The 67,280-nt window shown below is 41.4% G+C and overlaps 2 protein-coding genes across 7 annotated transcripts; both read right to left on the minus strand.

Moving 5' to 3' along the window:
* Positions 1 to 1,051: 1,051 nt before the first annotated feature.
* LOC118006523 (C-C motif chemokine 28-like) lies at positions 1,052 to 31,245 on the minus strand. The gene is made up of 3 exons (XM_034999204.1): positions 30,738 to 31,245; positions 6,733 to 6,859; positions 1,052 to 1,502 (listed from the first exon to the last, which is right to left on the minus strand). Exons 1-3 carry the CDS (start codon positions 31,069 to 31,071, stop codon positions 1,310 to 1,312), a joined length of 654 nt encoding a protein of 217 aa, XP_034855095.1. The 5' UTR covers positions 31,072 to 31,245; the 3' UTR covers positions 1,052 to 1,309.
* Positions 31,246 to 48,917: 17,672 nt separating this feature from the next.
* On the minus strand, positions 48,918 to 65,680 carry LOC118006465 (transmembrane protein 267). 6 transcript variants are annotated; one of them, XM_034999133.1, is made up of 6 exons: positions 65,573 to 65,680; positions 62,976 to 63,090; positions 55,802 to 55,895; positions 52,619 to 53,006; positions 49,119 to 49,455; positions 48,923 to 48,963 (listed from the first exon to the last, which is right to left on the minus strand). In XM_034999133.1, the coding sequence occupies exons 4-5, from the start codon at positions 52,928 to 52,930 to the stop codon at positions 49,120 to 49,122; spliced, it is 648 nt and encodes a 215-aa protein (XP_034855024.1). In that variant the 5' UTR covers positions 52,931 to 53,006; positions 55,802 to 55,895; positions 62,976 to 63,090; positions 65,573 to 65,680; the 3' UTR covers positions 48,923 to 48,963; position 49,119. The 6 variants fall into 6 exon arrangements, with proteins under 6 accessions (XP_034855020.1, XP_034855022.1, XP_034855021.1 ...); XM_034999129.1 differs by lacking the exon at positions 65,573 to 65,680 and adding an exon at positions 65,093 to 65,173 and having other exon boundaries at positions 48,918 to 49,455; XM_034999131.1 differs by lacking the exon at positions 55,802 to 55,895 and having other exon boundaries at positions 48,918 to 49,455.
* Positions 65,681 to 67,280: the final 1,600 nt, after the last annotated feature.

A 67,280-nucleotide genomic window follows, 5' to 3' on the forward strand; every position in this document is an offset into this window, starting at 1 on the left:
GGATCCTTCCTAGTGCACTAAGAACTCACTGTGGGAGCCAGATGGCTCTCTGAGCAAAGCAGACTTTTTTTTTTCAGCATCAGGGTTTATCAATCCAACAATGGTAGTTACTCAAACTAGATGTGATATTAAAATGATATGCAGCTAAAACTGTTCTATGTAGAAAATGGTTTCCCCTCCAATGTTTACAAACTCTAAATAATGCAATAAGAAATACACAAATTCACACAGAAAGCATTCTTACTGAAACTGTTAAACCTGAACGTGGTCATGAGGAAACAGGCAAACCCAGAATGTGGAACAGATTCTGCCCTAGACTCTCTTTTAAAAAGTTTGAGCCATGGAAAGAAAGCAAAAAGAAAAAAAGCAGGGGGGGACTTTCTTAGAGTAAAAGTTATTAAAGAAATATAAGAATTAATTGCAATATGTGAACCTTGATTGATTAAAAAAACTATACAAAAATTATACTCTGGAAATAGTTGGGGAAAAATTAAATTAAAATTTAATTTAATTTAAAAATTAAATATATATATTCCTAATATATATACCTAATATATATTAGGTATGCTGTTTTTGTATGACTTTTTGTTTTAAACCTTCTCCTTGTTCTGGGGTGTGATGCTTCTTGAAGGAGGAACAGTCTGGAATTGTCTTGAAAAAGGGCCTTGTTCACAGTAGGAATTCAGTAATTAGTTATAGATATGAAGTGAAAATTGTTCAAAATAAAAATACCTAATATATATTAGGTATATATATTTAGGTATAAAGCTGATAGTGTGATTATATACAAAAGGTCTTTATTCTTAGGGATGTCAAGTTGTAACACTAAAAAAAAGTTAGAAGTATCACGACATTTGCAACTTACTCTCAAACGGTTTCGCAAAAAAAAATATGTATTTATATATAAAATGTTTTATACACACGTGCATGCAAAGAGAGAAAAGAGAGAGAAAACAAATGTGGCAAAATATTAACAATTATTAATCTACGTGAAAGGTATACAAGTGTTCATTGTGCCAATCTTTCAACTTCTCTGTAGGTTTGCAAACCTTCATAATAAAAGTTGGGAGAAATTAGATCTGTATGCTGCTCTTAAAATAGGATATAAAGAGAAGTACGATCTTTTCATTTCATTTTCAGATGAGTATATTATTGGCTACATTTGTATCCTGTATAATTTTTCCTTTAAGACGTATAGTTTGTTTTGCCCTGTTGACTCCCAATAAGGAACATTCACGAGATAAATTTATAAGCAACCATGGCCAAGTCCAGTTGAGGAACTGTCTGTGTAGGTTCGTTTGCAAACACTTTAATAAGAACTTTCATGGCTGTGGATTTCTGGTTTCCCCTGATGTGCCCCTTTACTTTTCCTCTGACCGGCATGTTTCTTCTTGTGGCAGAAGTTGCCCTTAGCGTCTTTCTTGGCTGTTTGTTCTTTCATCCACTGCTTAATAACATGACTGTGCGGGCTGACACAGATTCTTCTGCGCCTGACGTGAAGGCTGCCAAGGAGGGAAGATAAACAAAGTCACTGATGGAAAGTCGAAGTAAAAACTTAGTGACTCAGAGGCAGTTCCCACTTTGAGATACAAGACTGGGTCCTAAAGCCGTGGAGCCCATGGCTGAATCCTCACTATCCTGTTGCCCGCGGTTCCTCAGATGGCAGCGTTAAAAGGAGGAGGAAGAGGGGCACCTGGGTGGCTCAGTTGGTTAAGCGTCTACCTTCAGCTCAGGTCATGATCCCATGGTCCTGGGATCGAGCCCCGCATCAGCCTCCTTGCTCAGCAGGGAGCCTCCTTCTCCCTCTCGCTCTGCCTACTTGTCCTTTCCCTCTCTTTTTCTGTCAAATAAATAAATAAAAATTTAAAAAAAAAAAAAGAAGGAGGAGGAGGGCAGGAATGAGGGGAAGGAGGGAAACCAAGGGAAAACAATGGTCTTCCTGACCCAGAGCTTCACCCAACAAAATCAACTCACACCTCACGGCCCACCTCAAACATCTCTGTGCAGTTTTTCTAGATTCTCTCAGCTAAATGCCCTGTTTTCCCTTTGGGTCTCTCAGTATTATCTCTCCTCTAGGACTTAGCTTATGCTGTTTTTGTATGACTTTTTGTTTTAAACCTTCTCCTTGTTCTGGGGTGTGATGCTTCTTGAAGGAGGAACAGTCTGGAATTGTCTTGAAAAAGGGCCTTGTTCACAGTAGGAATTCAGTAATTAGTTATAGATATGAAGTGAAAATTGTTCAAAATAAAAACAGTCTGGTTTTGTTTTAAACGAAACAATCAACTAAAATGTTCTAGGTGTTTGATAAGATTTTAATATATTATAGATTCACACCCCTTCTCAAGTGTTTTCATGTTTTAAATTTTTACCTTGGGGTGAAACAACCACAAAGTAGCATTCACAATTTCTAGGAACTGGAAGAATTTCTTGTTACAAAAGATATTGTGACTTTTAATTTGCCCCCAGGTGCCATCCAGCTCTAACTAAATGTCACAGATCCTGCTGGCTCTACATAGACAACATTCTGTGTCTGGATACAAGGAACCCCTGCCCCTGTTACTGCATGGGGGGGATCCCCGAGGGATAGAGGGTAGGTTGCCATTTCTCCAGATGACCCGAGAGGACTCATCCGCTAATATGGGGACTCTTGAAATGAGGGGAAAAGCTGCGAAAGGCCTCAATGAGCTTAAGCAAAATAAAGCCAGCCTGTGGGAATATTAATTTGAAAGAAGTGAGGCTTCTTGATAGGAGGACAATACATTCGCTAAGTGTCTCACACTGAGAGGTCTTCCACAGGAAAGGTCCCGCTCCTGCGGCCAGTTGGGTTTGCCTTTGGCTGCTAGAGGAGAGAACCCGGCGGGAGTGCTCAGTGGGGAAGAAAAAAAAGAGTTGAAACTCCTATCCTTCCCAAAGGACTAAAACGCTTCCTTTCCCTGTGGTGCCAGCAAGAACCTGAGCAGACATCCAGTGGAGAAAGACTCCACTGACCTCCAGTTAAGCCCACAGGGTTCACAGGAGGGAACTAGCGCTTGACTCCCTCAGTCCGTGAGGAATGAGGAGCTTCAGGGAGGGGCACGGGCCCTGAAGCTGAAGGTGAGCCCTGGATGGGGGCAGCGCGGACAGAGGGCCACGGGGGGGGGGGGGGGGGGGGGGGGGGGGGGGGGGGGGAGCCATAAGAAAACGGGCAACAGGTACCGTGCAGCACCCTTTGCAAAGGCCTGCCCCGTGGGGCCTCAAGCTCTCAAGGTAATACAAGGGGGAAAAGCAGCTAGCAGAACACAGCTCCCAAATCCAAGATGCTAGGATGTTTTCAAATCTTAAAGTTTAAAGCCTGCTTAAACTTGTACTTGTATCCCCCGTGTACTCCATCATCAGGATAAAAAGAGATGAGGTAATGTTGGACCAGGAGGTGGCCTATCCCACACTCCCCCCCCCCCCCCCCCCACCCCACCCCCGCCCCCGACTCCACAGTATTCTGCTGGGCGCTGACCCAGCCTGTTGTGTGTCTCTTGGTGGAGAGTTTGGGCTCTGAGAAACCATAAGGCTGATCCCCTGATTCTTTTGCCCAAAAGAGAGTAGCTAGAGACGGTCCCAGGGACCTACGGGGGTGGCCCTACCACAGAGATCAAACCTGTCCCCTGAACCTGATTTCTTTACCCCTTCCCCTAGCAGAGCAGCCCCTCAACAATCACTTTTCAAAAAATGCTCAAGCTTCCCAGATAACTTTATTTAAGAACTCCAAGTTTTCTTCCCAACAGATATTTGTGTTTCAAAAACCTCAGCCCTCTGCCCAAGATAAACAACTCTGCACTGTGTTTATGTTAAGAAATAACCAGAAGCTCTTTAATGAAGTCGCTGTAGAAGGGTTTAAACAAGCAAACTCCCCTCTCAGAGAACAAAAATTACAATGATCATCTATAGGGTGTGAAACAAAGGAGCTATTCTAGGCAGAAAAGGAAAAGGAAAAAATCTAGTGAGCTCACTATAAGCTCATTTATATCTGTTAGTTGTGGTTAATAATACATGCTTTGGGGGAGTCATATTTCCAACACTTGCAATGTTTTCTGTATCTAAAAATCTGTACTTGAATAAATCATTTTTAGATCCAAGTGATTGACTTCATGGTTTCCCTTTAATTAAAATTAAGTGCTTTTTAAAATGAAAAGTCATATTTTTAAAAATATTTTCCCTTATCAAAATGAGAACTTATATCATTTCTCTTCCTATACCTTTTTCCCTGAAAATCCTGTTACCAATGGCATCCCTGCTAATTCCCAGGATCTGTTCTTACTCTTACATACAGAGAGAAACTTCCTCTCCTTCTTTCCCCATGCCTTCCTGGGAGTCCCATGGGATCCCTTACAAGTTCAAAGCCTCCTACGGTCTGAGGTGACGTGTGCCAGGGAGACGTGTGCCAGAAGAGACAGCTGAGCATTTGGTGTTTCTGAGAGTAGCCAGGAAGATAGGTAGGTAGACCTGACACAAACGTCGAGATGTTTCCAATTCTCCAGAGTACTGTCTATCCATGAACTGCCTACGGATTTTCACTCTCCAGCTATTACCAACACTAATTTATTAAGATTAAATAAAAGACTGTTAGAATCTCGGCCATGTAGTAAGAGAGTTTCTCAAAGAAATTGGGAACTTGAAGCGACCCCCAGAAAGTACCTCATTAGTAAGTGCTCCCTGGATTGCTATAGGAACCACTGGTTTCCAGTGTAAACCACCTAAGCCAGTGGATCCAGTGTGGTAACAGGAACTGAGGAGAAGCAGAGTCCTCAATCCTTACCCTCCTGCCACATAGACACTCATGCTCATTAAAAGTTTGAGCCAGAATTATCTTCCTCTGTACATCTAACCCCAAGTGTGATTTTTTTTTTTTTTTAAGAAAAAGAGCGCGGGTGGGGGTTGGGGGAGCAGAGAGAGAGGGAGAGAGAATCTCAAGTAAGCTCCATGTTGATGTGGGGCTTGATCTCACGACCCTGAGATCATAACCTGAGCCAAAATCCAGAGTTAGACATTTAACTGACTGAGTCACCCAGGTGCTCCCCTCCCAATTGTGATTTTTAAACTATATCATATCTACGATCTTTTTGTGGATCTTATAAAATCTGTGAACCTTCTCCTCAGAAAACAATGCTCATACATTCAGACCCACTAATTTCAGGGAGTTCACCGCCCCCTGACCTGAAGGAAATCTATCAGTGGACATCTTACAAACTCTTCCTCTGAACTTCTAAGAATTTTATCTTGGAGCAGTGTTTCTCAAAGTTGGGTAATAGGTGGATCCCTCCGAAAGGGGGAAAAATGGACCTTAAATCTCAGAGAATGGTCTGCAGGACTCAGCTGAATAGAGTCACTGGAGACTCTAGGAGGGCAGAGTCCATTTGGTTGCTGCTGCATCCCCAGCACAAGATGAGATAGAATGGTGCTTGGTACAGAAACGTTAATCAATAACTACTTGTTGAATTCATTGAATAAATAAAGAGGCTTCTCAGTGACTCAGGAACTCAGGCATAAGCAGTAGGTTTATTTGTAGCCCCAAGAAGGGAATACCAAATGGCTCACTAGCATCCCCTGTAGCCATAAGTGGTGTTAAAACCAGCACACCAGAGAGATGCCTAATACACTGTCCTTATGATTTGAAGGTGCCAGATAAAATGAAGTTTGGGGAGAGCATTTTATGGTGGGTCCCACCATCACTTTTGAGAGATCTTTGAAGTATATGGTGTTCTGAACGACAAGACCTGGTTCCTAGCCCATCTCTGCAATTCTCTAGCTGTATGTCACCAAGTTAACTATATACTCCTCAGGCACAGCTTTATCTTGCGTGACATGGAGATAATTTATGCCTTTCTCACAGTATTGTTGTCAGAATCCAGATTTGCTACATTCCAATGCATTTCAGATTTTAAAGTTTCTATGGGGATATGAAGAACACAGAAATCTAAAGGTTTTTTTTTTTTTTAAGATTTTATTTATTTATTTGAGAGAAAGTGTGAGCTGGGGAAGGGGCAGAGGGAGAAGCAGACTCCCCGTTGAGCGGGGGGCCCGACGCTGGGCTTGATCCCAGGACCCCAGGATCATGACCTGAGCTGAAGGCAGACACTCAACAACTGAGCCACCAAGCCGTTCCAGAAATCTAAAGTGTTTAATAACTGAGCCAGAGGTAAGCTTGAAAAGGGTTCACCATGAGCCAACAGCCCAGAATCAAGAGCAAAGATGGGCATTTGTGCTTGATTGCATGTGACAGGTACAGACATCTCTCTACTTCTCCTTGAACCTTGTATACACTCTTGATGCATTCAGAGAGTAAAAAATGACAGCAACCCATTAACTTGCCTGGAAAAAGCTACAGGTAAAGCCAGAAAATAGAACAGAGACACCTTCTGTTTTCATTTTTGTTTTGTTTTCTCACTCAGAAGGTCCCTGGTGTTGCTTGGGAAAGTCATACACACTGTCCAGTGACTGAAGGTGTTTATCCTGAATCCCACACTGCAGTGGGGGCAGCGGAGGCAAACGTGGGGTTATGGACATGCCCCTTCTGAGACACCGTGTGCTCACTCTGGGGAGCCTGGGGCCAGAAAGAAGGTGGAATATTTACTCTCCCCTCCCTTGTTTGAATGATTCCTTGTATGCTGCACAGCAGGCAATGCCTGTGCAGCCTACTGCACACGGGCTGAGAAAGGATCCCTGGACAGGTTTAGACCCTCCCTGCGGAAGAGTGCTCACATGACAGCAGCCAAGTCACAGTCCCCGTCGGCTCTCTGGATGCGGCACAGATTCACTCTCTCCAGAAGCCTTCGGGAGACATGATGAGAAACCTCAGTGCAACAGCTGGAGGCAATGGGAAGTATGGCTGAAAGAAGAAAGAAAGAAAATGTTACATCTTGCAGGGTACCTGGGTGGCTCAGTTGGTTAAGTGACTGCCTTCGGCTCAGGTCATGATCCCAGAGTCCCGGGATTGAGTCCCACGTCGGGCTCCCTGCTCAGTAGGGAGTCTGCTTCTCCCTCTGACCCTACCCCCTCTTGGGCTCTCTCTCACTCTCTCTCTCTCAAATAAATAAATAAAATCTTAAAAAAAAAAACCAATAATCCAAATAAAAAATGTGCAGAAGACAGTAACAGACATTTCTCCAAAGAAGACACACAGATGGCCAACAGACACATGAAGAGATGCTCAAAAGCACTGATCATCAGGGAAATGCAAATCAAAACCACAATGAGATATCACCTCACACCTGTCAGAATGGCTAAAATCAATACCACAAGAAACAACAAGTGTCGCTGAGGATGTGGAGAAAAAGGAATCTTCATGCACTGTTGGTGGGAATGCAAACTGGTGCAGCCACTCTGGAAAACAGTATGGAGGTTCCTCAAAAAGTAAAAAATACAACTACCTTATAATCCAGTAATCACACTACTGGGTATTTACCCAAAAAATACAAAAACACTAATTCAAAGAGATACATGTAACCCTGTGTTTATAGCAGCATTATTTACAATAGCCAAATTATGGAAGCAGCCCAAGTATCCATCAATAGATGAATGGATAAAGAAGATGGAGAGAGAGAGAGAGAGAGAGAGTGTGTGTGTGTGTGTGTGTGTGTGTGTGTGTGTGTTGGAACATTATTCAGCCATCAAAAAGAATGAAATATTGCCATTTGCAACAACATGGATAGAGCCGGAGAGTATAATGCTAAGTGAAATAAGTTGGTCAGAGAAAGAGAAATACCACATGATTTCACTCATATGTGGAATTTAAGAAACAAAACAAAGAAGCAAAGGTAAAAAAAAGGAAGGAAGGAGAAAGGAAGGAAGGAAGAGAGAGAGGCGCAAGCCAAGAAACAGACTCTTGACTATAGAGAACAAACTGATGGTTACCAGAGGGGAGATGGGTGTGGGGCTGGGTAAAATAGGTGATGGGGATGAAGGAGGGCACTTGCGATGAGCACCGGGTGATGCATGGAAGTGTTGAATCACTATATTGTACACCTGAAACTAATATAACATTGTCTGTTAATTATACTGGCATTTAAAAAACAAAAACAACAAACAAATAATGGCCTGGCTCTCTTCTTTTTTTATTTTATTTTATTTAAATTCAATTAATTAACATATAGTATATTATTAGTTTCAGAGGTAGAGTTCAGTGATTCATCAGTTGCATATAACACCCAGTGCTCATTACATCATGCCTGGCTCTCTTTTTAGATTCCAGAGAAACAGAATGCCAATCCACCCAAGCAAGGGGCAGAAACTTACTAAGGGCTTTGTGATTGCAGACGTGGGACAAGACATGTCTCTCCCTTCCAGAACTTACATTGTATTTGGGGAAGATAAAACATTAAGTACAGACAAAGACACAAAACCAGTGAAGAGATGAAAGAAGTGAGGTGGACAGAGTGTCCCACAGAGTTTAGAAGAGAAGGACCACATGGGCCCCTGGAGCAGGTTTGCGTTTCCTACCAGGGAAGGACTCGGATGAATCTTTAAGGATTTGGACGGGTGGAGAAAAACGAAGACAACTTGTCAATACTAAAGGAAGTGCATGGTCAAGAATTCTGAGACAGAAAAGCCCAAGATGCATTGAGGGTCTGGAGAAAAATCAACCACTTCATCTGAACTGGGTAGTTAGGAAGGTGAGCGATGGGAGATTTGGTTCAAAAGATAGACTGAGATCACACTACTGAGGCCCTGAATGTGAATCTAAGGAGGGTTAGTTTTTATGAAATGGGGACCATTAGAGATTTGGGAAAGGAGAAGGATTTTAGGAAAATCCATCTTGCAATGATAAGCAAGATGCATTAAGGTGGGGAGTGACTAGAGAAGGAGGTCAAGCTAGGAGGAGCTTATGTTCCCCTGATGTAAGGAGGGCAACACAAATATGAAAGGAAATCCAATCCCCTACTAAAACGTGTATCTGCAGATCCCTACGGGCCTCATGCACACAGTAGTCTCCTACGCTTCCCATTCCACCAAGCAGGTAGTAAATTTTAAAAGTATTTTTCAGAAATTACAGCCAATAGTGGCTGCAGATGTCAGCCTCATAACAGAAGTTAGCCACTGAATTAGGTGCTAAAAGAAATGTTTAGATCCCTCCACAGTGTCAGCTCTAAGCAACAGAGGTATCTGCCCTTAGGATAGGGGAAGATCTCTATATCCATGCTTTGTCCACATGGAAACATCAGGTCACTCACAACAATGGAGTAGAGAAGGAGCTGATTATGAAATTAAGAATGTTTATGTGAGGGGTGCCTGGGTGGCTCAGTTGTTAGGCATCTGCCTTCACCTCAGGTCATGATCCCAAAGTCCTAGGATCGAGCCCCGCATCGGGCTCCCTGCTCTGCAGGAAGCCTGCTTCTCCCTCTCCCACTACCCCTGCTTGTGTTCCCTCTCTCGCTGTGTCTCTCTCTGTCAAGTAAATAAATAAAATCTTAAAAAAAAAATGTTTATGTGACTTAAAAAAATGTTTATGTGTCCTACTCTTTGAGCATCAAAACTTTCATTATTACTCATTTATTCACTTATTCAATTATTCAACAACATTTATTGAGCAGTTAAAATGTTCCAGGCACAATACCAGTAAGTAGGAGGTACAAGAATAAATAAAATAGTATGTCCCTGTCCTCAAGGGGCTATAGTAGAGGAGGCACATTTGGAACTAAATGCTTAGGATACAATCCTTTTGGCCCACTACAATTGTACTTCTGGAATTCTGTCCTTCCAAAAGACTCCCACAAGACTTAAAGACAGGTGCACAGCTGTTCACTATAGCAAAACATTAGAGCCCACCTAAATGTCTACCAAGAGTTAAATAAGTAATAGTACATCCAAATGGAATAAAGGATGAGGTATATATGGATATATACACTAAGATAAATGAATGCCCATAATTTATTGTTAAGTGAGAGAAGCAAGTTTCAGTCCAAGAACTGTAAATGATCCCATTTTTATAAAAGAATGTGACACATACACAAAGGAAAAATTATGGAAATATATATGCCCAAATATATAAGCAAAAACTACTTCTAGAGAGGGGGCCAGTTTTCAACAGGCATGCAATATTTCTATTTTTTTAAACCTCCACTGTTATGGAAATCTGAACCAAGTCCTACTATAGAAACACAGAAAATTAGAAAAATTAACTCTAAGTAGGGAAGACAAGGTTGGCATCCCACATGCCCCTCAATAACTTTTAAGCCACTAATTTGAATTCATATAGTTGAAATATATCCACATAAATGATACAGAGCATTAATGGTCCTGCTTAGCCTCACTTGTTTTAATTTACCTGTCAAGCAAGTCTGCAGCAGCCCAAATGAGGAAAATGTTTACCTTTCCCAGTGCAAGCCATGTCATGCCGCAAGGATCTGCCTCTTTCCTCTCAATCTAGACCAAGTAAGGGGCTTTTCATTTTGTTATGCATATAATATATGCATATTGCATTGTTATGCAATGTTATGCATATGTCCAGAGAGGAATACCCAAGCACCAAACAACCAGATTCACCAGAATGGGAAAAGCAAACATTTACTGAGTGTCTGCTCTGTGCCAGGTCCTGAACTCTGCATTAGAAATGTTGAAATAAACAAGGCATAGTTTCTGTCCTTGTGATATTTAATAGTCCGGTGGGAGGCAGGGAGGTCAACAAATAGTCACAACACAGCAAAACAAATGTTAACAGATTGATGGTCAAAGTGGAATGAGGTTACAAGTGAAAGAAGCCAGATTCAAAAGGCCGCATAGTATACAATTCCATTTATAGGAAATGTCCAGGAGAGGCAAATCCACAGAGACAGAAAGCAGATTAGTTGTAGCCAGGGGTTGGGGGCAGGCGGGAATGGGGAGTGACTGCTAGCAGGTGCATGGTCTCTTCTGGGGTTAATGAAACGTGTTGGAATTGGATAGTAGTGATGGTTGTACAAATCTGTGAATATACTAAAAACCACTGAATTGTACACTTTAAAATGTTGAATTTTATGGTATGTGAATTATATTTCCATTTTTTAAGTGCTATAGGAGAACAGAACATTGGTTGTCCTTACATTTATTAATGAATTTATTTCTTAAAACTAATTGCTTATTTAGCTACGCTGTGCTTCCTATTCTCCAAGTCAAGTTTGATATCCCAAAGTTTTGGGTTTATTCATGTAGCCATCCATTCATTCATCATCTCACTATGTAAGAATTACAGGTGAATTCTTATAGAGTGATCTCTCTCTCTATATATATATACTTATAAGTTCTTATATAGTGAATCACTATGCTAGCCCTGGGAGTAGAATGATGAAGAGTTACTAGCTTCAGAGAGCTAATACTCAGAACCCTGCTATTAGTTTTGACCCGAGCAGCTATAAAATATGAAATGGACTTTCAGAAGCATCGTGGGAATTAAGAATCATAGGCAAACCTGTGTGATTAGGAATTTGAGTTATCTGAGTGGTGACATCAATTCAAGGAATAGTTTTAAGCCAGAAAAGCACCCAGGACCTATATGCACTTAGTAAACTAGATTATATTTCTCCTATGTTAAGGTAGGATGGACACACCTGGAGATCCTTTAATCTAAACTGGATTAACTATCAAAAGGCAAGAGGCAGGCCAGATTTATTACATGTTGGCAGAAGTGACTGGTGCCCTCCTGAGGCAGCTGGAAATATAAAAAAACCAAGAGAGATGGAATCCTTTGAAGAGTGCTCAAAAAGTCAGGCAACCAAAACTGTTACCGGGGCAGTTCAGACTGGGTCAATGTTAAGATTATTCTGGGGAACAGCGCCTCCTACAGGTTTTTTCATTCGGCCTCCTGTCAGAATATTTCCATTTCAGAGTGGTCAGCAACTCCCTCTATTTCAGTGATGATCCAGAATTTCCAGATAGGAAAGATTTAGAGATGACAATAAGGTTGAGAAAAGGGATCAGGTGACATTTCTTCCGCATTTACGTAGTTTTTTTTTTTTTAAGATTTTATTTATTTTTTTGACAGAGAGAGACATAGCAAGAGCAGGAACACAAGCAGGGGGAGCGGGAGAGGGAAAAGCAGGCTTCCCGCAGAGCAGGGAGCCCGACGCGGGACTCGATCCCAGGACCCTGGGATCATGACCTGAGCCGAAGGCAGACGCTTAATGACTGAGCCACCCAGGTGCCCCGCATTTACATAGTTTTAATCCAATTGATACAGTTACTTGGTTGGGAAAGCAAGCTGATATGAGATTAGAAAGCTAAGCCTTCCCCAAAACACCACCCTGGTCTACAACTGCATAAAGCAAGGAATCCCACGGGAAAGAACCTGCTTTTGTTCCCAAGCTGGAGTTTACACAGACAGACTGTCTAATGGAGTAGGGGTTCCCCGAGGGAAATATGGGAAGAAAATTATTGCAAATAAAAAAAGTCTTGCAGAGTGGGCTTAGTAAAACTGCAGGGCCCAGAAGTGTGAACAAGCAATGATCTTCGGTTTATTGTGAGGCTTTTTCTGCTCCACACCCACCCCCCTTCCTAACTGCCCCAGACATGCATCTTTGCTTTGGAAAGGACACTCCAGGGGCGCCTGGGTGGCTCAGTCGTTAAGCGTCTGCCTTCGGCTCAGGTCATGATCCCAGGGTCCTGGGATCGAGCCCCGCATCGGGCTCGCTGCTCAGCGGGAAGCCTGCTTCTCCCTCTCCCACTCACCCTGCTTGTGTTCCCTCTCTCGCTGTGTCTCTGTCAAATAAATAAATAAAATCTTTAAAAAAAAAAGGAAAGGACACTCCAGAATGTGTTGGCCTAACAGCTCCATCTGGGAATCTCTTTGGAGAGGTGATTTATGAGAACAGTAGATGCACTTCCGTGCTGTCCTAAGGTCATTCCTCTGGGGAAAAGGGACCCACCGGTGGGTAGGCAGTGGGTCAACAGCGGCTGCCCAGCAGAGGCACAAAAACCTGCAGGTAGGGGCACTGATTACGTGAGAGGTCAGCCTCTCGAACCTATTGTTACAGGATTTCCTTCTCCTTCATTGCCCACAGTTCTTGGTCACACCGCTTCAAAGAATGAAGAGGTAGACCAGACGAAGAGCTGTGGGCAGCAAAGCAGTTTACTGAGCGATAGTAAAGTTTATTGAGCGATAGTATAAAGCTCCTCAAGAGGAAGGAGACCCGAGAGGGTTGCCACCGGAGTTTCTAAGTCTAGGGGTCCTTATGGGCTTGTTGGCGGGCTGTTTTCATCTGATTAACCCTCCATGCACCTGCCATCCAATCAGGTTTTTGTCATCTGTCTATCACATGGGAAAGGGTGGAAGGCTCCTTCCAGGGTGAAGTAAAATCCTTTTCAGGGTGGTTTCCTCTTAGGGCGGGGGTCCCTTGTCCCTACCTGCCTGCCTGCCTGCCTTCCAGCTATCCTTCATCACTTCAGACCACCTTTCCCAGACTCCTAGAGGGAAAGACCCTTCTCTATGACCCGTAATTTGAGAATTATCAAGAATATTTGTATTGCGGATCCTGGGGAAAACCCTGTAATGACTGACTAGGGAAGAAGGCCAGGACTCAGAACATCATAATTTCTATTCACCAATTCACCGGTCAGTGAAGCCTGGACCATACAGTTTCCATGGGTAGCATCTGATGTGTGTATTCAGTGAATTGAAGTCGATGTTTGAATCATTTAGAGATTTAGAGAGAGAGAGCATGAGCCAGGTGGGTGGGGGCAGAGGGAGAGGGAGAGAGAGAGTCTTAAGCAGGTTCCATGCTCAGCGCGGAGAAAGATGCAGGGCTCGATCTCACAATCCTGAGATCATGACCTGAGCCAAAATGAAGAACCGGATGCTTAATTGACTGAGCCACCCAGGCGTCCCTGCATCATCTTTCAAATCTGGAACATTCAGAGGCAGAAAAGATAACAGATCCACGTACATCTTTATCAAGGAGGTGACATTTGAGCTGGGAACTTGAAAGATGGAGAGTTTGAATAGGGCTGTAAAAGTGGATGAGAATGGGTATAAAGGCACAAAAGTGGGAAAAGACAGAATTTATGCACATTTAGTGGGGATTATAAGATATTATGAGTGCAAGTTATGAGAGGAAGATATGAAAAGTGTGCTGGGACCACATCACCTTGTATCTTCTGCCAAAAACACAAGTTCAGTAACCTCTATGGAAACATTTCTAATGAAGACATCATGATTTACTTAAACAATCTTATGTAGAAATCTAAGTGTGGAGGGATACTAATAACACTTCTGCTATTCTTCTTTGCTTGCGAAATAACACCTAGAAAAGTACAAAGGATGATACAACACCTATATACCCACTAACCAAATTTTACCAATTTTAATCCTTTTCCATGCTTGCTTTCAGTCTTACTTTTAAGAAATATGTTTTCAATACTTTAGGGTTAACAAGTAGGGCTGCAATAAATACCCTAATGATAATAAGAGCCTACATTTGTTGAGTGCTTACTCTGGGCCATCCACTGCCATATGTGAATTACTTCATTCACAGCAACTCCATGCCGAAGGTACTATATTTATCCCCATCTCAGAGATGGGTCACTAATAAAAAGAAAAGTTACATAACTTTCTCCAGCTTAAAGGGGGGGTCCAAGAAATGGTGGGGCTGGGATTGGAATCCAGATACCAGAAGGTCTGGCACCTTAAGCTAAGCTTTGCTTGGTCTTCTATGTCTCCCCCAGGGCTGTATGAGAAGTTCTCTAAGGCAGTGGTTCTCAAAATTAAACGTGCATCAGAATCATTTGGAGAGCTTTTTCAACCCAATTGCTGTCAATCTCTCCCCCACTTTAGGTTTCTGATTCAGTAAATCTGGGATGAGACCTGAAAATGTGGACATCTAACAACTCCCCAAGTGATGTTGATTCTGCCAGTTCTGGAACACTCTTGGAGAACCACTGCTCTAGAGAACAGACTGCATGGAATCACTAGGTTGGTTGTAGGATATACTTGCTTTGGCAGCACATAGACTAAAATCAGAAGGCTACAGAGAGGAAATATGCACCTTATCCTGTGATACTGGCAAATTGCTCTCAAAGTGATTATACCTACTTACACTCCCACCTGTAGTAGATTAAAGTTCCATTTCTGTTTTTTTTTTTTTTTTAAAGATTTTATTTATTTATGTGACAGAGAGAGACACAGCGAGAGAGGGAACTCCCTGGGGGAGTGGGAGACAAGCAGGGGGAGTGAGAGACAAGCAGAGGGAGTGGGTGAGGGAGAAGCAGACTCCCCGCTGAGCAGAGAGCCCGATGCAGGGCTTGATCCCAAGACCCTGGGATCATGACCTGAGCCGAAGGCAGACGCTTAACGACTGAGCCACCCAGGTGCCCCTAAAGTTCCATTTCTGTACATTCTCCACAACACTTCATAATGTCACTTTAAAATTTTGCCAGTCTGGTGGGATTGAAATGATATCGCAATGTGGCCTAAATTTGCCATTTCCATATGAGTGAAATGATTGGCTATTAAATTACCTCTTTAAATTGCTGAATCCTATTTTACCAGTTTTTTTGTTTGGTTTTTAGTTTGTTTCCCTCCCCTTATTTATTTAAAGGAATTTCTAAAATATCTTGGGTTCCAATCTTTTTTATTAGATACTATTTTCTCCCACTTGGTAGCTTATCTTTTAACTTTGTTTAAAGTTTTTCTTTATAGTTCACTATTATATCATATTTAGCAAATCCTTATCTAGCTGGAGGTCATAAAAATAACATTTTGTTTTAAAAGCTTTGTTTTTTAGCAACTGAGCCTGCCAGTTCTCAGCCACAGAGGCCAGCCCACCAGGCTTGAGGCTAAAGTTCCACCAGTGTGAATCTTTCCTTAACTAAAGCAGCCTTCTGGACAATTTCCCCCGCAAACGTAGCTTAGGGTGGCCAGTTGAGGACTTGGGACCTGACATCAGATCCCATCATCAAATCTCAACAGACTTCCCCCAGGCGCCCTATACTTCTTTTAGAGTGTTTACTTCTTTATAGGGTGTTCATCATCATTTTTTGGTTTATAGCTCTATTTCCTTTGCTAGAATCTACACTCCTTGATTGAAAGGACGGTGCTTTATCCATTTTCATATCCGTGGTGTCCAGGACATAATTAGTGTTCAGTACGTATTTTCTAATTAAAAAAAAAGTTTTGCTTTTTACACCCAGATTTTATGTATGTTGTGAGCCAGTAACATAATTGTTTGCATAAAGATAACCAGTATCTCAGAACCATAGAGGTAAATAAAAATTATTTTCTCCATTTATAAAAGACAAAGAGATCATTTTCCCCTTCCCTTCTTTCTTAAGAGTGTTTCCTTAGAGACATAGTGAGTCTGAGTTCTTACCCTAACTTTTGCAACAGAGGCAAATTTCCCTAAGTATTAAAACCCAGTCTCCAGTTGTTATACTATAGCTATATATCTAAGGTCACTGCCAAAGAACCTCTAGATGTGTAAAAACGTGCCTCTGGAATTAGCTCAGGGTCTCTCACAGGATGTACGGGGATTGCCACAAGGTGCAAACCTCTGTTTTTTGAGGAGATAAGAAGTTATTCTTGCTTGTTTCCTGTATAAAATGTGTGCGATTCTGTTCTAACTTCAGAGTCACTTTCAAAAGGCTTGTAAATCTGCTAATGCTCACTCAGTAATATAGTGTGTTCTCTTGTCTGTATCAGTACAGAGGGATCTTCTGTTGGCAAGATCGCTGCCTTTCCACAGTGGAACTGCCCAGTCTCACTGATGTGTAGACACCCCTTAAGTCTTCGTGTTCCCACATACACATAGGGCTGTTTCTGGGCTTTCTCTTGTTTCGTTGCTCTATTTACCTATCTTTGCATCAGTTTCATACTCTCTCAATTAAGATGACTTTTTCATCAATCCTAATACCTAACACAATTAAGTCCCCTTACCCAACTTGTTCTTCAAAATTGTCTTGACTATTCTTGGCCCTTTACCATTCCTATAAATTTTAGAATCTGCTTGTTAAGTTCTGCCAAAATCTTTGAAATTTTGGTTGGAATTACACTGAATTTATTTATTATTTTGGGAGACCGGACATCTGAAAAATATTGTTTTCCCCTCCATAAATGTTGAATTATCTCTCTAGTTATTCAGGGTTTCTTTGATGTCCTTCCAGACCTTTATAAAGAAAATAATAAAATATTGTTATATATCTTATCTTAGATATATTCCTAAGTACCTTATAGGTTTTATGCTATTGTGGTTTTTGGAAAAATTACTTTTTCTAGTTATTTTTGATGTGTAGAAATGCTGTGGATTGTTTTATGTTGATCTTGTATCCAGCAACTTTGCTGAGCTTTTTATAGGTATTATCATTTGGATTTGACATTCTTTGGTTTTCTAGGTAAACATGTTTTTATCTCTTCCTTCTTAATTCCTATATAGCAATGAAAGACTTTTCTCCATTTTTCCTCTTTTTTTCTCCTTCATTTAAAAAAATTTTTTTTAAGTAATCTCTACACCCAATGTGGGGCTTGAACTCACAACTCCAAGAACAAGAGTCAAATGCTCTACAGACTGAGCCAGCCAGGCACCCCAAGGCTTTTTTCCTCTAATTCATTACTTTGCTAGTTGCCTAGAACAGTGCTTAGCCCATGGTAAACTCAATACAAAGATTTTAAATTACTATGATGGATTAATCTATTTTCTTCCCTGCCCTCCTGGGATAAACCATACTTGGTCATAAGGTATTAATTTTTATATGATTCTGAGTTTGATCTGCTATTTGTTTAAATTTTTGCATTTATTTTCATAAACAAGATCAGTCCATACTTTCATCCTCTGATATGAATCTTCAATGTTTTGGGTGTTAAGGTTATATTAATCTCAACAATGCATTGAGTAGCTTTCTCTGTTATTCTATTATTTGAAGAGTTTGTAATAAGATGAGGACTATCTGTTCCTCCAGTGCTTGGTAAAACCTCTGAAACCATCCAGGCCTGGTGTCTATTTGACGGAAATATGTTCAACTCTGATTTAATTTCTTTAATAGTTATGCTTTTTTGGGTTTTCTATACCTTCTCCAGTCAATCTTGGTATCTTAGTTTTCTAAGAAATTGTCCATTTCATCTACAATTTCTAATTTACTTTCACTGAAGGTATTCAGAAAACCCCACCCCAAAAATTGCCACTCTGGCATACTGATTTTAAGTTTAAAAACTTAACTTAAAAAAACAGCAATGCAAAAAGGGCATTCTAACTTTCCTTTCCTTTTTTTCTTTTTTAAGATTTTATTTGACAGAGACACAGCAAGAGAGGAAACACAAGCAGGGGGAGTGGGAGAGGGAGAAGCAGGCCTCCCGCTGAGCAGGGAGCCCGATGCGGGGCTCGATCCCAGGACCCTGAGATCATGACACGAGCGAAGGCAGACGCCCAAGACTGAGCCACCCAGGCGCCCCGCTTTCTAACTTCCTAAAAGCAGGAGATAAACTCTTAAGTAAAAGGTGCCCTCCCTGCACTTGGAGGAAGAAAGACATTTTTATCACCAGAGGGCGGCACTTCACCCCTCCTCTGGGTGGAGTGAGATGGTGTTACTGCACTCCAGGGCAAGTTGAGGCGAAGAGAAATCTGTACAAACCAACCCCGGTTAAACTAACCCTCATCTTCCCGGTCACTTTCATGATTAACCGCCCTAGCCCAAGTCCCTTTGTCTTGTTACTTTTTCACAATTTACCGCTCAGTCCAACTTTATAAGCGTTGACTCAAACTGCTCCTTTGGGTCTTCCTTTCCTTATGAAGGCTCCCATGTCAACTAAAACTTACATAGATTTGTACGCTTTTTCCCTTTTTAATGTCTTTTGTTACAGGGGCCACAGTCAAGAACCTAGAAGGGAAGAAGGAAAAGGGTTTTTTCCTCCCTTACATCACAAAATTATATAGCATTATCTGCAGTGAGGGCTTTTTTTTAAAATTCTTCTTCTTAATAGTGTTTGAAGAGGAGGTTCCTGTGCAAAGTATCCGTTTAAAAGTTTGGATCTTGGGGCGCCTCGTTAGCTCCGCCGGTGAAGCTTGGGCTCCTGTGCAAAGTATCTGTTTAAAAGTTTGGATCTTGGGGCGCCTCGTTCGCTCCGCCTTGGGCTCAGGTCATGGTCCGGGGGTCCTGGGATCGAGCCCCACATCCGGCTCCCTGCTCCTCGGGTAGCCTGCTTCTCCCTCTCCTGCTTGCAGCTCCCCCCGCTTGTGCTCTCTCCCTCTCTCTGTCAAATAAATATTTTTAATTTTTTTTAAAGTTTGGATCTAAATATTATATAAAATATTTATAAACTTACAAATACCATGTTTTAAAACTAAAAACTGTATTCGATTCATAGGTTAAAGAAAAAAAAAATCACAAAATATTTACTCCAAAAAACGGAAGTACTACTTATTATATCGGGTGGGATGTAAATTTAGCCTAAGTGCATTTATTTAAAACACACTCACGAAAAATAACTAAGCGTTCTACCCAAAAACCTAGAAAAGAAAAATCAGAGGAAACTAAACCAAAACCAAAGAAGGGGGGAAAAGACAAAAGCACGACGTCGGGGCGCTTTACGGCTGTCGCGCCCACGTGTCTGCGGTTATGGCGGCGCTGGAGTAGGAGAGGCTGGGAGCGGGATACTTGGTGCTGGAACCGGAGCCCAAGCCAGAGCCCAAGACAGAGAGCGGCTGCAACGAGAAGCGGGTGGTGTTTCTCTTCGTATACTGGGGCCACATCCCGCCGCTCTTCCGGCCTGTGCGCGTGCGCAACGGGCTCGGCACCACTGGCGCGGTCCGGCGACTTTTCTGTTAGCCCGTGGGTGGTGCGCGCGGCGCAGGGAGAGGACCTTCAGGAAGCAACGGCCCACGTAGAATAAGGAATACGCCCAGGGGAGGGGCCATGGTCGCCCGCGAGCGCGGGCCTTTTCCGGGAAGGCTTGGAGGAAGTGCCTGCACCTGCTCGGCGTGGCCTGGGAGCTCGCCAGAGTCCAGCCTCTGCCCCGGAGTCCTAGGGACGCGTTTGGGTGGCCGGACAGGGCCCCGAGCGCCCGGCACCGGCCTGGCCTACTAACGCCTGCCCTTCATAGAGCTGCGGGGAAATTGTCGGTTTTTGATTGATCAGTTTCTGATGCGGGTATGTTAAAAATCTTACGCTAGGGCGCCTGGGTGGCTCAGTTGGTTAAGCGACTGCCTTCGGCTCAGGTCAGGATCCTGGAGTCCCGGGATCGAGTCCCGCATCGGGCTCACTGCTCGGCAGGGAGTCTGCTTCTCCCTCTGACCCTCCTCCCTCTCATGTTCTCATTCTCTCTGTCTCAAATAAATAAGTAAAATCTTTAAAAAAAAAAAAATCTTACGCTATTGTCGAGATTATGTCAGATTTTTTTCTTACGATTTTGCAGTAGATCACTTGGGGTTATATTTTCAGATACGCACAAGTATCCTGTCCACACCCGGGGTTGGAGTGAGGCACTAGCCTTGCAGGCAGTTTTTTTTTTTTTTTTAAGATTTTATTTATTTGAGATAGAACGCGCGTGAGAGAGAGCATGAGCAGGAGGTAGGGGCAGAGGGAGAGGGAGAAGCAGGCTCCCCACTGAGCAGGGAGCCACTGGCAGGATCCCAGGACCCCAGGATCCTGACCTGAACTGAAGGCAGACTTGTTTGTTTGACAGAGAGAGACACACCGAAAGAGGGAACACAAGCAGGGGGAGTGGGAGAGGGAGAAGCAGGCTTCCCGCCGAGCAGGGAGCCCGATGCGGGGCTGATCCCAGGACCCTGGGACCATGACCTGAGCCGCAGGCAGACGCTGAACGACTGAGTCACCCAGGTGCCCCCAAGGCAGACTCCTAACGGACTGAGCCACCCAGGTGCACCAGGGGCAAAATTTAAATGGGTGCGCAAAAAACCTCAGTAATTGAGATTAAATAATATTTTTAGACAATACTTTTAAAAATAAAAGTTTATACAAAAAAGTTTGTGATGAATAAAATACAGTTGACCCTTGAACAACATGGGTTTAGAATGTGTGGGCCCACCTATAAGGGATTTCTTTTTTTTTTTTTTTAAGATTTTATTTATTTATTTGACAGGGACACAGCGAGGGAGGGAACACAAGCAGGGGGAGCGAGAGAGGAAGAAGCAGGCGTCCCGCAGAGCAGGAAGCCCGATGTGGGCCTAGATCCTAGGACGCTGTGATCATGACCTGAGCCGAAGGCAGATGCTCAATGACTGAGCCACCCAGGCACCCAAGGGATTTCTTTTTGATAAATAGTGACCTAGATATATTTGCCTCATGATTTTAACATTTTCTTTGGCTTACTTTAAGAACATAGTATATAATACATGTAGCCTACAAAATATGTTATTGGTAAGGCTTTCTGTCAATGGTAGGCTATTAAGTTTTGGGGGAGTCAAGTTATGTGGGGACTTTCCATTAGGGTAGGGTGAGGTGGGGGCCCCTAACCCTGGGATGTTCAAGGATCAACCTTACTACAATTTTATTTTTTTATTTTTTTAAAGATTTTATTTATTTATTTGACAGAGAGAGATATAGGGAGAGAAGGAACACAAGCAGGGAGAGTGGGAGAGGGAGAAGCAGGCATCCCGTGGAGCAGGGAGCCCGATGCGGGGCTCGATCCCAGGACACTGGGATCATGACCTGAGCCAAAGGCAGACGCTCAATGACTGAGCCACCCAGGCACCCCTGAACTAATACTTTTTATCCTTCTGTAACATTCCTCTAGTCCTATTGCAAGTTTTTGCCTAAATTCTACTTTTCTGATATTAATACTGTGACACTAACCTTTTGGTTAAATTTACTTACCCACCTTATTTTGTGTTTTTATCATTTTTTCCTCCTTTCCTTCATTGGATTGATGAGTTTTCTACATTTCCTTTATTTTATTTTTTACTGAAAATTTAGCCTGGATTAGGTTAAGGAAAAACTCCCTTGGGAAAATATCAGCACCATCTCACAAAAGTTTTTGAGTTTGAATCATTTGAGTAAATGTATTATTTTACTAATGAAAGTGATTACCAGCTCAATAAAATTCCATAAGCATTTGTGGAGTGCCTACCTTGTATCTTTCATTGTTCTAGGCACTAAATACACCAAAATTAGTCAAAGTACCTGCCCTCAGGATGCCTCCAAAAGCAGATGTTTGTCTCACATTAATCTTTCAGGGCCTCCTTGCCGCATGTGACATTGGTACCCAGTCCTTCCTGGGAATTTTCCATATCCCTGGTTGACAAGACACTAATCTCTCCTAATTTTCCTAATACCGAGAAATTATGTTCTCTGCTCTTGAACGCCTCCTCCTTTGCCCTCTCCTCGATAGTTAGCATTCCTCAAAGTTCCATCCTTGACCTTCCACTCTTCTTTCCATTCACATCTTCTCATGCTTTGAATTACTACCTGTGTCAGTAACTTTAAGATATCTTTGTCTGCTTTAACTTCTACCCCAATAATTCTGACATATATTCAACTGCTGTTGAACATACACTTGAATATTCCACAGACTCCCCAACTTAATAAATCCCAAACTGAAGGCATTATTTCTTACCACTGAAAATCTGTTCCTTTCCTTTTCTCATCTCATATAATGGTCATTTACTGCTACCCAGAAACCCATGTGTCATTCCATCCTCCTTCTGTACTCCCCACAGCCAGTCACAAACTCCTGTATATTTTACTCTGACATTTCTCAGATTTGTCTCCCCCCTTTTCATCCCTGTTAACTAATGACCAAGTTCAAGATGTCATTAATTGTCTCCTTTTTCCCACTCTTGCTGTTTTCTTATGTGAATCTCTGGTCCCACCACATCCTGTGCTTTCCTGTCATTACCATATATAAAATTAAGAGTTTCTGACTGTGTCTTTTGACTGTGAGCTCCCTCAGTGTATATTTGTACCCACACCACATAGCATAGTACCTGGTATTAATGCTAAATAAATGTCTCTTGAGCTGAACTAAGCTCTTTTGTCTTAATTTCATTGTATCTTGTTTTAAGGCTTTTAATGCTATTAAAATAATTTTCCTTTTTTTTTTTAGGAAATAAGATTACCTATATTTGATCAAAGTCTTATGTCCCAAATGTCCTTAAATTACACATGCTTTTCAGAAACATTATTCCTCCACCATCACTCAAGTAATTAGGGGTCAACTCAATATGATAAATAAATTGTCCAATATATTTAATAATTTGATAATATAATTAATAATTTAACAATCCAATATAATTAATAATTTAATAATTATATTTAATAATAAAGATATTGGTATCTCAATTAAAAGTATTACTGTTTGTCTTATTAAAGTGTTATTGCTATTGATTCTGTTGGTTTGGGTTTTGTTATTGTAATATTTCCAGTATTCAGAGAGTTGGGTGGGTCATTTGCCATGAATGTCTGTCCCCGATTTTGTTCTGTCTGTGATCCAATTTTGTATCAAGGCTTTAAAAATTTCCTGCTCAAGATCTGTTAAGATTAATGCTAAAACACTGCACATCAAATTCATGATATAAAAATTAGATTCAGGGTTTTAAAGAAATGATCCTGTTATTACAGAGCGATGAACCAGCTTCCCCTCTTACTGAGCTGTGTAGTCTCTTGCTGCTCGAAGTGTGATTCCCAGAGCTGCAGCAGTGGCATCGTTTGAGGGCTTATTAGAAACGCAGTTTGAAAAACACTGGTATAAAGAACGCTTTATAGAGCATAGTAAAACAGAAACAAAGCAAAGGTTTATGCTACTATTGGAGAAAGGATTCCCAGGATAAAGATAAAAACAGTAAGAAAGATTCACTTGCCTGCTATCAGCATCTCAAGTTTGTGAGTGCCATTTAAGAAGGCCAATACGTAAATAAAGATAATGTTTTGAATGTGTTTGGTTAAGGTTACATTTCCCTGTTCTAGTGGACTTCACACCTTACGGAGCCACATCGCACTATGGATGCCTACAGATGAAAGTGTCCACTGCTAACATCGAGGAAGCAGGAAGGACTCACCAAGCAATGATGCATGAAATTGCTATGCCCAATTAATATCCTCGCAGATACTTTTTGGAACCATGGGATAATGTTTGGTAATGAAGAGTGAATGAGGCTTTTTCTTTACCTTAATGTGAAGACATTTGGTCATTAGTACTTCTCACAGCATGGACACTTGGACTGGTCGGGAGTAGTCCTGAAGGGGATGGGGATAATTTTGTGCCAGAGGGACATGCTGAAAGGCATTACTGCACAGTAGTAAAGCGTATGGAGACAACCAACCAGATTCAGTTCCTGGCTTTACCACTTACTAGCTTATGTTGGATGAGTTACTTAATTCTGTCTGTTTCTTTATCCGTAATATGGGGGTGGTGATAGCACCTCCCTCATAGGCGTGTTATAAAGATTGCATGGCTTTATATACTTAAGTGCTTAGAACAAAGTGACAAATAGTAAACACTCAATCATTAGAAACAAGGGGCGCCTGGGTGGCTCAGTCGTTGAGCGTCTGCCTTCGGCCCAGGGTCTTGGGATCGAGCCTTGCATCAGGCTCCTTGCTCAGCAGGGAGCCTGCTTCTCCTCTCCCTCTCCCTGCCACTCCCCCTGCTTGTGCACTCTCTCTGTCAAATAAATAAATAAAATCTTTAAAAATAATAATAATAATTAGAAACAAAACTGCATTGCCTGCCCCATAGTAGGTATCCAGGTGTCAATATTAAGTGTTTGTAAAATGTGCCCATTGTCCATTTACTGCCCCTCAGCTTCAAATTCATCCTTAATTGCTAGTTCTGTGGAAGTAACATGAGCCCTTTAAATATCTTCCCTTCACCAGCTGGCCTGATGTTAAGCTCCGTCATGGAGGACACTGGAACGCATTGCAGCGAGAAGGGGTTCTCCTTCCAGGCTGCAGGTGCTCCTCCCCGGGGGGCTCATGCCGGCCCCACTCCCGCTGGGCTGCAGCTTCTCTGGCCCCCACTCCGGTAGCTCAGGACAGCTAGCAGCACCTGCCCAGGCAGTTTGGTGGCAGTTTGGTGGCAGAATGTCTCCAGCAGGACACCTCCCCGTGAAGAACTTGCCCCCTGCACACTGGAGGGCAGACCAAGGGATTTCTTGGCCATTCGGTGAGCCGCGGCTGTGCCCTCTCCAACACGGTCTGAATCTCAGCTGGGCAGGGAAGGGGGACAGGATCTCTTCCCTTGAAAACTACACTTCAGCTCTACCAATATCAGCCCTACCCATCCCTATACTCTTTAGAGTTCTGTTTACCTCCTTCTAGCCTATGTCTTGTTATAGTTAATAATTTGATATATTAAACTTACCCTGTTCAAATTTTTTATCAGGTTTCTGTCTCTTAATAAGACTCTCGCTGATAATGAATGAATAAATGGAACTTCAATATTCCAAACTATTCCCAGAAGTTTGTATGTTGCCTATAAGATGAATGATCCAAATTTTTAAAAATGTGTGTTAAATAGCTATACTCTTATCTATGATGAATTAAATGGAGGGGCACCTGGGTGGCTCAGTTGGTTAAGTATCTGCCTTGGGCTTGGGTCATGTTTCCAGGGTCCTGGGATTGAGTCCCTCATTGGGCTCCCTGCTCAGCTGGAAGTCTGCTTCTCCCTCTCCCTCTGCTGCTCCCCCTGCTTGTGCTCTCTCTCTCTCTCCTTCTCAAATGAATAAATAAAAATCTTTAACTGTTGAATCACAGACCTGTACCTCTGAAACAAATAATACATTATATGTTAAAAAAAAGAAGACAATAGTAGGAAGGGAAAAATTAAGGGGGGGAATCAGAGGGGGAGACGAACCTTGAGAGACTATGGACTCTGAGAAACAAACTGAGGGTTCTAGAGGGGAGGGGGTGGGGAGAGGGGTTAGCCTGGTGATGGGTATTAAAGAGGGCACATATTGAATGGAGCACTGGGTGTTATACGCAAACAATGAATCATGGAACACTACATCAAAAACTAATGATGTAATGTGATTAACATAACAATAAAATAAAATTTTTAAAAAATTAAATGAAGAAAATAGTAGGTAATGTGTAGATAGTTTTCCTTTTTATGTTTTCAAAAATCTGTGTGAATGTGTGTGGGTTCATATTTGCAAATGCATAGAGAGAGTTCTGGAAGGATACAGAGAACCCAGAGGGGTTATTATCTCTGGATAGAGGAGAGGGATGAAAGGAATGGAGAAGGGGGACTTTCACATTTTTTATTCTATATTTTCTATTTTAAAAATTTACACTGAGTATTTGTTACTTTTATAATTTTTATAATTTTAGGAATTAAATTCTTTGATTTTTGTGACTTTTCATAATTTTAATTTAAAAAGTTGGTGATAGAACCTGGTGAGAGGAAAGGGAAGGAAACAGACTATTATTTTTTTTTTAATATTTTATTTACTTATTTGACAGAGCACACAAGCAAGGGGAGGAGCAGAGGGAGAGGGAGAAGCAGACTCCCCACTGAATGGGGAGCCTGATGTGGGGCTTGATCCCAGGACCCTGGGATCATGACCTGAGCCAAAGGCAGACACTTAACCTACTGAGCCACCCAGGCGCCCTGGAAACTATTATTGAGCACGTCCTCTATGCCAAACACTTTCCTTATGTTATTTCATTTAATCATGAAAATAACTAGGTAAGAGAGGCATTATTATTCCTGTTTTACTATTAAGAAAATGGGCTCAGAGCGATTAAGTAATTTCTTAAGTTCATGTATTTAGAATTTTGACTGGGCTTTTTGGAGTCCAAAGTGACTTTTCCCAGTCTTGCCAGTGTTTTTCAAACTGGGTTTCATAGGAGGGGGCCTCTGGGTGTGTTCTCAGGGTTCATGAGCTCTACAGACAATTCCTAAATCTTAGTATGTCATCTCAGTCATAATCTTTAAATAGACATGTTCTGGATCTTCTGGAAGACTATCTTAAAAGAGTATTGTCAGGACATTTAAATTTTGCTTGTTATGCTAGTGTTGTTATCAAGTGAGACCCTACCTTAATTGTCCTAGGTCAGTCAGAAAAGAACAGACTGGAATTTCATAACACATTCATGCTAAGGGAGGACTCAGTTATATCATTGTGGTTCAAACAAAAAAGTCGGGATAAAGCACTTCTCATTCTGAACACGGTAGTATATGCACATAAAACTCAAAATTTTCATCTTAAGAATCAGTGCTATATTCATGTTTGGAATGATGATGTGAGTTTTGGCCAAACATTAACTATTAATTTAAATTAATATTATTATATTGACATATTCTTGGCTTTGTAGTTGTGTTTTTATGTAAAATTTAAATTTATTTGGGCGTTCATAACTGGTTTCATGTTTATATATCAAGTAACATAGTAAAATAATATAAAGGTCATCATTGAGAGTAAAAATGTTTTCCTTTAAAGGGGCCCATATACGACTCAGATTTGAGAAGACTGCTGTTATATCATTCTGCTTCTCCAGACATAGAAAGGCCATTTAAAAAACCCCTGGGGGCGCCTGGGTGGCTCAGTCAGTTGAACGGGTGACTCCTTGCTTTGGCTCAGGTCATGATCCCGGGGTCCTGGGATTGAGCCCCAGTCGGGGCTCCCTGCTCAGCGGGGATTCTGCTTCTCCCTCTCCCTCTGCCTACCCCCTGCTCGTTCTCTCTCTCTCAAATAAATAAATAAAATCTTAAAAAAAAAAAAAAAGATGCCAGCAGCAAGTCCCTAGCAAGAGTCTGTGTAAGGAGGAGCCATCCTACTCTGAGAAAATAGGTTGTCAGAAGTCCGTTTGGGTTCTGAAGCAAAATCCGCCAGCTTGCATCTGCCGGACACAAGCGGAGCCTTAGTCTCCATGTACAGAGTAAAAACGCCAGGCCCACAAAGCCCCAGACTGCGGCTTTGAATCATCTGGCTCAGGGCCACTGAGGATGGATGATAGACATTTTTATGGACTCAGCATTGAGTTCTGGGAGCCAGCAGCCACGTCAGCAGCTAGAGAGCTTGCCCTCCTACCTTTGGGTGAAATCCAAGCCTTTTAATTACAGGTAAGTCAACTGCTTCCTGATTTATGCACAGCACTTAGGGAATGCCAATTACTGAGCCCTAACATTAAAATGGTCATTTACGGGGGCACCTGGGTGGCTCAGTCCTTAAGCGTCTGCCTTCAGCTCAGGCCATGATCCCAGGGTCCTGGGATCGAGCCCCGCATCGGGCTCCCTGCTCGGCGGGAAGCCTGCTTCTCCCTCTCCCACTCCCCCTGCTTGTGTTCCCTCTCTCGCTGCGTCTCTGTCAAATAAATAAATGGAATCTTTAAAAAATAAATAAATAAAATAAATAAAAATAAAATGGTCACCTGCAGCAACAGTAAGATAATGGAACGGGTGATGCCCGTAAGAACAAAATGTAGTTCAAAGTCTCCAGCGGGCACAGACCACTTCCCGGTGCCCAGCCCCAGCCTGTGACGACTGCCAAAGCTACCTGTCCCTCCTTCCCTGCCCTGCTCAGTTTGCCCCCGTCCCTGCCTCCCTCCCCGTCCCAGGCCGGAATCCCGTAGAGCCTCCCACAGGGCACGCGGGACACAGAGGTAGTCCGCGGAAGTCTTTTCTGGAAAGCAGCTGGTTGCCCCGCTCGGTTCCACAGCTGCTCTCAGGCATTGCTTGTTTTTAAATGGCAGCGGACATTGTGATTTTCCGGTGGCCCAAACTGCTTTAGGGAAAAAAGCCCTGGGAACAACCCAGAAGGCCACCGCGGGGTCTCCTCGGCTCTCTCTCTTTCTTACCATCACCAACCGTTCCTTTTTCAAACCCCTCTGTGTTTGGCGGTCCCGCCCTCTCTGCCAGGACTGGGTCCCCCGCGAAGCTTGGCCCTGGGTCCTGGGTGCGGCGGGGGCACCCCGCACCTCCCCTGCCCCTCCGCCCGCCCTGCTCTCCTGCGGGGACAGTTGGAAACAGGTCAGGAAGCGGAAGGGAGAAACATACACTTTTATTTCAAAGTTTTATGTGAAAAAAAAAATTTTTGCACTGCCAAAACTAGGACTAAAGCCTTAGCAGGTAAACCTTTGAGAGACCGTGAAAGCGAATCCTAAAACTTCCATGGTGAATTCTTGTGGAAAAATTTTTACAGAAACATATAAGATGACACACTCCGTCTTTGTCTTGATAAGACAGATTGATAGAAGTGAAGAAGAGATCACCCAGGTTTTTTCCCGTGCTCATATAAAACCCAGTACACTGGTGCACTATACTGGGGCCCCTAAACAAATACCTGTAGGAACCAGGCAGTTAATAGGATGAGAGCCAACTTCAGAGGACAGAGGCTAGTCTGTTCCAGCCAGTTTTTGCCAGGGAACATGGAACCATTGTGGCCAGCTGTGATTTTTCAAGAGAAGCTTTAAAAAATCCAGTTTGTGGGGTGCCTGGGTGGCTCAGTTGGTTAAGCGACTGCCTTCGGCTCAGGTCATGATCCTGGAGTCCCAGGATCGAGTCCCGCATCGGGCTCCCTGCTCAGCAGGGAGTCTGCTTCTCCCTCTGACCCTCCCCCCTTTCATGTGCTCTCTCTCTCCTCTCATCCTCTCTCTCAAATAAATAAATAAAATCTTAAAAAAAAAAATCCAGTTTGTGTGTCTGTATGAGAATGTGTACATGAAATCTGTCAGTTTTTAAATGTTGGCTTAATGTTTTCTAAAGCAGACCAAATAAAACTTATATCTCACCTCTGTTCTGGATTTAGAGAATCTATTCAGAATAAAGGGGATAAGAGTCAAATCAGTCAAGTAATAAGTACTTATGTTTAGGTTTTCCTAAGTACAGTAGCAAACATTGCCTCTCGTCCAAATGCAGTTATAATCTCCATATATATGCTAGCAATTCACAAATTAAGTTCTCTTTGATATAATTTGTATGGTTTGATCTCCTCTATCCTGCATCCCTTTTTTTATAAAGACCCATTTATTTTTTAAATTTTATTTATTTATTGGAGAGAGAGACAGAGATAGCGAGAGAGAGAGCAGGAGCAGGGAGGAGAGAGGGTAGCAGGCTCCCCACTGAGCAGGGAGCCCGACGTGGGGCTCGATCCCAGGGCCCTGAGATCATGACCTGAGCTGAACACAGACGCTTAACCAATTGAGCCACCCAGGCGCCCCAAGACCCACTTATTTATTTTAGAGAGAGAGAGAGAGAAGGCAGTGGAAGGGGGCAGAGGGAGAGGGAGAGAAACAGATGCCCCGTTGAGCACAGAGCCCCAAGTGGGGCTCAATCCCATGACCGCAAGACCCCAAGATCATGACCTGAGCCAAAATCAAGAGTCAGAGGCTTAACCAACTGAGTCACCCAGCCGCCCCTCTCCTGCATCCCTTTTTCAATGTCAGATTGAAGTTTTGGTTTGCAGCATCCACAGGGCTGACTTTGTTGCTTACCACACCCCTAGCCCAGAAGGTCACGTCTGTCTTTCCTGTAGGAACATGCACACTTGTATCCAGTGTAGCAGGCTAGGGTGAGGGGGGAGACAGAGGAATAATAAGGGCTTTCTTCCAACTTCTACCTGGGGGTTTTCTAAGATACTGTTGTCAGAAAAGGAAACACAGCTTAAAGTTGCTGTATGGAAGGATCTCATCCTCCATGTGGCAAATTACTAATATGCCTGTTCAAATGAGGTTCCGTCCTTCTTGAAGATCAGGAACTTAAACCTACGCCGCTCTCTTGTAGATAATTGGAAATTCCTACCTGAAGAGATCGAACTTCCTGCCCCAAACTGCCACCAGCACCTCACTCCTTCCAGCTCCACCTTGGGAGGCAGCAGCCCGTCTTTCCACTGGAGGCTTAGAGAGCCAGCACCCCCACTCACCTTCTGAGGAGGGAAGGGCCACACAGGCAGCCAAGGCCACGAGAGCGAGTCCTGTCTGCTGCATTCCTGCCTGCCTCACCAGCCGGGGCTGCGCTGCAGCAGAGGCTGGAGGATCAGGAAATGAGGCTGGAGGTGGCCTTGGGAGCAGAGCATGTGGAGGAAAAGGAAGCAGGAAGCCCCGCCCCTGGAGGTGCTGGGGTACCCAGCTCATGTTTCTTTCCTTGAGACCAGGTTCTTTCTTAAGACCCAACCTGTCTGGTCTGGCAAGGTCAACAGTGTTAGACACCTGAGGGTCTGGCAACATCAGCAGGGATCTGGCAGTTGGTGAGGTCATTGTGAGTTGGGGGTGTGCATCAGAATCACTTGGGAACCATTAAAAAATAGTGATCTACTTGACTTCCTCCACAAACCTATACATCAGGATTTGGAGAGGGGGACCAGTCATTTGAATTATTTTGAAGCTCCATAGGTGATTCTGATGGACACCTCTATTGAGAACCACTGCCTAAAGGAATCAGAGTTTTTTTTTTTTTTAAAGATTTTATTTATTTATTTGACAGAGAGAGAGACACAGCGAGAGAGCGAACACAAGCAGGGGGAGTGGGAGCGAACACTGAGCAGGGAGCTCGACGCGGGGCTCGATCCCAGGACCTGGAATCATGACCTGAGCCGAAGGCAGACGCTTAACGACTGAGCCACCCAGGCGCCCGAATCAGAGTTTTTTAAGTGGCTTGGTGAAACTAAGAGTTTCTGGTTTCGGGGACAAGGGTGACAAGTCATAAAAAAAACATTATCTGGTGGAAAGATATGGAAAAATTCAACCCCACTCTGGTCTTGGTTTACAGCCAAATTGTTTCCAGTGGAGCTGTTAGTCTATTTAGGAGGAAAGTAAGACAGGTAGAAAGGCTTCTTCCCTCTAGGCTTGCCTGGTAAAAATGAGAGGTCCAGAGTAGGTGTGAGCAGGCCTAAGGAGGTTCGGGTTCTAGTCCAGCTTTGCTGCGAATCAGCTTTGAGAATAAGACTATAGGTGGGTGAGGATAATTGGCTTCTAATCCCGCCTTTTTTACTAACTCGTTGCATAACTTCAGAGTTATGTACTTAACTTTTCTGTAAATAAGAAGTCAGGCTGGACAATGTCCAAAATCCTGCCATACTTCCTCTATAATTGCCCAGTTTCATGCAGTAGCGTTTGTCCATATGTGGCCCCTGGGCATTTGAAATGTGCTAGTCCAAATTCAGATGCACTGTGAGCACAAAATACACACCAAATTTCAAGGACTTAGTACAAAAAATATAAAATATTTCATAAATAATCTTCATATTGATTACATGCTGAAATGTAATTGGGTATAAATGTATTTGGATATATTGAGTTGAATAAAATACTATTAAAATTAACTTCACTTGTTTCTTTTTACTTTTTTCCTATAACTACTCAGAAAATTTTAAGTCACATATGTAGCTTATATTATATTTGCATTGGGCAGTTGCTTTGTAAGGTCAAGGGCTAGAGGTCAGAATTGTCCCTCCAGCTGTCAAGATGTACTTAAACAAGCTCCAATGTCACCATCAAGAACAACCATAAAAGAGGATGAAATCTTGCCATTTGCAATGACATGGATGGATCCAGAGGGTATAATGCTAAATGAAATAAATCAGTCAGAGAAAGACAAATACCATATGATTTCACTCATGTGTAGAATTTAAGAAATGAAACAAACAAAGAAAATAAGAGACAAACAAAAAAACCAGACTCTTAAAATATAGAGAACAAACTGGTGGTTACCAAAGGGGTGATGGGTAAGGAGATGGGTGAAATAGGTGATGGGGATTAAGAGCACACTTACCATGATGAGCACTGAGTAATGTACAGAATTCTTGAGAAACATTCTGTACACCTGAGACTAATATAACACTGAAGGTTAATTATACTTCAATTTAAAAAATAAATAAAATTTTTTGAAAAGAAAGAGAAGCAAATTAAAAAGAAAAAGGACTGGAGTTATAGTAAACTAGGAAAAGGGAGCTTTGGAGTACGTGGGTCTAGGCAAAGATGACGGCCTGAATGACCCAGTCCTGCCGAGCAGCAGTTCCAGACTCTGCCACCAAGCAAGGGGACCCTTCCACAGGTCTAGGTAATAGAGCACAGAGAACCTGCGGAGGTGACCTGCTTCTCCACAGTAGAAAAAAAGCCTCTGTTCAGATAAAATGAAGGGTGACTATTGGATAACCCAGAGAGATTTTTAATCCAACAGGAAGGCTGGGCTCCATTTTTAGTCCAACAGGAAGGCTGGGCTCCATTTTAATCTAACAGGAAGGCTGGGCTCAATGTACTTACCCTTGTGTTCTTATTTGCTTCTCTATTTGATGGGACAGTTTCCATTTCACCACGTGCCTGCTCTTCTGGTAGGGAATGTCACCAAGGGCCTGCCAGGAAGAAGGCATAGGGACAGAAATGCAAACACTTGGACAACACTGGGGCTCCTCCTTGAGTTGTCTCAGGGGGTTAGCATTTTCCCTCTCCTTCCCACTTCTTCCTGGGGGGGGCCACTGCAATGAGATGGTGGTATGGCAGAAAGGCATGAAATTACCACCATTATTAGAACGACAGCCTGGGGCAAGGCTGTTATGTCAGCCTGCTGTTAAAAGGCAAGCCTGACACCCACCAGCAGGAACCAATAAACCACTCGAAAACCTTATGCTGTACTGTTATGTAACGAGAATGAGAGGCATGCTGGGCAGACCAGTTTGGAGTGAGGGCAAATGGAAGGATGGAATTTTTGCCAAGCTACAGTTATGGGGTATGTATGTGTGTGACAGGATGTTCACTAGGCAGACACAGAACAGAATTAACTGGGAAGGAGCCTCAGAAGAGAGAGATCAGGGGCGCCTGGGTGGATCAGTCAGTTTAGCATCTGTCTTCGGCTCAGGCCACGATCCCAGGGTCCTGGGATCAAGTCCTGCTTTGGGCTCCCTGCTCACCCGGGAGTCTGCTTCTCCCTCTCCCCCTCCCCTTTGCCCCAGTGGGGAGTCTGCTTCTCCCTCTCCCTCTCCCCTCTGCCCGTCCCCTCTGCTCATGGTCTCCCTTTCTCATGCGATCTCTCTCTCTCTCTAATAAATAAATAAGATCTATTAAAAAAAAAGAGTGAGATCAGAACAACTTTGATTAATCAAATATTTTTATATGGGCTTGGAGCTTCTACAAAACCAAATGAGGAGAAGCCTGGGAAATGTATACCTTTAGGACCTAGGGGATAGTTAGAGGGTAGAGCCATAGAATGAAACAGTTTGAGGACAACCTAAAACTAAATATGGTTTTGTGTTTTCCATTGTGAAACATCCCTGGCTAAGGATGCCAGGATGCAAACTTTAAAAAAATTCTCTTTTAGGGCACCTGGGTGGCTCATTTGGTTAAGTGACTGCCTTTGGCTCAGGTCATGATCCTGGAGTCCTTGGATCAGGTCCCACATCAGGCTCCCTGCTGAACGAGGAGTCTGCTTCTCCCTCTGACCCTCTCCCCTCTCATGCTCTCTCTCTCTCAAATAAATAAATAAAATCTTAAAAAAAAAATTCTCTTATAAATTTTACCAGGAAAAAGCCAATCGTTTCACCTTAGAGAAAAGTAAAGTATAAACCTCAGACTTTCATAAAAATACTTGATACCATCCATGCTCTAGGTATAATGACCAGTGGATTAGGAGGATGAAGATTTCTAAACAGTAGCTTTCACAAAATAAAATTAAGCCAGTGAACTTCCCTTGAAGATATTTCTTGAAAATAAGTAGACAGATGGACTATTTTGAAAATGATGTCAGGGACACCTGGGTGGCTCAGCCAGTTAAGCGTCTGCCTTCAGCTCAGGTCATGATCCCAGGGTCCTGGGATGCAGCATTGCATCGGGTTCCCTGCTCAGTGGGGAGCCTGCTTCCCCCCCAGCCGCCTGTCGCTCCCCCACTTATTTTCTCTCTCTCTCTGTCAAATAAATAAATAAAATCTTAAAAAAAAAAAAAAAAAAAAACTGGGCTCCAAGTATTTCATGGCAGGCTCTGAGTTACTATGTTTAGTAATTGTATGCTATCTTTTCTGACTACAGAATATTAGGTCCATTTTAGAAAATTTGGAGCTTGTAAAAAAGTATAAGGAAGAAAAATGTTTAGATACCCAGAAATAAGCTTTCTTATGTTGGTGCATATCCTTCCAGTTTTCCATGAAGATCTAGTCATTCACACATTGGATAAACTTTTACCAGGACTCTCCTATGTGCAAGATGTTGTGTTAGACAGATGGCAAAGGGGCCATGGTCCCTAGCACAGGGAGGACCGGATTATTTTTTTTATTATTTTTTTTAATATTTTATTTATTTGACAGAGAGAGAGAGAGCAAGAGAGGGGACACAAGCAGGGGGAGTGGGAGAGGGAGAAGCAGGCTTCCCGCGGAGCAGGGGCCCGATGTGGGGCTCGATCCCAGGACCCTGGGATCATGACCCGAGCCGAAGGCAGACGTCCAACGACTGAGCCACCCAGGCGCCCCAGGGAGGACTGGATTATTAAGCAAGCCATAACAATAGTCTTTTAAGTGCCAATACAGGCAAGTGCTTAGGGTACTCAGAGCAGGGATGTTTTACCCAGTCTGGAAATGAACCAGCTTGAAAAGATGCTTTTTCTTTCCTTTTTTTTTTTTTTAAGTAGGCTCCATGCCCAGGATGGAGCCCAGTGCAGGGCTTGAACTCATGACCCTGAGATCAAGACCTGAGCTGAGATCAAGAGTCAGACACTCAACCGACTGAACCACCCAGGCTTTTTAACTGTTGCATAGTTTAGTATTTCGTAATTCGGGGGTATTGTATTTTATTGAACCCACCTCTTAATACTGAACTTTTAGATTGTGGATTTTTTTCCCCACTATCATCAATAATTCCTCATTGGATCACTTCTATAATTCAAACCTTTATGCTGATTCTTAGAATAAATTTTGAAAAGCAGGACTGCATAGTTAAAGGCTATAGTTATTTGAAAGGCTTTTGATACATACTCAGGCGAGGCTGAAAATTTTACCTACATGTTTTTCTCCAGTACTTTGTACAGTTTTCCAGTGTCCTGCAATGATAGCTCTGATGATATAAAGCAAATTATGTGCTTTAAAATGGTTCTGGAGAGCACATGGCAGGGCGTTTCTGTCCTCTGGTCTCTCTCCCAAGTCAGGTTTTAAAGACTTTCTTGTGCAAGGCCTATGACCCCCTCAGTGCACCTCATGTAAATAGAAAAAGGTGTCCCTTTCTGGGTGGACCCATAGCGTGACAAGCAGAAGGTACTTGCAGAAACAAAAGCTCCTTTGCTCGGGGCACCTGGGTGCTCAGTCAATTAAGCATCTGCCTTTGGCTCAGGTCATGATTGGTTCAGGTCATGATCTCAGGGTCCTGGGATGGAGCCCCACATCAGGCTCCCTACTCGGTGGGGAGTCTGCTGCTCTCTCTCCTTCTGCCCCCCCACTTGTGCTCTCTCAAATAAATAAAATCTAAAAAAAAAAAAAAAAAAAAAGAAGCTCCTTTTCTCTATTAAAAAAGGGGGGAGGGTGTGCCCCTTCCTCTGGGAAAATGGAACTCGGGTGTATGACTTGGCAAGCAAACACGCAAACACCCTGTATTTTCACCCCCCAGTCCTTTCTCAGCAGGTTGCCTTCCACAGTGCACAAACTGAACAACTGTCCACAGCAACCCTGATTTTCCTGTTTCTTCTCTGATCTCGTTCCCCTTGCCTGGAACAAGCATCCTCTCCCATTCTCTCATCCCATCTAGAAAACTCCTCATTCTTTAAGGCACAGCTCCAATGTCACTCTGCATCTTCCTGCCCTCCTTGTTTGCCTTCTTACCTCTAGTCTTCAGGCTGCACCTTGAGAGCAGGAAAGTTCCAGTTAGCTTTGCCTCCCCCAAGTGCAGCCCAGGCCAGACACATAGAAGGTGTTTCATTCACGTTTGTGAAAGAATGCCTGTTTAATCACTGTTACTGTACTCAACACCTTATTTTTTTTTTTTTTTAAAGATTTTTATTTATTTATTTGACAGAGAAAGACACAGCGAGAGAGGGAACACAAACGGGGAGTGGGAGAGGGAGAAGCAGACTCCCTGCCGAGCAGGGAGCCCGATGCGGGACTCGATCCCGGGACTCCAGGATCATGACCTGAGCCGAAGGCAGTCGCTTAACCAACTGAGCCACCCAGGCGCCCACAACACCTTATGTTTTTATAAACTTTTGTTCTGACTTAAAAAGAAAGTTCTTGGGGCCTGGGTGGCTCAGTTGTTAAGCGTCTGCCTTCGGCTCGGGTCATGATCCCAGGGTCCCGGGATCGAGCCCCACGTCCGGCTCCCTGCTTGGCAGGAAGCCTGCTTCTCCCTCTCCCACTCCCCCTGCTTGTGTTCCTTCTCTTGCTGTGTCTCTCTCTGTCAAATAAATAAATAAAATCTTCAAAAAAAAAAGTTCTTTGTAAAATACTTACATCGATATAAAATATCATTTTTATTTATGTTAATAATTATATATGTAACAATCTATTATATGAAAATATAAAAATCATTCATAACCAAGTAGTCCATCAAATACGAACTCTTTAACATTTGGATGTATGTCCTTTTAGATATTTTTCATTTGTCTCTAAGTAGTATATTTTATTCTTAGAAAAATAAGAGTCATATAACACTTGCTATTTTGTGAGATTTATTTTTAGTTAACAGATCAGGGATAGTCTTCTATAGCCATACTTACAGATCTATAATTTTTTTTTCTTACAGTGGTTTAATAGTATTCAATCATGTGGTTTTGCTATAATTTATTTCCTTGATTTTCCCCAAATGCTGGCTATTTAGGTAATTTGGTTATGGTACCTTTCTAGTGTTTATTACTATTATGGAGATGCAATAATAATTGGTCCTATGTGCTTTGTTCATTCATCTCAATATTTTCTTAAATAAATTCTTAGAAATGGAACTTCTCAAAGGGTATGCTCATTTATTTTTTTAGATGTATTTATTTGAGTGAGAGAGCGAGAGAGTACAAGCGGGGGAGCAGCAGAGGGAGAGGGAGAAGCAGGCTTCCCGCCAAGCAAGAAGCCTGACGCGGGGCTCGATCCCAGGACCCTGGGACCATGACCTGAGCCGAAGGCAGCTGCTCAACCGACTGAGCTACCCAGGCACCCCGGGTATGCCCATTTAAATCACTTTTTAATATACATTGCCAAGTTATCTCACAGTATTGTAAGCATCTATGTGTGTGCCTCTCTCCTCCAGCAGAGTAGGGCTCAGTGAGGGCAGGACTTGTATTTTATTCATCATTCTATCCCAGTGCCTGGTTCAGTGCTCAACAAATACTAGAGGCTTAGTTTGTTGAACGAATAAGGAATTGGATTATTCAAATAAGCAGGCCTTCACTATATGGGCAAAATCTTGCCAGTGTGGCCACAGAAGTCTACAATTGGTACTTTTGTTCTTTTCTGAGTATCTTAGCCTAATTCATAATAATATTTTAAATGTTTGTTTCTCAGAAGGAATTGTTTTCTATGCCATATAGAAAACAAAAAAATTAGACATAGAGTTTTCCTTAAAGCATGGAGGATGATTAGTGATAAAAATATGTCATCAGAAGGTTTATAGGCTTGAAACTAGGACCAAGGGCAGTAAGTGAGTGTGTGTGTGTGTGTGTGTGTATGTGTGATATTTCAGAAATCTGTTTCCTTTAGAAACAAGATAGAGGGGCGCCTAGGTGGCTCAGTTGGTTAAGCGACTGCCTTCGGCTCAGGTCATGATCCTGGAGTCCCAGGATCGAGTCCCGCATCGGGCTCCCTGCTCGGCAGGGAGTCTGCTTCTCCCTCTGACCCTCCTCCCTCTCATGCTCTCCGTCTCTCATTCTCTCTGTCACAAATAAATAAATAAAATCTTTAAAAAAAAAAAAAAGAAACAAGATAGAACATCTTCCAGCCGAGGTGGCTTCTAGGAGAGCCCAAGCCAGGCTGTGGTTTCATGATTTACACTCTGTAGTTAATTAAACATGCGATAGGGTGGGGCATCAGATATGCCAAAGTAAACAGGGAAGAAAAAAACGCAGGACTAATCAGTGGGAACAGAGTTTGAACCTAGAGCCAAAGTAGGGAATTTCCCTTGCACTGAATTGTCTTATTCCTGGTTAACATTTTAGTTTCCTTTTCAGACTTGAATGTATAACTTTTCTTTTTTAGCATTCATGCTTTCCAGATATATACATAATCCAAATTCATTCCAGTATCATTGTGATAACAACGATAAGTTTTACACTGAGTATACTGAGGCACAGAAGTTAGGTGACTTAACTAGATTAGTCAATAAATTGGGAATAGAGCAGAATAGAGCAGAATACTATCTCAATCTAATTAAAACAAAAAGAATTGCCCCACGAAAGTCTTAAAAAGGAGAGCAATGGTGGATAACTAGCCTTTCTGGATGTCAAAATATACTGTGTGTGTGTGTGTATATATATATATGTGTGTATATATATATATGTGTGTATATATATATATATATGTGTGTGTATATATATATGTGTGTATATATATACACAGGACATATACATATATATGTATAATGCTTGTGAGAATTTAATATATAATAAAGTTAGCATTTTACATCAGGGAAAACTGTGGATTATTCAATGAATGTTCTGAAACAAGTGGTTAACCATGTGGAAGAAAATTAAGTTGAAGCTTTAAATTTCAGATGTATTAAGTATCTAATGTAAAGAATTAAAATATAAAAGTGTCCAAAGGAAATATTGCAGATTTTTTTTTTCAAGTTTTGGGGCAGGGGAGGACTTTATAAGCATAAAACAAGACTCAGAAACCAAAAAGAAAAGAATGAAAAATTTGAGTGTACAAAAAAGTGAAATTCCATAATGGAAAAATAAAACTCAATAAAAGACAAATGACAAAAGGTTGTGTGTGGGAGGGAGCGCCTGGCTGGCTCAGTCAGAAGAGCATGCAACTCTTGATCCCAGGGTCATGAGTTTGAGACCCACACTGGGTGTAGAGATTACTTAAATGAATAAATAAATAAAAATCTTAAAAAAAAAAACCCAGTGTGTGGGAAAGAGGACATTTGTACACATTTTCTTAATGCTTGACATTATTCAAAATTACTTAAACACCCATAAAAACAACAAAATGAGACATATTTTTCACCTGCGAAGCCTGGCAAAGAGTAAAGTGTTTCATATTACATGGTGTTAGCAAGTGTTGACTCATATGTAGGTAGTAGGAGTGTAAATTGGTGCAAAGTCTTAGGACATTAATTTGGCAATACATGTCAATTTAAAATGAAGATATCCTTTGACTTAAGAGTTTCACTACATATCTACACACAACACACAGATGCAGGCATGTGCTTGTATATACGTAGATTTCTGGAATGATGAAGCACAAGTTCTTATTAGCAGTTGCCCCTGTGAAGGGTAAAGGTCTGGGGTGGTAGACAAATCTCCTTTTCATTTTATATACTTTTTTATTGTTTGAATTTTTATTAAGTACATTAGTTTTCTATTGCTGAATAACAAATTAGCACCAACTTAGTGCTTAAAACATCTGTTTCTTTATTAGCTCGCAGTTTCCATGGGTCAGGGGTCAAGTGTGACCCAACTGGATCGTCTGGCCAGGATCTCACCAGGCTGCCATCAAAGTATCAGCCAGGGCCCCAGTCTCATCTGAGGCTTGGGCTCCTTTCCGAGCCCATGGGGTAGTTGGCATTCATTGCCTTGCAGTTGAACTCATGGTGGCTTCTTCTTCATGGTCAGCAGGAGAATCTCTGATCTCCAGATCCTCTTTTAAAGAGCTCACCTGATTAGATCAGGCCAATCCAGGATAATCGCATCTTTGATTAACTTTAAGTCAACTTTAAGGACTTCAATTACCTCTGCAAAATTCCTTCATCATTGCCACATTCTATTGGTTAGAAGCAACTCACAGGTCCCGCCTGCACTCAAGACAAGGGTATTGTACAGTGGTGTGGATACCAGGGAGCCCGAGTTCCCAGGCTCTTCTTAGAATTCTGCCTGGGGCGCCTGGGTGGCTCAGTTGGTTAAGTGGCTGCCTTCGGCTCAGGTCATGATCCCAGGGTCCTGGGATCGAGCCCCGCATCGGGCTCCCTGCTCAGCGGGGAGCCTGCTTCTCCCTCTCCCTCTGCCTGCCTCTCTGCCTACTTGTTCTCTCTATCTCTGTCAAATACATAAATAAAATCTTTAAAAACAAAAAAAAGAATTCTGCCTACCACACCAATATGACCAACTATAAAACCACCATCACCACCACAATACTATCTAATACTTAAGTAGAGCTTATTTTGTAGTAGGCACTGTTTCAAACATTTTGCATATATTAGGTCAGGACAATCCTATGAAGTAGGAACTCTTCCTCCCTTTTACAGATAAGGAAACAGAGGCATAAGTTTAAATAGTTTCCCAGGGTCATAGAGCTTATAAATGTTGGCGCTAGCAATGCAAGCCAGGAGGTCTATGTCCAGGGTTCTGTGTTTCTTGCTACCCACTGCATACATCTGGCAAATACAGACAGTGATAAAAAAGAGTTCAATGTTCCAATACCTGAGGCTAAACAACAAATATGCCAACATTTGTAGCTTAAAGTACCACAGCACTTGGTTTGCTCATGAGTCTACTTTTCAGGCAGGGGATGGCTCACACCTGCTCCACTCAGCATCACCCCGAGTGGTTCGAGGCTGGAAGTTAGAATCATCTGGAGGGGCTCACTCACTCCTGTACAGGCAGTTGACTCTGGCTGTCGGCCGGGAACCTTAGTTGTTTCTTACGTGGGCCTCTCCGTGTGATGAGTTTGCCTTCCTCACAGCATGGTGGTGGGTTTCCAAGGGCGAGCGCCCCATGAGTGAGAGAGTGAGCCAGGGAGAAGCTGTATTGCCCTTTATGACCTATCTTGGAATTTATACTGGTTCACTTCTACTGCATTCGATTCATCTGAATAGTCAAAAAGTCCTACCTGTGTTGAAGGGCAGGGGAAATAGACTTCACCTCTCAGTGGTGAATGGCAAGGTTCTAGAAGAACATGAGGACCTAAAATATTGCTGTCAATCTTCCACAAAAGATTGATCAATTGAGTCCTCCATCTCAGAGCTAGTCTGTACTCAAACCATCCCAATAATTTAGCTATTCTTTTCTTCAAAAGCATCAAGAAAAAGGCCCCACAATCTTAAATAATAAAACAGTAATGTCTTTCTTTTTCCAGTTTTTATACTCCTAGATCACCTTTCCCCCTTACATTTCCCTTAGGGTGGAGAACAAATGAAATTTTAAGCTCCCATCGGGTCTTTGCTGACCTGAATAATTATGTTTTCTTTCTTTTGGCTGACATTTCAGGGAAGATGCCTGAGGTAGGACTATCTAGGACATGTCAGCTCTTATCTTCTAAGAAAATGGGGAAGGATGAAGTAAATATAACCATCCAGTCATTCATTTATTCAATAGAATGTTCGAGTTTCCTCCTTGCACTGAGCACAGCCCTAGGGAAGAGATGCAGACAATGACTCTGCCCTCAAGAAACCCATGCTGGTGGAGGAAGAGAGAAAGAGAAACAACAATTTCAATATTAATTCCTATGGTAGGGTCCATCCTTTTCTGTTCCTCAGGGTGAGTCTTTTGTTACTCTCTCAAGTGGGCCAAATCAAGACAACCACCCTTACAGATCTCCAGCTGGATCTTTGTCTTGTCTGGGACTGATGCTTCCCAGCACCCGAGCCCTTAAAAAGGTGGCTGCCATTGCATTCAAATTAGTAAGGAAGATCCTAAACTGTGTGCCAAGGCACCCTGGGGTGCTAGGATGAACTCTTAGGGGTGTTGTGGGATATTCTAAATTATTGAGGGAAACAACAGATGTCTGTTGGACACCACCCAACTACTACTATTAAGTCATTTGGATCAAACTAAATAACCAGAGCTACTTGGTATTTCTTTTGGCCTAGTGGTATGGTGAAAAAAATCACTGACATTAAGAACACCAACTGTAAGCCAAGAAAGTTTGGTAACCTCTGGAGTAACTCATTTATCAATCAATCTTCCTGGTACTTCCTCACCTTTTTCTTCAAAGTGAACACACACTGTGTGAGCCATTCTTTCTCTAGGACAAAGTCTTATCCCTTGAGCCTCCTGAAGGGACTTCTCCCTGGGCCTTCAGAGGGATCCTCAGGCAGGCATCATTTCCCATCTCTTCCTGCTTCTGCTTCCCTTTCGGTAGCCTTCTCCCCATAGCACTCCTTCACCCCATGCTCCACTCTGGCACCTCCCTATGGAAATAATCACGTCTCGATCCTCACAGGTGCCTTGTGGTGACATGCAGATTTGCATCCCTGTCCTTGCCTCCTCTGCCCAGGTATTGCTACTCAGTAAACAGTAAGGGTAGGGAAGAAAGGTTAGGGCTATCGTCGGTTCAGCCCCCACAAGATTAATTCCCATTTGAACTTCTGGTGTGATGAGAAAGTGCTATCCCGTTCATTAACATATTTTTGCACTGGTTGCTCGATAACCAATATCCTGGGGCTATTATCCCAAGCTACCACTTGCCTCAACTGAGCATTCTACTTTAACTGACCATATGGTAAATGCCCAAATGTGTACTAAATTTTTTAAAGGTTTATTTATTTATTTTAAAGAGAGAGAAAGAATGCACAGGGGGAGGGGCAGAGGGAGAGGGAGAATCTCAAGCAGATTCCCGCTGAGCAAGGAACCTGATGCGGGACTCGATCCCGGACCCTGGGATCATGACCAAAGGCAGACGCTTAACCAACTAAGGCACCCAGGCACCCAGAACATTACTTTTTAATACAAAGCCTGCTACAGAGTAGAAACATCAAACACTTGTTCAGTGGCCAACTGAAACAGTGTTGTATGAGAGCAAGTATTCATTTTCACCCAAATGAACTATGGATGTTTAATTGGCCTAGGCTTTTATGAATTTAAATCTTTTTTTTTTTTTTCATGGAAAATAGAGAAATAGTTTGTACAAAGATTCAACAGTTCTACATGGAGAAAATAGAGGACAAACAGAACCATAATGTCAATAGCAAAGGAACAAAGGAGGATATTATCTTCCCAAGAGCAAACTTAACTCTGGCAAGACAAGTTGGAGGTTATCTCCCCAGAACTCGAGGAGCCCCACCATTATTGGGACAAAAGCTGGGATTATAGAAAGTTAGAGCAGGAAGAGAGTCTTGGAAGGCATTTGGCCTATTCCTCATTGGCTCAAAAAAGGACATGTGACTTGTCCAAAGATATCAGGGTTAGATTCCGGTCCCGTGCACAGGACTCAAAAGAGCAGTCTTAAGTATGTGAGAGGTGTCCTGCCAGCTCATATTAAACAAACAAAACCATCAGCAACAAAACAACAATTAAAAATCTCTAGGGGGGCACCTGGGTGGCTCAGTTGGTTAAGCGACTGCCTTCGGCTCAGATCATGATCCTCGAATCCCAGGATCGAGTCCCGCATCGGGCTCCCTGCTCAGCAGGGAGTCTGCTTCTCCCTCTGACTCTCCCCCCTCTCATGTGCTCTCTCTCTCAAATAAATAAATAAAATCTTTAAAAAAAAAAATCTCTAGGGATAAGCAGAAGAATGGCCCCCAAAGATCGCCACATCTTAATCCCTGGGACCTGTGAATAGATTACCCTACATGGCAAAAGAGGCTTTGCAAATGTGATAAAGAACCTTGAGATGGGGAACTTTGCCTGGATTATCCAGCTGGGCTCAAGATAATCACATGCATCTGTGAATCAGAGAATCTTCCCAGCTGTGGCCTGAGAGAGAGGTGACAATGGAAAGAGTTTGGTAGTGCAAAGATCAGAAAGACATGTGAAGAAAACTGACCTACCATTGCTAGCTTTGAAGATGGAATAAGGGGGCCACTAGCCAAGGGATGTAGGCGGCCATCTAGACACTGAAGGAGCCAAGGAAACAGATTCTTCCCTAGGAACTCAGATGGAATACCTCCCTGCTGATGACTTGATTTTAACCCAGTGAGACCTGTTTTGGATTTCTGACATGCAGAACTGTAAGATAATACACTTATGTTGTTTTAAACCACTAAATTCATGTAATTTGTTATAGTAGCAAAAGAAGAGTAATTCGGGACACACACAGGCATGCACCCTATAACCCCTAAGCAGGCCAAGTAGACAGGCTTCCCATCTCTCTCCATTCCTTCTTCTCACTCTTGTAGTATTTTTACCCTTTCAAAGATTCCCCTGAGGTTTATTTTAATCCCATCTCCCTTGGATTGATAGGTGAAAATGGGAGCAGAGGGCTTGCAGAGTGATTGGCTCTGGGTCTCACCCCTGAGAAATTGGCAGAGCCCTTTCCAGAAGGATTGGCCTGGGCTCCATGCCACCCTTCATGAAGCCAGATTGACAAAGAGTGGTCCTGTGCCAATCTGTTTAGCATCTAGAGAAACACTAGAGTCTCTGCTGGCCAGGAGACCAGGCCTAGCACTGAGGGACAATTGTTACAGACTCTGGGCAAACAGCGTGGCAGTCCAGGAAGTTGGAAGGGTAGTATTTACCACGGTTCTCCAAGAAGAGCAGGGCCTCTACAGCACACAATGAGGTTTTTATAGCAGTGTCTCTCACGAATACTCTAAAAAACTCCAAACATTTCCTGTGACTTCGTGCAAAAGCTGAGGGTAGTGAGGTATGACCTGTGTCATTTAGATATGTTATACCTGCATGTGGTCTGTTATGTAACCACTACCCCACAATTTATACTTTATTTAGCATCACCCAGATATCTTCGGAAAATGTTCTCTGCCTTCCACGTTACGTGCATGGCATCAATGTTGCTGACCTGGGAACTGGGTGGGGCCTGAATTAAGTCAAATGACTATTTGAGAAATGATTCTCAAATATTCATAATAAAAAATAAATAATGAGAAAGGGTGTGTGAATTCAGATGGGTACTTTCTTTGAAAGCTCACACAGAGTACTGAGGGGGATCAGAACGGGTGTTAGAGCTTGAATTTGACACTCCCCTCCTCTTGCCAAATGTCGAAGCAACATTACTTAATGCTGCTGGGTATGTAAGCCAAAAAATTCCTTGCAAGGTCAGGCAAAGGGTAAAATGCCTCAGAAACACTTAAATTAGCATCATTATCCCTGGGAAGCAAAGAAATGCCAAGGGGACATAGGTGGGCAATGCCTTGGGTTTATGCAAAGTGCAAAGTAACTGTGGAGATTGAGTAACAATATGAATTTCTCAGATCGGTGGAATGCTGTGAGCTTCCTGGCTTGGGGCTGGATCTAATAGGGTCAGATATTCTGGGGCTTGTCTTGTTTGGTACCATACTTGAAAAAAAATTGTTCAGTAGTAAGCAAAGTATTATTAAATCCCCAGTTGAAGTTAGGTAGTCGGTCGAGTCAGCAGGATTTTGTAACAACTTTCAAAACATGTGGCCTAAGGCAGAACTGGGGAAAGCAGACTATGTGGATTATATGGATTGGCTAATTGGACAGTACACGAGGATAGCTGGGCATTGGAGTGCTGAAACAGTAAACAGTAACCTGTAGCACTGCATAGGTAGGACAGGAACAGAGTTAAATGTACCTAGCACAGGACTGGATGGACCTGGGGGCAAAGGAAGATTGGGAAAAATTAAAGGTATCGATAAGACAAAGAGTTGGCTCAAGGAAGAGGAGGGAAGGGAATGAAGTTAAAGAAACAGGTTGGGTCTACAGTCATGGTTCTTAAAGTGGGGTTCCTGAACCTAAAATTGTCAGGAGGCAATAATTAAGAAAGAACATTTACTTGGGATCAAGGAATTGCAATTCGGGGTACACAAATTTGGGTAGTAACCCAAATAGTGTCCCATTAGAGAGCAAAGTCAGGTTTTTAAAGCAAAAAAGTAAAGTTTGTATAGGTTGTTTACAAAGAATTTTTTATTGGTGTTGACAGCAGAAAGCTACTCTTGACCCAATATAATTGGTTACTAAGGCTATCGCTAAGCAAAGTCTCTTACGATAGCAAGTTGCAGGTGTTCAGGCTGAGTCCTTGGAATATTTGCAGTCTGACCCAGTTCAAAAGTTCATAGTTCCATCAGTGAGGACATGCAAAAGGCCCACCTCCTTAATGGCCTCCCAGCTGCATTTTAAAACCCCTTGACACAAGTGACCCCATTTCATTTCACCTTTCACAACATCAACTGAGAACTCGTTAGAAATGCAAATTCTTGGGACCTACGGAGTCAAAACTCTGGAGGTAGATCTCAAGCAATCCCTGTTCTAACAAGTCTTACAGGTGATTCTGATGTATGTTAGAGTTTGAGAACCACTGGTCTAGAAAAAGTAAACAATGTTTGAGATCTCAGCAATGAGCGTTGTCCTCTAAAGAGGTACAGAGGACTGTTGTCCTGGTGCATGGCTGATGTGATGTGGTGATGAGTCAGTGGTTAAAGAAGAAGGGAATATTCAGGTGAGTCATCTGATGGCTGAGGATAAAATCAAGGGTTGGAATAAAAGGAAAAAAGAGATCCAGGTGCTCATATCATCAAAGAAGGTGAAAGTGAGTCTTAGAGGATAGCCTGTGAGGGTAAAGACTGAGAATGAGTAATATATTGGGATATCAAATGAAAGAAACTGAGAACTGTGGTAGATAAAAGGTTTAGCCATGACAGTAGTGAGCAAGGACCAGAATAGCCCCTATTTCCTCTCCTCTTTAGTTGGGAAAATGGGAAAAACTAAGTAATTGTCAAAAGAAAAAGGAGCCAGGGAGTGTCTGCCTGATTGGAGGTAGTGATGGTGGCTGCCTAAGTTGAAGAAAGGAGGTGAGGATACGTGGGAGTTTTAACTTAGCCCACCACTTAAAGGAAACTAGGCTTGAGGATGAGTAGAAAACAGTTCAATGGTGGAAGTTCTTCTGAGTAGTTAGCATAACTAACAAGCCTCAAGAACACAGTAGATTGGAAGGTCAGATCAGTGGACCAGCCTCCATTAAATGAATGGAGGACATCTAGTGGATGGAGAAAACACATACATGCAAACAAGATATAATCCTATTTTCAATATAATGTTATACTGACACAAACTTTTTCAATAAGATAAAAAAACAAAATGGTGGCATGGGAAGTTGGCTGTTATATTTCTAGAGGTTACCACCACAACTGTTATAGACTATTTAGAGGACAAGGAGCATTTCTGATGGTAGAGGAAGGAACAAGGATAAACCCACACTTAAAATCTGTAGTTACTATTTAAGCAAGGAGTCATGGTCAAAGTGAATTCCCATTCTAATACAAAAAGTTAGAGGACAGCCCCCAAAATGCCAGTGTGATATTCTTATGTAAGGCCCTATATTTTAATGGCATTCCTTTGTTTAATATGGAGAAAGAAAAAAGTAGAGTTTTGTAATTTAGTCAGAAAAAGTGATACAAGATATATGTTTTATTTCCATGGATTTCTGAAATTATATACTTAAAAAAATCTCTTATTCAAATTTACCCCCACTATATAATACTTATTATACCAACCAAACTGACACAATCATTGCTCTTGAAAGATAACAGATGTAAAATCTAACAGATTCTAAAACATAATTAGATTGCAACCAACTGGTTAACAACAAAAAGAAAAACTAAAGAACGTGAACCTTTACAACAATTTATACAGCTCTGTTTAACTTAATAGATAAGAAAAATATGCTTTGGATAAGGCATTGCTTCACCATTTCTCAGAGAATAAGGCACACAATCACTAGCATTACAAATCACAAATGTGTAAGAAAATCTAAAGACAACAAATGGTACTGGGAAAAAAAAGCAAGTGCCATCAGGACACTGACTTTTATACCAAAGTAACATTAAACTATGAAAATGTAAAATTTTATTGCAACTAAATTTTCTTTCTCTAATAAAGGTTAATCATTTTTAACAGATCAACCTGAAAGAACAAAGAAAAAAGCAAATTTCCTAAAAATCCTTCATTTTGAAAAACATATGTTTTGTTTCTCAGTATCAGATATTTTTTTTCCCCTAAAGATTCTATTTGTTTATTTGACAGAGACAGAGAGAGCGAGAGCAGGAACACAAGCAGGGGGAGCAGCAGAGGGAAAAGCAGGCTCCTCGTGGAACAGGGAGCCCGATGCGGGGCTCAATCCCAGGACCCTGGGATCACGACCTGAGCCGAAGGCAGACGCTTAACTCAACCACCCAGGTGCCCTAAAAAAAAAAAGTGTACATGCCTCCTGAGCAAGAGGATTCAGGAATTATAATAATAAATATAATATGTTGTTAAAAATTCACTTGATAATGTCAGCCACCCTTAATTATCATTATCGGAACCACCTGCTTCTCTAAGACTGGCATACGGTTACCTCAGACGTCAATATGGATCCCATGTTTTGAAGACATCATTTGCCTGGTCCCTGTGAAATACATAACGAACGAACAGATGTGAGGTAAGGAGGAGGTGATGATGACATAAAGCCAGAATGGCAAAGGAGAGGTTTTTCCAAATGGGCATATCCACAGGCCGTGACGAATTCCATCTCGGATATGATGTGAGGTCCACGATATAAATAACATCCAGGGAAGAAAGCACCATGAGTCTTTGAGCTTGAAAAGGTGCATAGTAAGCCTCAGGGTCAGAACCACAACTGGTATGACCGTAGAGCAGTGAAGAACAGGTCTTCGTGGAAGAGTCAAAGCAGCCTGCCGGGGAGAGCGGTAGCTAGTATCATTTCCCTCTTGGCAAACAAAATTTGGTAGATGCTTCTTAATATTCTAAAACATCTTCTATGAGTCTATTAGAAATACAATGCAAACATTTTCTGCATCACCTATGAATACATGTATTAAATCTCTTACATATAAAGCAAAGAAGAGTGAGTGGGATATTCTCTGCATTAACAATGAAACCAAGATCTCAAGAACATGGTGATTAATTTTTTAAAGCTTCCTATTAGTTGCTTAGAAAAGTCACAATACAAATGTAATTTATATCCCAAATGTCTGGTTTGTGTAAATTTGGAGTTTTAGAGAATTATCTGGGGCCTCTAAGCATTGAAAAAAATCTCACAACTGAATAAAATATTCTATTAACAAGGGCATGAAAAGGAAATGTTTTTGTTGTAACCACTTTATATTAGCATTGAATATTTTCAGAATGCACTTAAAACAACATTTAGAAAGATTGTATTATTTTAAATAAGTATTACAAAGTTGAGTTAAATTCCAGTAAAAATTTTAAACCAGTACAAAACATTTATTTTATTTTATTTATTTATTTTTTTTTAAGATTTTATTTATTTGAGAGAGAGAGAATGAGAGACAGAGAGCACGAGAGGGAAGAGGGCAGAGGGAGAAGCAGACCCCCTGCTGAGCAGGGAGCCCGATGTGGGACTCGATCCCGGGACTCCAGGATCCTGACCTGAGCCGAAGGCAGTCGCTTAACCAATTGAGCCGCCCAGGCGCCCCCCCAGTACAAAACATTTAATCAGTAACTAAACAAATGAAAATTTCAGGGTTAACCAACCCCTGAATGATTCTTTTTTTTTTTTTTTTAAGATTTTATTTACTTATTTGACAGAGCACAACCAGGGGGAGCAGGAGAAGGAGAGGGAGAAGCAGACTCCCTGATGAGCAGGGAGCCCGATGCAGGGCTCGATCCCAGGACCCTGAGATCATGCCCTGAGCCAAAGGCAGACGCTCAACCATCTGAGTCACGCAGGCGCGCCCCTGAATGATTCCTGAGTAAGGTTTTGCTCACACATACTCTAAAGGCTAATTTTCAATTAGATAATTTCTAAATAAAAAGGAAGCCGAGGGCAGTGAAGATTGCCTAAATCCGAATCTCCCCACATATCCTCAAAAACATTACAGACAAGGGCAAATAAAACTATACCAAACCCCACTCAGCATAGACAGAAGCCAGAGTGCTCAAAACTTCAAATACTCTAAAGTATTAAAATACATACCACATCAGTGCGCTTTCTCTCACACTCCCACCACAAGCCAGGAAAGATGAGGGGACCTACGATTGATCTAAAATTACCACTGGAAAGAGAAGCACTGAAAACGGTCCTGGTTGATCAGAGCACTGCCTACAAAGCAAGGACTTAAAAGTGTGCATGTTTCTGGGCGCCTGGGTGGCTCAGTTGGTTAAGCGACTGCCTTTGGCTCAGGTCATGATCCTGGAGTCCCAGGATCGAGTCCCGCATCGGGCTCCCTGCTCGGCAGGGAGTCTGCTTCTCCCTCTGACCCTCCTCCCTCTCATGCTCTCTGTCTCTCATTCTCTCTGTCTCAAAAAAAAAAAAAAAAAAAAAAATCTTAAAAAAAAAAAAGTGTGCATGTTTCAAGGCTTTAAGAGGCACTGGTTCTGGGGCAGAAGATGGCAAAAAGGAAGGGTGGGGAATCATTTGGACACCGGGTGGTAAAGAGGAAAAGAAGGAGTAAAAAAAAAAATTAGGTACCTATAAAAAAAAAATTAGAGGCATAACCTTCCCACCATTAAAATACAAGGCCATCCATTAAAGAGACTATACCTTCACCATGTGCAGTCACACGACCCTTAAACCCGTGTCTTTAACTCTCACCTATTGACTGAATATCAAAGAGTTTACGCTACATTCTTCCTTCTCCCTTACAATAAATTCTAGATGAATGTATTTAGGAACCACACTTTTTATGATCCTTGGTAGTTTATCCCAATCTCTACTCTAACATTTATTGTGAACTATTTGCTGGGGTCTGTCCTTTAATGTGCTCATTTAACACCCATGACTGCCGGGTGAGGTAAGTAATGACAGAATCCACACTTTACAGAAGACGACATTGAGACAAGAAAGTGCTCTAACACTACATACTAGGATTCAAACTCATGTCTTCTGATTCCAATCTCAAACACAATGTTAATTCTGCCTTCACCTACACCAAAAAAGCTAAAATTTGTCTTTAATCAGGAATTACTGATTCCTTACTGAAGTTTTTTAATAAGTGAGACAACCTCTAAGAAATACATGGTATGTGACACATAAAAGGAAGAAGTGATCATTTCTCATTTTTTCAACAAATACTTACTGAACCCCTTCTAGATGAGCCAGGCACTGTTCCAGGCCAGTGGTGAACAAAGCAAAGTCCTTGCTCTGTGAGTGTTTACAGGTCATAAGCATGGAAAAGGCAGGCAAATCTGCTGACACTTAGAAAATATGATCTTAACTGTATTTCAAGCTCCATTCATTTGCAAAGCTAATAGGTCATTGTATAGCTAAACACCTCAATGAAATTCCTCAAACTTCTCCACCAGGAACTGTGCCCTAATCAGCCCATTGAAATGCACACCTTTGGCTCCACAAGGGACTGGGAATGAATCCACTGAAGTCATTCCCCAGCACTAGGAATCATCTTAAAGCTCTTCCCCTGTTATGGAACACTCAGAAGCCGCATACTAACTGTGAAACGTGAAGAATAAGGGGGAAATTATAAGTGTGGTCCTGAAGAAAGAACAGTGAAAAAAGACCCAGGAGAACCCTGACAATGACCCCCATATTACTTTAAACCAGTTGATTAATGCTTCCTTCAAGACTTGGCTAAGTACCATCCTCTGTAAAGCCAGCACAGAACTCCTCAGGTACATTTAGTGAGTCCTTAGCTCTGTATGCATCCTTGGCACTTGGTGATGCCAATAACTTGATTAGCAACATGTCTGTGTTCGCCTCAAGGAAGTACTAAGTGCTCAAAAAAAAGTTGGATGAATGGGCTTTCTTATTTTAAAATAAGGATAATCTTCTCTAGTTCTAAAATGATGCTGTGAAGATCAATATAATGGTGCTAAAGAAATTAAAGACCAGAAAAATTAAACATATATGCTTCTTACCTTTAAAGATAAAGATCCAGCTAGAAAAAAGTGGTCTACATCAATAACAGAGGCTAAAAATCCAGCTAAAATGATTTCTCCAAAGTCAGTTGTCTTCTTGACTCCAATGACAATTGCCCACAACCACATGCCAATCACACAATGTACGGCGTTATCTGAGAGGGCTCGAAGCCAGTCATTTTGCTGAATTACTGAAAACTGAAGAAGTCTATCGGCTACTAGGCAAAATATCCCCAGACCAAGGCTGGAAATAAGAGACTCAGTGCTACAAGACTGGAGTAAAGCATGGGTCTTCTCAGCCTCAGATGCCATCCCAGACAATCCGTCAGTATATACTAAAAGCCATCAGGAAACAAATAGCTTATTCTTGTTTACATTCCCAGTCACCCTAAAATAGAAAGCAGAGGAAAAGATTAATGCCACGTAACATTTAAACAAAACAACTTGAGCAATAATTTCACAAATACAAAACCAAGCTGTAAAAACTGGTATTTCTTTTTTTTTTTGACCATTGTCAGTAATTTCATTTTATTTTTCCCAGCTTCATTGAGATATAGTTGGTAGATAATACTTGTTAAGTTTAAGGTGTATACTGTGATGATTTCATATACAGACATATTGTGAACTGATGGCCACAATAAGGTTAGTTAACATCCCCATCACCTCACATAGTTACCTTTTTGTGCATGTGGTGAGAACATTAAGACTACTCTCCTAGTAACTTTCAAGTATAACAAAACTGTACTTCTTACATGTTATATACAATATGCCATGCAGCCCAAAGAGAATAGGTTAGCTTTATAGGAACAACAGTTTACATGTTAGTATGCATCAAGGTGAATTTAAGAAAGCCCATCAACTGTAATCTATTACTTTGAGGTCATCAAATAGTTCTCTCTCTCAGCAATGTGTGCTACATGGTAGTGGGCACCCATTGTGTCTCTGTACCCAGCAACCATTTTCCAAACTTCTGAAAACAGCATCTCCTTCCTTTAGGAAAACTGCTCATCACAATACCCAAACTCTGGAGCTGACCAATTAGAATTCTCTGTCTCTCTTATCAGTAGTAGTAATTAATTAGTAATTACTAATTAGTCATCATTTTCCAGTAGTGATTAGACTAGTGATAAATAATCTGGTGATTAAGGTGATCCAGGCTGGACCAATAAGACTTCCTTCTAGAATTTTCCTAAGTGGAGCTGGTGGGAGAAAGTTCCTTTTCTTCTTACAGACCTGGGCTCCACTACATGGAGCAGCCTATGAAAAAAGAATCATAAGGACATCAACTCCTCAGGTCCAATCTTTAAGTTTTTCAGAGCTGCCCTAGTTCTTACAGCTTACCCTTTACTTTACTTCTATGGGCTAACCCAGGATTCTTCCAATAAATCCCTTTTTCTTTTCTGTTGCCTCTAACCACAGAACTTTAATTGATATAAAAAGGCAATCATAATTCTGTGCTGAGTACTTACCTGGCATAGAATACTGAAATCATTCATCCAGTTAAAGTTATCAATATTATGTGATACCTGAAGTTTTTGTTTTGTATTGTTTTAATTCTGAGACTAAAGAATAACTAAAGATGTATTAAGGATGATTCAACTTCCATTCTGTAATAAAAACTATCCATTGCTCATTACATATATTCTAAAATTTATAGGGAAACACAAAACACTAGAACAGGAAAACAACTTGGAAAAAGATGAGCTAAGTTGAAGGACTTACACCATCTGACTTCAAGGCTTACACAGCTGCAGTAATTAACGACAGTGCGGTATTGGTATAAAGACAGACAAATAGAGCAATGAAACAGAATAGAAAGTGTGATCAGAAATAGATCCACACAGGGATGCCTGAGTGGCTCAGCTGGTTGAACACCTGATTCCTGATCTCAGTTCAGGTCTTGACCTCAGGGTTGTGAATTCAAGCCCTGTGTTGGGCTTCACACTGGGTGTGGAGCCTACTTAAAAATATATATATATATAAAATAAATTAAAAGAGGGCGCCTGGGTGGCTCAGTCGTTAAGCGTCTGCCTTCGGCTCGGGTCATGATCCCAGAGTCCTGGGATCGAGTCCCACATCGGGCTCCCTGCTCAGCAGGAAGCCTGCTTCTCCCTCTCCCACTCCCCCTGCTTGTGTTCCTGCTCTCGCTATCTCTCTCTCTGTCAAATAAATAGATAAATCTTTTTAAAAAATAAATAAATTAAATAAATTAAAAGAAGAGATAGGTCCACACATACACTGTCAATTGATGTTTGACAAACATGCAAAAGCAAGTAAATGGAGAAAAGATAGTCCTTTCAGCAAATGGTGCTGAAACAAGCAGATATCCACAGGCAAAAATAATGACTCTCAAGCCATACTTTACTCCATATACAAAAATTAAGTCAAAATGGATCACAGAACTAAAAGTAAAACATAAAACTATAAAAATCCTGGAAGAATATTTTTGTGTACTTGGGTTATGCAAAGAGTTCTTAGAAGCAACATCAAAAGGCCGACCTGTTTTTTAAAAATTGAAAAATTGAACTTCATCAAAATTAAGAACTTCTGCTCTTTGAAAGACTATGTTATGGGCACCTGGGTGGCTCAGATGGTTAAGCGTCTGCCTTCGGCTCAGGTCATGATCCCAGGGTCCTGGGATCGAGTCCCGCATCGGGCTCCCTGCTCCTTGGGAGCCTGCTTCTCTCTCTCTCTCTCTCTGTCTCTCATGAATAAATAAATAAAATCTTTAAAAAAAAAAAAGACTATGTTACGAGAACGAAAAGACAACCCACAGACTGGGAGAAAATATCTGCATATCTCATATTTGATAAAGGATTTATATCTAGAACAAAGAATTCTGGAAACACAATAATAGAAAAACTAATACAAAAATGGGCAAAATATTTGAAAAGGTACTTTACAAAGATGATATACAGGTGATCAATAAGCACATGAAATATGCTCAACCTCATTAATTATTAGGGAAATGCAAATTAAAACACCACAATGAGATACAAGACATACCTAATTAGAATGGCTAAAATTAAAGACTTATCATCCCAAACGTAGAAAAGATGTGGAGCAACCAGAACTCTCATACACTGCTGGAGGAAATTTAAAATGATAAACCACTTTTCAGTTTCTCAAAATGTTAAACATACTTCTATCATAGATTCAGTCATTCTACTCCTAGGTATTTACCTGAGAGAAATGCAAGCATACACCCACACACAGACTTGTACATGAATGTTCACAGCAGCTTTATCTACATTAGCTCCAAACTGGAACAACCCAACTGGATAAACAAAACATGGAATAAAAAGAGACAAAAAAATAATACAAACAAAAACATTGATGAATTTCAAAATAATACTTAGTGAAATAAGCCAAACAAAAAGAAAAGAAAAACAGAGTACACAGTCAAAACTCATGGAACTACACAACACAAAGAATGAACCCTCATGTAACTATGGACTTCAATCAATATATCAATGTTGGTGTATTAATTGTCACAAGGTATCACACTAATGCAGAATGTTAATAATAAGGAGAAATGTGTGTGGAGGGAGAATTAACATATGGGAACACTCTGTACAATCTGCTCAATTTTTCTGTAAACCAAAAACTGCAATAAAAAAGAAAGTCTTAATTTTTAAAAAGTGAATAAATGAAGTAAGTATGGAAAATGTTATAACTGTTTAATATAGGTAATGGATACACTATAGTTCATTATATTATCTTCTACTTTTCTATATATTTGAAATTTTCATTTGGAAATATTTTTAAAAGAATACAGAACATGATTCCATTTATATAAAATTCAAGAAAATGTAAACCAATTTAAGTGACAGAAAGCAGATCAGTGGGGCTGGAAGGATAAAAAAGGAGCATTAAGAAACTTTGGGGGAACAGATGTGTTCATTATCCTGATTGTGGTGATAGTTTCATGGTTTATAGCTTCATATATACATCAAAATGTACCAAAATGTTATGTCAATTATACTCCAACAAAGATGTTAAAAAGTTAGAGAATATACTTTATTGTCAATAGCAACAGCAGGCTTTCATGTAAAAGGAGCACTCTGAAAACAAGAGCTTATGGAGATGAAAAGTCTGATTGCCCAAATAAAAGCTCAACAGGAACAATGCATAATAAAATGAATGCTTCAAAAAACACAATTAGTGAATAAGAACATTTTTGAAGAATTTTCTCAAAGCTTGTTGGGGAAAAAAATGACAAAGAGTTAAGCACTGAAAGGAAAAAATAAATTCAAAAGATAAATATAAAATCCTTTAGAGTTTCTAAATCCTGCCCCACCCCAGCCAAAAAGGTTATCTGCAAAAGGAAAATGTGATTAATACCAACAATAAATGCCAAAATACTGTGGGGCAACATTACTAAAGCTCTGAGAGAAATGGATCATGACTGTAGGATTCTACATAAACTAAATTATGGCACCTCTGTGACAATCATGAATTTCATAATTTTGCCTTTGAAATTATAACAGCTATATACAATTTCTGGGGGAAAAAGGATGGAGGAACAGGACTTCTAAATCACTAGGAAGACATAAGAGGAATAAAGAAAACTTGATCAGTACAGCAAAACATAAAAGGAAAAAAAAGAAAAAAGAATTTACTGTCACCCCAACCCCCCAAAAGAGTAAAAGGGACCAAACATCAAACACACATGTATTAAATTTATCTATAAAGAAACAGATTGGGACAAAAGGAAACATCCCAGTTATTGTTCATAAGAAAATATCTCAAACAAAAAGTCTCAGCAATATACAAAATAAAGAGATGAGAAAATATATATCTAGAATATACAAACCAAATAAAGCAGCCGTGGTAATATTAATATCAAATACAAAATTCATGGCAAAAGACTTAGTGGTACTAAAAGGAATAAAATAAAGTTATATAAGATGCTTACAGGGCACTGGGGTAGCTCAGTTGGTTAAGTGTCCGACTCGATTTCGGCTCAGGTCATGAACTCAGGGTCGCTGGATCGAGCCGAGTCAAGCTGCGTGTTCAGAGCGGAGTCTGCTTGAAAATCTTTCTCCCTCTCCTTCTGTCCCTCCCCCTGCTCATGCTCTCTCTTGCATTCTTGCTCTCCCTCTATAAATAAATAAATAAATAAATAAATAAATAAATAAATAAATAAAATCTTTAAAAAAAAGATGCTTACATGACAAACCACAAAGAGGTAAGATATGTAAATTATATAAAGTAGCCAAAAATAGGTATAGATAATCTAAATAATATAATTACAAGTTTGATTTCATATGCAGGTCTAAAATTACACATTTTACATGGAAAACACATTCTTTCCAATTGTCCATGAAACATTTACAAAAGTTAACTACCCATTTACTCATCCACAAGAAAAACTTCAATAAAATTTAAATACTGGAAATGTTCAGGCCAAATTCTCTGACCACAATGCAATATAATTCATCACTTTTTTTTTTTTTTTAAAGATTTTAGTTATTTTATTTATTTGACAGAAAGAGACACAGCGAGAGAGGGAACATAAGCAGGGGGAATGGGACCTGGTTAAAAAGAATAGAGTGGCCTAGTTAGCTCAAAGAAACTAAGCTTAAATGATGGTGCAAGTAATATCTTTAGAGCCAAAATACTTGTTTTCAAGTATTTATGCTCTGTACACATTTCAGGAAGGAAAACAAAAGTTCAGAGAGCAAGGACTCAGTCAACTTTGTTCACTACTATATCTTTCATGCATACTAAGTGCTCAATAAGTGTTGAATGAATTCATGAAAAATCTTCATATACTGGATCTGTTATCCAGCAGGAACTGCATATTAAATACTTAAATGGCATTTAGCAAAATGTAATATCCATTCCTGGGATCTGCATTTTTAGCAAGTATGACTACCAAGTAATTTTTATATTCACTAAACATTGAGAAACACTAGTTTACCAGAAACCAAAATCATGAAAACCGAGAAATATTACCTTAAAAGTTAGAAACAGTAAAGCTATCAGAATATTGTTCTGGCAGTTTCATTCCACTTAACGTGCCAAGGAAGGGACGGGGGGGGGGGGGGAAGGAAATGTATCATTACCTTACCAGGAAGAACAAGATAATTACATTAGTTGGCAAGTGAAATGACTGCCTATTCAAGAGAATCCATTGGAAACCATTAGAATTTAAGTTGCAAATGGTGGCTAATTCAAGATAAATACTAAAATAATCTTTATAATATATAAGCAATCATCGTAAGAAAAAAGTGGGAAAAAACATTCACAACAGCAATAAAAACCCAAATACCAAGGAATAAACTAAACAGGAAATATTTGTGAAGAAAACAACAAAGCTGTATTAAAGGACACAAAAGATCAATCAGTTCTTTCGAGCTCTGGTGGCTTCATACTATGTTAGCTCAGCTTAGTTGGAAGCACATTTTTCAATTCCCTTCCTTGTAAAGTTCTTGTATAGTTCTTCCTTGCATGTGGAGCTTGCACATGATCTGTTAGCTTGCCTTGTTGGCATGGGGAAGCGGACTGGCCTGCAGCTCCTTCAGCTTCTCCAAATCCAAATCCGGGTCAAGGGGGTTAGCCTCTCCTGGTAGATCATCACCCACAGCATCAAAACTGGAGTTGGTGAGAAGCCAATGCAGATTCCATTCTGTCCCTGCTCTCCTCCACATCCACTTTCCCTTCTCAACTGTGTCTGTCTAGCTGGTTTGTAACCCCTTCAGGCTCAACAACAGACTCAGAGGCAGGAGTCTGTCCAGACTGCTTTCCCAGTCCCCACAATTACAGAATGTCTAACCCCTGTCTAAATCCCAGGCAAAGTAGTTCTGCTTCTTTGATGGAATGTAACTAATACAAGAGCCAGACCATTTTATTGAGTAAGAAGACATTGATGGTGTTATTCTCCTCAAATAAAATCTATAAATTTAATATTAATCTAATTAAAATCATAAAGGGATTTTCTTTTAGGAACTTCACAAAGTGTTTCTAAATTTCATTTAAAAGAGTTAATGCCAATAAACTTGGAAAAGCAGAGTAACGTAAGTACTGAAAGGTGAATACAAAGTCTAGAAATCGAATAAGTGTGTGTATGGGGGTGTGGAGAATGTGTATATAATTCTAAATTGGTAGAGGAACAATTATTATTTAACTCTGATCCTGTAACAGTTAGGATTCTTAAGTGCTTGGAAAAGAAAACATTCTGGCAGTAAATGCAAAAAACAAATTTATTAAAAGGATACTGGGAGGGCGCCTGGGTGGCTCAGTTGTTAAGCGTCTGCCTTCGGCTCAGGTCATGATCCTAGGGTCCTGGGATCGAGCCCTGCATAGGGCTCCCTGCTCCGCGGGAAGCCTGCTTCTCCCTCTCCCACTCCCCCTGCTTGTGTTCCTGCTCTCGCTATCTCTCTCTCTGTCAAATAAATAAAATATTTAAAAAAAAAAAAAAAGGATACTGGGAAATCACAGCCAGGTTTCAAGAATCAGGCCTCAAAGTTATGCCTCGAGCACCTCAGTGAAAATGACACCAGACAACTGGTCTGGTGAAGACCTCCCCACCACGGAGCCCAGCTTACACTGCCTAACCCCCTGTCACCAGGTATTACCACTGGCACTGAGTCAGTGCTGCCCTGTCCACTGCTGCCATGGAAGACTCTTGACTGTATTTGCTTATTTGAACTCATACACTATTTGGATGGGGCAGGGTATGTGTCCGATTGGCTGGGCCTACATCACATGACCAGCTACAGGGGAGGCTGGAAAAGACAGTATTTGGCCTTCTCAGCACATATTATGGAAAGTGGGCTCTTTGTTTCTTCCAGTTGCATTAAAACAGCATACTCACAAATATACTATGCTGGACAGGAAGAGCTGTCCACACTAGTAGTCAGTTAGGCTTTAATTGCTAAGTAATACTGGAGAGAGTCAATGATCAGACGAAACCTGAGAATGGATCATCTCCTTTCAATCTGTGCAACGCATAGTTCAATACAGTAGAACTGTTTAATCAAACAACTCTAGGTTTTAAAATGTCACATCCACACGGATCAGAGTTTTGCAACATGATAGAACATTTCCCTGGTTAAATTAATAAAGGGAATCAGTTTCGTTGACTAGTCCTGGAAAATGTCTATGATTAGATAGCTTTTGTAATCAGTTTGGTTATCAAGTTTGGGATATTTACATGAATTTGTAAACAGACTCCTACATAGTTGAGCTAGCTTGACTTTGAGAGAGGAACTCAAAATTATTTTTATTAAAAAAAATTTTTTTTATTTATTTGTCAGAGAGACAGTACCAGCAGGGAGAACGGCAGGCAGAGGGGAGAAGTAGGCTCCACATTGAGCAAGGAGCCCGATGCAGTACTTGATCCCAGGACCCCGGGATCATGACCTGAGCCAAAGGCAGATGTTTAACCGACTGAGCCACCCAGGTGTCCCTCAAAATTATTTTTTAAATATTGACAGACATGACTACATAAGAATATAAAACTTATACATGGCAAAGTTAAAGACAATGGAGGAATTGTGATTCTCTTTATGATGGGGAAAGATTCAAAGTTTTACTTTATTAAGGTCTCTTAAAATTAAGAAGAAAAAATCAGTATTCCAATAATAACATGGGCAATGTCTATCAAAAGGCAATTTGGAAAAGGAAGAAATACAAATGATCAAAAAAAATTATTAGAAGGTTTCAACTTTATTAGCAATCAATTGAATTATATTAAAACAATATTTCAATGTACAATTGACAAAAGATTGCTAATGCTTTCTGTTAGTAGTGGTAGGAAGATGATCACTCGTTCTGTTTATTAACAGGAGTATAAGTTAGTATAATTTTCTAGTACACAATTTGACAATATATATCAAAAATCACTTAAAAATAAGCAAATATGGGGTGCCTGGGTGGCTCAGTGGGTTAAGCGTCTGCCTTCAGCTCAGGTCATGATCCCAGGGTCCTGAGATCGAGCCCTGCATCGGGCTCCTTGCTCAGCGGGAAGCCTCCTTCTCCCTCTCCCACTCCCCCTGCTTGTGTTCCCTCTCTAGCTGTCTCTCTCTCTCTGTCAAATAAATAAATAATAAATCTTAAAAAAAAAAAAAAAAAGAAATCTTTAGGGAATTATGGGTGCTTGGGTAGCACGAGATCCCAGGACCATGGGATCATGACCCGAGCCAAAGGCAGACGCTCAACGACTGAGCCACCCAGGCGCCCCTCCCTAAAGATTTCTAATGTCTTTCTATTATGACCATAAAACAAATAAAGCTACTCTGAAATTAGTCAGAAGTCATTAAACAACTCAGACCATGATGCTAAAGTCAGTATCTTAAAGGTATAATTTTTGAAAAGTAGAAACATACTTATAACATTAAAAATATGTATTAATAAAAATATTAGCATATACAACATCAATAAACATTAATAAAATTTTATACAATTCTTATAAGTCAAACTGATAAAATAAAAATAATTTGTTCATATTTATGTGTTAGTTGACACATGCAAAGTCTGTACAAAAGATTTCTATATCTCCAGGTGAAATAAAGTTATATAGACACCTTTAATTCTTTCATATGGTGAAGAAGACTTGCTTTGTACTGAACAACTGTTTTGTTAATGATAATGGAGTCCTCCATTAACAACAATCCTCAAATTCTTGGTCATTTGCAATAATGAAAATTGTTCTGAAAAGCACTAAGATTGGGTTAAAGTGTAGATTCTTCCAGGATGAGGAAATGAGTGATTTCAAAGTACTTTCAAGCAAGACCAAATGTAAAAAAGGCAAAAGATACATCCAAGTCATGAAACCTTTCTATAAACTTCAGGATTGACAGTCCCATAAATTATGAAGCATTTGTTTTTACTTTACGAAATAAACTCTTGACACTTGTATGGATAAAGAAGTCACATGTTTAAAGATTCGGTGCATACAATTTTAAAGTTTATAAAATATCCCTTTGAACCAAAGACAGATGCCAATATCCACTTAGCTGGATGGGAACTGGGACACACAAATTTTAATGAATGACCACGCCAGAGAGGTGCTACACTAGCAGAAACATTCCCCTCCTTCAGTAAGCTGTGGCCTGCAAATTAGCCCAAAGAAGAAAGAAGGTCACTCAGGTGAAAGAGCGTAGAATGTAGGCTGGACACACATAGAAGTTCAAGAGAAAAGCTCTGCTGCCACTCAAACTATGCTTATATCTGTATTTATTACAAATTTATTTTCAAATCTTATCCCAGAAAGGGGACAAAAATAAGAGGTCATTATCCACTTAATTGCAAATTGCATGATGCCACTATAAAGCCACTGCATTACACCCATCTTCTTTTACTCTTGAAACAATTTTCATCACCCCAAATATATTTAAATGTTACTAACCTTGTGTTTTAAGTTCAGATTTTAAAAAGATGGGGAGGCTAATGATGTGTTACGAGCAAAGTGAAACATCAAAAGATCACTTCAAGTCTTTAAATGATGATCCAGATTTAGTGACCTGAAAAAGAAAACCTTATTGTTTATAATAATATAACTCTATCATGGTTTATGAATAGGAACACATACACATAATGGGGCAGCACGAAATGCATTTTATAAATGGAGAGTATACAACAGCTTGCTTGATGACAGAGGAACAAAAAGCTAATGAGTGAACGTGGAAGGAGATCCTTCAGCCCCAGTCAAGTTTTTAGATGACTAGAGCCCTGCAAACACCTGGACTACAACTGCATGGGCCCCTGGGCCAGAATCACCCAGCTAAGCCTCTTGCAAAGTCCTAGCCCACAGACACAGTGAGATAATACTTGTTAAATGTTTAAAGCCTCTAAGTTTTGGGGTGATTTGTTATATAGTAATAGGTATCTAACACAATACTCTTTCCATTTTTATAAAGGTATAATTATGGTCCCAGAAACACAATTCTGACATCTATTCCACTCTATTAGGGCACATATTTAACATCTTTAGCTTAGATTCTGAGTATGAGGATAAGAAAAAAACATTTTTTGGGGGGGAGAAAGAACATTTATAAGTGTACTGCCTTTTATTTACTGTCTCTAAGACACCCAAGTGTACCCGTTTTTCTTCATACCTTTTTCTTCCTTTTTCCACTTCCTACCACTCCCCTACAAATAGAATGGACACTGGAACCTCAAAAACTGTAACATAACTCTGTTTATTCTACATACTTACTTTTGTTGGGTAGTTCCCTTAAGAGTAGTAATTTTAATTTTCTGTTAAGCCTCTCATGCATAAAATCTAATGTGCTGAAGGTATTTAATAAATATTTCATTATACTAATACAAGGGGTAAGCAGGTAAGCAGCCCTCAGCCTATGAACTAAAAATATTTTGGGGATGACTTCCTATCTCACAATAGCCTAACATGTCCTCATGACCTGCGGCCACTTTCTACAAGGGTCAAACTGCCACACCCCATTCCATTATAGCAAAATATCATCAACTATGGGGCCTTTTAAGTATACATAGTAGTAATCTTCCCTTTCCTTAACTCCACCAACATAATTAGCCAGTCACTTTAGTTATGCACTATTATACAGTTTGTTAATACTCTTAGACAAATCTTTCTGCCAAAACAAAGAACAAATTCCCAAAGTAAATATCATCTGCTTCACTCTTCCCATCACACAAATGTTTACAAAAACCTGAGGTAAAAGCAGTCTAAAATCTGATAACTACCTTTAGTATTGCTTTACAAATAAGTCTTTTTCAGTGTCAGTGCTGTGAAAGTTAATATATTTGATTTTTTTAAAATTTTAATTTTTTAAAGTAATCTCTACACCGGATGTGGGGCTTAAACTCACAACCCGGAGATCAAGAGTCACACACTCCATCGACTGAGCCAGCCAGGCGCCCCTAATATATTTAATTTTTTAATGCTATAATACCTAAAGCAGATGCCAAATGCAGCTAATTTGCAAAGGAAAGAAACACAAATCCTGCTCAGTTTCACAGAAACTTTTGTTTAGTTCCTACACCATTAGGAATAAAACATACAATTCTGAATTTAAACATTTATCGAGTCTCAGCAAATTCCCCAAATCATTCTTTCCCAAGGCTGGTGTGATGCAGTAATTTTAAAATGCCCATTAAGAAAATAGGGCAGGAAGCCCTGGCGTCATAGCATTTCCTATGCAAGGAAGGGATCCTGTCACACTTAACAGTAGTCACGCCTTCAGGGACCCGGGGCGCTTGGGACTCTCGTGCCTGTTAAAGAGGGCAATGGGCAACTCCGACAAGAACCCGTCACCCCGCTCTGGGCCAGGGAAACGCCAGGGACACAGGGCCTCGGCGAGGACTGGGTGCCTGTGGACTCTCGAAGGCTCCACGAAGCCGGAGGAAGGAGCCGGAGCTTCGCGCACATCCCGGGGTCGTCAGACAGTGCCGGCGGTCAAGCACACCCCGCTGCCTCTGCAGTCCCGCGCGCTCGCCGCCCCTTCACGCCCTCCCCATCTGGAACCTGGGGCTTCGGCTTCCCACCTCAGGACGCAGTTTGGCGGAGTCCACTCCGTCCCCCTCCCGCCCGGGCCCTCTCCGAGCTCAGCCGCGCCCACCTCCGTCTCTCCAGCCTGAAGCACGCCGCGCTAACGGCGGCCCCGCCCCTTTCCCCTCCCCGCGGCCGGCACCATAGAGAAGCCTGCCGCCGGCCAGAGCGGCTCCAGCCCCCAAACGTCGGCGGAGAGGACGCCGGGATACCGGCCCCGTGCCTAACGGACGAGAACCGATAGCTGGGTTTTGTTTGGAGGAGGTGGTGGGTACTACGGGTTCTTCCCCGCCGTGTCCCATAAGGAAACCTTTGGGACAGCAGGGTGAGAAGTGCAAAGTGCCTTGTTGGTTTCCTCTGTCAAACCTGAGCATTCGTTCTTGGCTTTGCCGGCGCCGTGCCCCAGACTTAGCAGCCGACATACTCACGACGCACCCTTACTGGCGGCTGGGAAGCTGGGGACGAAGTGAGCTCACCTAATTTCGGATGTGCGGGCCCAACACCCAGACCTTGAGCTAGGAGCCACGGGCCATCTTGGGTCTCGAAGGGACAGAGAAATTTCCGGCTTCCTTTACCGGGTCTTTCAGGCTGGGCGCCGGAGTTTTTCCACGAGAGGGAGGGACCGCGCGATCCGGCAGATCCGCCGTTTCTTCATAGCGCTCCAACGCCCCCTTGGGGATTTCTTGATAATTATTCTTTGCCACTTTGTGGGCGGACGGTGGGGGGCTACCACTTTATTGTGGCAGCGGTGACAGGGCTGGACCATTTAATCATGACTACTAAACGCACAGGAGTTGGAAAAAGAACTGCATAAAAGGTAGCTTGACCCTAATTAACCGGACTCAACATGCAGCTTTTTAATGGGACTATGAGCAGGTCCCAGCCTGCCTTTCCGCCTGAGTGAGCACCAAGATGTCTAGCTTGGCATCGGCTCTAGGAAGCACTGGTGCAAAAGAATAGTCTCAAAAAGGTGAATTGCTTTCTTCTTCCTACCTAGTTTCTCAAAACAAGGGTGAGATGGAAAGCAACGGCAGTAGTGGGGTTCTATTAATTGTACAGTTGAAAGACAATTCTATAGTAGAAAGTGAGATCTTCAATCTCAAGCAAACTCCTAGGCCTCTCTCACAGAACCCTAAAGCGTGGCTCAGTTTCTCAGTGCTAGAACTTTTCATTGCTTGTCTTGGTTCTTAGTGGAAAAGACTCAACTGAGGGGAAAAATGATACACATTTTAACCCACATAGTTTAAAAGCTAATTAAAAAGATCACATTAACCACAATATGGGGTACTTTTAGTCATGTTAAGAACAGTTTGTCTGTCTGAATGCAGTAACAATTTCGCATTGCCCTTATGGCAGCACTGTACATGTCTTATACTCTAGGCTTACTAGAGCTGTTGAAGAACAACCTGGATGGCTGCCTGCAACCAAAACAACGAAATTGTTACAATGCTTTTCTCTGTAATCACCCTACAGCCCAAAGGCACTGATTCATTTATACAACACATACTGAATGCTCTTTGTGCCAAGCGCAATGCTTGGTAACAGGCTACAAAATGACTTTATGGAGCTCAAGTTCTAGTGGAGGATCTAGACCACAAAGAGACAAAAGTTGGATGGCTGTAGTATGTGCTGTAAAGGAAATAAATAGGGTGATGTAGTAGAGACTAAGTGGGGGAGGCCCTTCTGAAGAAGTGGTAATTTGTGCTGAAACCTGAAGGTAGCAAGGAGCCCAGGGTGACAAGAGCTAACGAGAACATTGTGCCCATTCAAATCATTGACATTATCACTCCTAATCTATGCTCTGCTTGCTTTGTTCTTTTTCTCCTTGTTTCCTCTGTTGTTTCTTTTATGTCAAGAAGCTGGTCTTTTCTAGAAATCAGAAGTTAATTAGAACATTTCTGCTATATTGGTCTAATCTTGAAGTCTCATTAGATGTGTGGTTTTGTGCTTTCCCAATAAACAGCACTAGGTTGCTACAAATAGCACTTTTGATGAGCTATTTTAGTTTCACACACTTGTGTAGCATACATTTTTTTCAGATGTTCAAGAGAAATGAAAATAATCAGACAATTCAGATAAAATTTGGTCTTTGCTGAAGTGCCCAATTCTTAGCTTGAAGCAATATTGTGTGTGTGTGTATATATATATATATATATATATATATATATATATATATATATATAT

This window comes from Mirounga leonina, unplaced genomic scaffold, assembly GCF_011800145.1.
Source record: "Mirounga leonina isolate KUSES-001 unplaced genomic scaffold, KU_Mleo_1.0 Mir_97, whole genome shotgun sequence".
NCBI classification, from domain to species: domain Eukaryota; kingdom Metazoa; phylum Chordata; class Mammalia; order Carnivora; family Phocidae; genus Mirounga; species Mirounga leonina.

What these genes read in the sequence shown, in the direction of transcription:
- LOC118006523 (XM_034999204.1), bottom strand. Translation starts at nt 31,071, where the DNA reads ATGACCTCACCAACTGCCAGATCCCTGCTGATGTTGCCAGACCCTCAG. An exon ending in GGCCCTTCCCTCCTCAGAAG is followed by an intron (nt 6,860 to 30,737) that starts GTGAGTGGGGGT and finishes TTCTTCTTTCAG; the next exon opens with CCATACTTCCCATTGCCTCC. An exon ending in TGTGACTTGGCTGCTGTCAT is followed by an intron (nt 1,503 to 6,732) that starts GTGAGCACTCTT and finishes CCTCCTTGGCAG; the next exon opens with CCTTCACGTCAGGCGCAGAA.
- LOC118006465 (XM_034999131.1), bottom strand. Translation starts at nt 52,930, where the DNA reads ATGGCATCTGAGGCTGAGAAGACCCATGCTTTACTCCAGTCTTGTAGC. An exon ending in CTGGATCTTTATCTTTAAAG is followed by an intron (nt 49,456 to 52,618) that starts GTAAGAAGCATA and finishes TCTCCCCGGCAG; the next exon opens with GCTGCTTTGACTCTTCCACG.